Source organism: Trachypithecus francoisi, unplaced genomic scaffold (genome assembly GCF_009764315.1).
Source record: "Trachypithecus francoisi isolate TF-2019V2 unplaced genomic scaffold, Tfra_2.0 Lachesis_group2, whole genome shotgun sequence".
Classification (NCBI taxonomy): domain Eukaryota; kingdom Metazoa; phylum Chordata; class Mammalia; order Primates; family Cercopithecidae; genus Trachypithecus; species Trachypithecus francoisi.
The window spans coordinates 29,409,896-29,481,984 of NW_022681465.1; the positions used below are offsets into that span (position 1 = coordinate 29,409,896).

Here is a 72,089-nt window from a genome sequence, read left to right on the forward strand (position 1 = left end):
TGCCCCTGAAGAAAACCTAGCGCTCCCTGGAGAGCTCCAGTCACCAGAGGACAAAACTTCCCTATTTCGCTTAGCTTTGCTTTCTTTTTATTCACATTTGAATGTGAAGTCATTGAGCACATTTAAAACAAATAGAATCCCTCTACTTTTTAGATAAATAGAGAAACAGGCTTTCTTGGAAGTGTTATTGCCAAGACAGGGGCAACATTTAGCTTCTGGGTGGGGGTGGGATCAGGAATCTATCTTAGCTGTGTCCTGAATACTTGGGGAAATGTCTCAAGAAGACTATCTTGGTCTTCTTGGATAGAAGTCTTCTATATTGGATAGAAGACTACCTTCCATTTTTTGAAAATTGTGCAAAAATAGTGATCTAAGATGGTTAACTTGCAGCTTAGGCTACAAAGATTTGAATTTGATCGAGGCTCATTTCTGTAAAACAAAATTAGAGATACACTGCTTCATTTTAACACACCCTTTGCTACCTTCAGGACAGAGAATAATGATGGAGTTAATAGATTCCTGTTATTTTTTAGTTTGACATTTTTTTTTTTTTTTTTTTTTTTTTTTTTTTTGAGACGGAGTCTTGCTCTGTCGCCCAAGCTGGAGTGCAGTGGCCGGATCTCAGCTCACTGCAAGCTCCGCCTCCCGGGTTTACGCCATTCTCCAGCCTCAGTCTGCGGAGTAGCTGGGACTACAGGCGCCCACCACCTCGCCCGGCTAGTTTTTTGTATTTTTAGTAGAGACGGGGTTTCACCGTGTTAGCCAGCATAGTCTCGATCTCCTGACCTCGTGATCCGCCCGTCTCGGCCTCCCAAAGTGCTAGTTTGACTTTCTTTAAGAGTTCAAGTTATACTCTGATTCACAGAATTTCTGAAATTCCTTGGGGAGTTTGGTGAATGTAAGTTAAATTATTTATTATTTTGTTATTTTACTTCATATTCAATTTCAAAAGTAGGCTTCTACAGCGAAATTACTGGAAATACCATTTGAGTATTAACATCTGCTGGGTTTTAGAAGTTTAGTCGGCCTAATTTACATCCTCTGAGTGTTTAAATACCTGTTTTAACATATCTCACTTTTATGTGTATTATATATTTCCTCAAGTATTAAAGTAATATACAATCACAATCATGGAATAAAATGGAATAAAATTTGAAAAATAGCAAACACTATCAAGCAAAATCAACTGTAGTCCAATGTCAAAATATAATACATATATATGTATATATAATGCCAGGTATAATAAAAAGGTGCATTATAAATAGATAGGACATAAAAGTCAATTAAATTATATCATAGAGAAGTACACTTTGGATCAAGCTTTTAAAAATTGAATCAAATGCTGTGGTTCTCTTTATTTCTTAATAATTAACTAGGCCGGGTGCAGTGGCTCATGCCTGTAATTCCAGCACTTTGGGAGACCCAGGCGGGTGGATGACGAGGTCAGGAGATCGAGACCATCCTGGCTAACACGGTGACACCCCGTCTCTACTAAAAATATAAAAAATTAGCCAGGCCTGGTGGCGGGTTCCTGTAGTCCCAGCTACTCCGGAGGCTGAGGTAGAAGAATGGTGTGAACCCGGCAGGAGGAGCTTGCAGTGAGCTGAGATTGTGCCACTGCACTCCAGCCTGGGTGACAGCGAGACTCTGTTTCAAAATAATAATAATAATAATAATAATAATATTAATAATAACTAGTAGCCTAGATAGTGTGATGAAAACAAGTTTCAGAGCTTCACAAACTTAGATTCAAAAGTTGGAAACGCCAATTTTAAACTTTCTGCTTCCACTAAAAAATAATTTTAAAAATCAAGATGTTGAAATTGTGAATCACAAGAAATCTGTTAATAGGATATAATTAAACAACATATTGAATTTAAATATGTCTACTTTAGACCAGGCACAGTAGCTTGCCCCTGTAATCCCACCACTTTGAGAGCCCAAGGAGGGAGGATTCCTAGAAGACCAGAGTTCAAGGTTACAGTGAGCTGATTGTGACACTGCATTCCAGCCTGGGCAACAGAGGAAGACCCTGTCTCTGGGGCCGGGGCAATAAAGAAAAAAAAAGGTCTATATATCTGTTAATTTCAAACCTACTAAAGTATTTAGTAGAGAACCTGGCACATAGTATATTCCCAAATGATAAATATTTTTTATTTCAAAAGCGTATTTACCTCATAACTGTCATATTTGTTCCAAACATTACTTTATTATTTGCAGTTTATTTTTGTACATTGTAATTTTGACATCAAGATGTTTATAGTATTATGGAATAAAATCTATTTTTCTTTTTGTATTATTCCCATTTTATTTTAATAACTTTCTTTTTAGAAAGTTATTCCCCAAATTGAAGTCAGAAAATAGGTCAGCTATATATTTTTTAAATTGTGTGTCTTAATTTTTTTTTTTACAAGTAAAAGTATTATGAACAAGGTGAAGAGTAGAGAACTGAGTGACTAATTTTCTCAAACGTTACCTAATTGGATAATAACTATAGATTCTATTGCATTCTTTATTTGAATCAAAGAACCCAGATATCTGAGCAAATTCAACCACACAGGAATAGACTAACACTAGATCAATGCTTATTAGGTTTTCCATATTGAATTAGGGCTCCTAATGATAACCTTGACCTTCATACATATCTTAGAAAAGGAGATGTCTATCAGCATAGAAGCAGATATTAAAGAGGGATACCAAAGGCTCTTCTTTTACCATGTATTAAACACTCAGCCTTGGTATATCTCTCCTTGAAATTCAGTGATTGGCAAACAGAATCTAAACAAAATGTGAAACATAATGGGTTTTTAAAAAAGAAAAAAAAATCCTAAGGGAAAGAGGAAAAATAATGTAAAAAGTTAGAAGAAGAGTACTTTTCTAAGATTGACTGTAAGGAAAATAGTTGAAAATGTTAAGAAAAGCAAAGGTAATTATAAAGAGGGCAAATAACCACAAGAAATGAAAGTTTATAATGACTTCAGAGATGTACAATAAGCTGGCTAGAATCAGGAAAATAAAATAAAAATACCACACTATTTGGTTGTGTATAGAAGAAATAATTAAAAAGACAAGAAAAGAACATTTCTGAAGTGAAGAAATATTAAATATAAAACTGATAATGTATGGAGGCAGAAAAATTAATTTACTTAAAAAGTATTAAAAATCAGAGTGGTGTGACATTTCTTTTCTGCAATACAAATCACAGGAACCAATAGAATTTTGAATTAAAAAAAATCTCATTCCAGGATAGTGTGCCCTATAAAGTCACTTTTCACATGCAAATAATACTTATATAATTAAAAGGAAATAGAAATTGTACCACTCCTTATCCTTCCCAATAATATTATGTGAACATTCTTTCTAAGTAAAATACTTCACTGATGTTAACTTGACATTAAATTGACAATCAACTGAAAAGTAAATCAAAATTAAGTATTCAAAAAAGTCATAGCATTAAATGTATGATGGAGAACACTGAAACCAATGAACTCAATTGAGTGACGTATAAATAGTGGTTATAATTATGGCCATAAACTTGAGTGCAAAAACCCAAAACCATCTTAAAAAGTATTTTTATGTGGTAATAATGCATATAAAATAAGCTTGACCTGTAACATATATTTAAAGAAGACATATATGTTGCAGTGTGGAAAATTAGGGGATATAAAAATGTGCTTTATAATTTTTCTCTCTATTTCAAGTTTCTGGCAATGAATATGTTTTTGTAAACATTAAATGGTATGGAAAATGATTTTCAACAAATATTTGTAATTTACCTCTGGAAAATTAACTACTATATTTACTAAACCATAAGATCTAGCTAGATTCTAATTTTATTCCATATCAGAGTAAAATATGTAAGAAAATATAGATAGCTATTTAATAAATCTCTGGAGAAGCAAGTTGAGAAAAAGCAACAGAAACAGAAAATATTTATAGATTTGACCCCATTAAAACTTTTAAAATACATATAAAATAACATGTAAATAATCAAAATGGAAATTGCAAGATGAGTAAAATCTCCAACAAGTAAATATTTTAATAATGTAATCCCATAAAGTATTTGGAAATCAGTAATAGTAATAAAAATTGTAATAGCATAAGTATGTAGTCAAAAATAATACATAACCAATTCCAGAAGAATTATATTTGGAATGTAAACATGAAAAAGTCAACTTTCCTAGTCAACAAAATGCAAATTGGCAATCAAATAATTTTTAAAAACATGAAAATTTGATGAACAACAACACTATATATAATACTTAGTACTGGCCTCACTGTTGTAAGGACTTTTGGGAGAGAATTTGACAATATCTATGACAAGCCACAAAAGTATCTGTATCTTTTGACACAGTTATTTTAGTTTATGAATCTGTTTCACAAAAGGAACTAAAAAAGTGGGGGCTCAGAAGTATATGAGCATAAGTTTAATATTCATTAAAGAAACGTGCTACAAAGAGGAAAAGCATCATTGGGAAATAAATGATGACATTTGAATTTAACAATGCAAGCCACATTTGAGTAGGAAAAATATAACAATGATCAAAGTCATACCATACTTATTGACTTGTGAAAATACAAGACATTAAATAAAAATAAAGAAATAATCTGTTTTATTCAGTATAACTTCAAATAGAGAAATATAAAGCACCATAGAAACTATAGAGCACCAAAGAAACTCTACTGAACTAATATACACCAAAATAGCAATGAAGACTTTTTGCTAAAGGGTGGGATAATAAGTGGTTTTAATTTCTGCATTATATTTTAATGCTTTTAGTGCACTATGTATTTACCATATATATTGTGCATATATATATATATGTTACATACATACATATATGGTACAAATATCATTTCTATAATAAAAAGCTATGAGATACATAGCTGTTTTACCTGCATGATGTATTAGAGATACATGAAATACATAGAATTAGGAGACTTGAGTCCAGTCCTGCTTCTGTCTCTTAATACCTGTTCCATTTTGTAGAAGTTACTAAAATTTTATCTGAATTTTAGTTTCTGCATCTCTAAGCTATATTATAGGGTGGGCATGACAATTAAATAAAACAAATAGTGCCTTGAAGTTACCCCCACTATTCACTAGGCCCTTGATAACAAATGGTGTTTAGACAACATAAAATTTTAGCCCAAAAGTTCGATTTATCACAACCTTAGTTTCAAAATGCTCTTTGGTTGGATTATATACATGTATATCTATTTTGTTGTTGTTTTTTGTGTGTGTTTGTGTGTATACACACAAATATATTAGTGGGGAACAGAATGGTTTGTTTTACATAATTACAAAAAATATATGTTTTCATTGTGGAATATTTTAATAGGTATGCAGCAGTACAATCTGTCAGTACTTATGCAATTTTAATGTGCATGTACCTCATGATATGTGAATCTGTGTGTGTGTGCATGTATATGAGTTTGTGCTCATCTGTGTGTGTGTATTTATATGTGTTTGTGTGTGTATTCCCCAAATTCTCATAGAAGTGGGAGTATTCAAGGACATTCAAGGCAGCATTTTGTGTGGTGGCAAGGAAGGAGTGGGAGGCATTCTGAGTATCCATAACTTGAATCAGTAAATAGGGTACGTACACAATGAAACTTTAAGCAACAAATAAGAACAGTGCTTTTATGTTAGATGAGTCTTGTGTTGCATCTTGGTGTTCTTTATTCTTATCACAAAACTGGCCAGATGTGATTGAATTGTCTAATCCATGACTTTCGCTCATGTGGAGTCACTGTACTCTGAAATCTCATTACTGCAGAGTTTCTCTGCCATTTGATGTTAGGCGTAGCATGGGTGTAATTTGTCTGGAAACTTCAATAACTACTACATTAGGTCCTGGCCTTGCACTCATACCCTTTTTAATAATCCAAACAGTTCACATGCAACAATCTGCCTTTTTTCTGAGGCCCACATCAGATGCCTGGTGTCTGGTTCTCATAAAATTATCCTGACATTCAGAAAGCAAATGTCCTTTGAGCTTTGACTGCAGGGTGAGGTGACCCACCAGATGTGGTATTCTGGTGTGGTTTGAAGGAAGCAGACGATGTTTACATTAACCTTTTCAGGCCCTTTCCCATGTGGGGTTAGCAGCATGGCAGTTAAATAAAGATGCTTAGTCATCCAGAATCCTGTAAGCACTTGACACCATGTCAAGTAATCTACTCTACCCCAAATGATTTGGCAGTCCCGTATATGGTGGAGAAGCAGCCAGTAATAAGAATCCAGTGCTATTTGAGTACCTATCTGCGTGAGGACATTACTTTGACTATTTTCTTTTCCCTTTGGTAATATGCTTTTACCAAATCTCATTATGAGGAGACTGGCCACTAATAGGAGAGGGATGAAAATTTCATCCTGATTTTATGAATTTCTGGACTGGAAATAGATTCCTCAATTATCTGTTTCTTGGATTGTGATCTCATAGATAGAGCATTACAGACAGGGCAGATTAGTAAACAGTGTTCCTTCAAACTGTTAAATAGTTCACTAAAGACATTTTTCACTAACAGGAGAACTCCCTATTGGCCTACTTTATGCTTTACTGTAAGTGATAAACTATTAGAATCTGGCAATACTGGTAGCTTATTCCAAGAAAGGATAAAGATACTTTTGGAAATGACTATATTTAAACCTTATATGCATTTATTTTCCTAAGAAATGAAAACCAAATTTAAACACCTGCCTTTTCTTGGTTAAGCTCCCATCTTAACTGAAAATAGCATGTGGTTTTCTTGAAACTTGTTATTTTTCTCCTTCTTTCCCTTCTAATTTATGAAACAAGAACATAGCAGTAGATTTAAATGTTCCAATAGCTTCAGGACAGCACAAATATCATTTTACAAAGGCGAAATTTGTCATAATGCTCAAGTAATAGAAAAAACATTGTGACAATTTTCCTTTGTAAGCACTTGTGACAGCTAAAAAGTAATAATTCCTATTAATAAGTGATTTAATGTGTCCCAACATGTGTCCAGGCCTACAAATATTATGTCAATAAACAGCTAATCAGTTTAATGTGCTGTAGGCAGGGAATAGTAGTGCATACAAATGTAAAGATAACAAGGAGCAGTCTTTATCTTTTCTACTGTGGGTTTTTACGAGTGGTAACACACTTGGAGACAACCCTATGTGAAATTCTCTTTCATTTGTAACTGTCCAAAATGTCTGTTCTCAAGTTTATTCTTATCAGCAGACTATTCTGAAGCCATTTTTATTCCACTCTAATCTTCCCAGTGTATCTTGCTGCCTCGTCAGTGTCTTACTTTGATTAGGGTGTATACTCCACCACCCTTGACAGGAAGACTGAGGGTGTGGGAAAGAAGGCAGATGGGGTGGAGGAGGAAGAGGGTAGAGAATTGAAAGAGATTTTCTGTGTCTTGTTCTTGGGTTGAAAAAGAAATGCTCACAAGTTACTATAGTTAAAAGAGTTCTGGCCGGGCGCGGTGGCTCAAGCCTGTAATCCCAGCACTTTGGGAGGCCGAGACGGGTGGATCACGAGGTCAGGAGATCGAGACCATCCTGGTCTACACGGTGAAACCCCGTCTCTACTAAAAAATACAAAAAAACTAGCCGGGCGAGGTGGCGGGCGCCTGTAGTCCCAGCTACTCGGGAGGCTGAGGCAGGAGAATGGCGTGAACCCGGGAGGCGGAGCTTGCAGTGAGCCGAGATCGCGCCACTGCACTCCAGCCCGGGCGACAGAGCGAGACTCCGTCTCAAAAAAAAAAAAAAAAAAAAAAAAAAAACAAAAACAAACAAACAAACAAAAAAGAGTTCTTTATGAAGCTAGTATTTAGGAACATAACTATGTTGAATATATATTTGTATGCTTTTGAGTCTGTGTATGTATATACGAGTATCTACCGTCATCAGTATATGTTAATCTGAGCACAGAAAAATTTTCAGAGTATAATATTGGCATTAAACGTGAATGGAAGACTAAAAATAAGCATAAATGCTAGATAACTCCAGAATCTCTAGTGTCTTATTTAGGTACAATGATAATGATTAAAGATAACTATTATTTATCCAATATTTACACTATGCCACCTGCTTTATAGAACCTCTTTAACAGCAGTCTTGATATTCCTCTGAGAAAAGTCTTGCTGTTGCATCTATGTTAGATTATTGAAGTACAGCAATAAAGAATTTTGTTTTCTTGAACCTACTTCCTTTATTTTCTCCTCCAGCATATGCTCCAACCCCTGGAAAAAAATACCTCTTTGTTGATAGAAGCAAGAGACAAAGGCATCAGTAGCAAAATAAGCTTCCTAGTTAGGCTCTGAGATGTGGCCCACAGCAACAACACAATAGTTACCCTTGTAGGCACTCTACACTGAGAAATTTAACATATTTGAAGTATTCTCTGGCAGGGCACTCCAAGGCTGAGCATCCCTGCAGGATAGTGCGTTGATTTGGTTGGGAATGAGTCCTGTGGCAGAACTGGTAGATTGAATAAGGAAGAGACCACACAGCATGAAGGTAAGAACTCTTCATGGCTGAAGTGAGATTGGAGGGGAAAGGTGGAAGCCTCTTTTGCAATGTCCTCTGGTCTTGGGATGATTTTATAATTCTCTAGGAGTAAAGCTATTTTCTTTTAAAACACAGATTGTTTCTGCAAGCCTTTCCAGATGTTGCTAGCAAAAGTTAGGTGTTTGTTATAGAAAGAAATGAAACAGCTTAGTTATTATCCCACTACCATGACCAGTTTCTAATTTGAATTCAGGTCTGTCTGACTCCAAAATCTACACTTTTAAAGCTATGCTACACTGTTTAAAGAGTACATAAGGAACAACTTATGTCTCTATTGATATCTGCTATCATGAGCCTAGATATTGCCTGGCATATAATAGTTAACTAATACTTCTAAAAATAAGGAAGTCTCATGCATACTAGAGAAACACTTTTAATCTTTTTCAATTTCCTAAAATCTATTATGATTTATTCAGCCAGGAAATGCCTAAATGATATCTGTCTATAAAGCCATAACTAAGTAAATGTCATGGCAGAGAAAAAATTGGTTAAATGTGTATTTCTTATAAATAAAAGCATTCTGAATAAATCTCATTATTTTCAATATTAAATGTACATAGATATCTATAATGTAAAGGTAAATTATTAATAAATAAATGTATAGATAGATTGGGGAGGTAATGATAAATGGAATACAATTGCAATCATTAGGAAAGAAGTAGAATCTCAAGGGTCTTCCTACAGAGTAGGTACAGATATTTGTACTGCATCTACCTGGATAAACAGACAACTTTTGTCTGTTTAAAGTGAATACAAAAAATAAATGTACTTATATTTTTCAACCTAGGAATTACATTTGCTTTAGAAGTGATTGTTGGAAGTACCCATCTTTTATAGATTTATCCCGAGAGGGTCTTGAAAGTTTTCCCATTGCTTGCTAGTTTTCACTACATGCTTCCAATCTTTCACAAAAATCAAAACCTTGACTACACTTAAACTTTCATTTCTACCTTTGCTCAAACTGAACAAAAAGTATAGCTATATTATCAAAATTACTCTGGGAAAGTAGACTGAATATTCAGAATTGTTGTTTTGTATAAATGGCAAGTAATCCTTTGTTGTTTGAAATTTAGGTCATCTCAGGCTCTTGCACAATGTCATGGTCAGAATAGGTGCTCCAAAAATATTGCATTGCATTGCATTGAAGGTATGAATGTGTACCCACAAATAAATAATATATGGAAAGAAAATCAGACAGCTCAGATTCCTGTGGTAAATCCAACTAATGAGTCACAACTTAATTTGTGGATGATGGGGTCTGGAATACTTATTAGTACGAATTTCAATACAGTTCTACCTAAGTCATTTGGACAAAAATAAGTCAATCTAATTCAATGAGTGTAGTTGAATGAATATATTTCAACTTTGAGAAAAAATGTTCCTATGTGTAAATGTAAGTATACAAACATATATGAAATGAGAGACACACACTTAGTCATCTAATAGAACATCTGGGAGAGTTGTAGTACCCTCAAAAACGAAGATTGTTTATAAGCTAAACTGAGCAGCAGGAAGAAACATCTTTTTCACTTGCTGAAATATCAATATAAAAAGGTACACTTCTGCTTGTGGAGGTTGGGAGGGGGAGCAATTGTTAATCTGAAGCCAAGTGTGTGGCTTTCAAGAGACCCAGACTACAAATCCCCATTCCTGTAAGGGATGAGAATGAGAGAAACTTAACAAGCCTTTCCTCCCTCTGTGTTCCAGATGAATGCTAGCTATGCATCTCTGCCCTGCGATTTTCTTTTCTTGGTTGTCGTTGTTTTGTTTTGGAATGCAGATGGCCAAAATGAGCTCCATTCAGGGAATAAAGGTATTATAAGACCATGTGAGAGATGATTCCCTTCTGGGGTTGGTTGTGCAGCTCCTGGGGGGGCAAGTGATAAAATTAGAAATTCCTGTACTTGATTTTATTCTGAAGGAGTACTTTGGAAACCGGGCTTGGTAGCTATTTTTTTTTAGCGTATAAATGCTTGCACACACACACCACACACACACACACACACACGTGCATGATGTGTTCTTTTCTCCAATTGTTTCATTATTGACATTTGCAGATATTATTTGTATGACTTTGGTTACAATTCCAGTTAGGTCTCTATTGCTGTGAGTGACCTTGCTTATTGCAATACTTTAGGCACTTAAAGCACACACATATTCTCTAAGTATGCTAAGATCACAATACCCAGGGCACTGACAAATGAGTGTTTAATACCAGCCAAGATGGAAGTAAAATGACTGTTTTCAAATAGGGCTGATTGAATGAAAAGCAAAGATCATTTTAAAGCTAAAGTATGAACCGTCTGACTAGTAACACAATCAATTATCTCTTCAAGAACTCATTATAGCTTTATAATTATTCATAATTCATACAGCTCTCATGTAATAGCACTTTTGGTGCCACATACAGATATTAGCATACTTTATGTGGAATACAAAAATTAGAGATTTGGTGCAATATATTATAATTTGTACATCTTTTGTTTTTTGTGATTCTGTTTAGAAAATGCTAACGTAATTTACTATTGTCTAGTTACTTTAAATGCATTTTCTCATATCATTCTCTAGTCAGTGAAACTGAAGATAAATAATAATTTGTCTTCCAGTCTAGAATGCAAGCCCATTGATGACAGAGACCACACTTAAATCTGCCATAATGCTTTATATAATTTGGTTGTTCAAATGTTTTTATTGAATTGAATATTTGTCTTGTCCAAATCAGAAAAAAAAGGCACTTTTACTTCAAAAGCATAATTATCTGCAAGTTCATTCACAAAACCTATATTGGAATTCATATATAGTAATTGTAATATGTGACTTAGCAATATTTCTATATGTGGAATTCTACTAATTTTGAAACACAGATATTTAAATGATAAATTGATTAACATTTAAATAGAAAAAAGTACCTTGCACTGAAAGCAAAGGGGATCTTTAACAGTGTTCCTCTTGTTTAAGCAACAGTGCTTGATTAACTAGTAAAAATATTATTCATGCTAGATTAACAGAATTGAGGCTGTTTTGCTAATTAAGTGCTTAAACTAGTGAAATTTATTCAGTTATAGTTTACAGATATTTTAGTTACAAGGAGCTACACTGTTGGTTAATACCAAATATTTTAATATTTGTTTTGTACATGCTCAATGTATGCACTTTATATGACCTCAAAGGCTTTAAGTGTCTGTATCAACTTGCAAATAATCATCCAACAATATTGATACTACAGCAAGGAGTGGAAATACTAGTGATAGAGACAGGAGACAGCCAAGAGTCGCCGGCGAAACTCCATCATCGAGCCTAAAACACCCTGAAGGCTGAAAAACCGGACTGCTGGTCTGGATGAAGCCCACGTTTTCCTAATTGATTGTCTCTGAATAATGCCCACCTGTGCACTGGAGGAAGTGGGTGGAGCCAGCGGAAGTTCAGGCTGTTCGCAGTGGGGAGGAGCCTGGCTCTCTTCAGTTCCTGTACGGTGGCCTGGGATTCCATCTGTAAGGTAGGGGTCTGCTGGCAGGATTCTCTCTCACTTTGCTAAGAGTTCCTCTTTCCTTTTTAACTTTCCATACAATTAACCCAGCTCTACTCACCCTACGATGTGTCCGTGTGCCTAAAAACCCGGTCATGTGACGAGAATCCGGTTTTTTTCCGCATCACTAAGGAGAGGGAAAACTAAATTCTCCAGGGCTTTTATTTCCATCTTATTTTTCTCCTTATTAAGAGATTCAAGTGACATTTTTATAGCGCTAAATACGATTTTGTTTGGAACATTCTTTTGAGGAAATATGTTTTCTATTCCTCTGTCTCTCCCAGAGTAACCAGGATGGTGCTCACCCTTCTGAGAGTGTTGGCTACTCTTACTTTCATACCGCATATTGATTTCTATTGAAACATATTCCCTGCTTAGGGAACAGACTCTGATGTCCCATCTCTATACTTTTCTTGATAACAATGTTTGTGCAGCATGTTGGTAATTAGAATTATTTGCCGTCACAGTCATACTATTTATTTCTGTATGAGACATTCATTAGGATATTGGTGTGAAAAAATATGAAACAGACAATACCAACTTTACTTCTGAAGAATTCTAGTTCATCTTATGCCAAGTAACAAAGCTTTGAAAACACATTCAGATAGGCTTTTAAAAAAATCTTATTTTGAAATTTAATTGATAACATTAGGTTTTGATCTACTAAATTTAAATAAAATGGATCTAAAATTTTATGCAAATGTGGAAATGATTTTTCAGGCATGTGATTTCAATTGGTATTAATTTGATAAGTTTTAAGCACATTTAGCATAAAGTAATGCCTTTCCAAAAAGTTCTAGGAACACGTGCCTTGGGCACATGTATAATCAGGAAACAAAGTGATCCTGGAAGATACAGGTAGTGTCCATAACACTAATGTGAAACCGACATGTTCCTCAGATGTGTGACTTTGGTCCTCTCCATCAATCTCTCTGGGACTTCTTTTGTTTCATCTGTGAAATCAAGGGGTTGAATTAGATGATTTTAAAGTCATTTCCAACATTCATAATATGTATTTTCTTTTGTGAATTTTCCACTTACAGAGACTGACTGAGGTCATACTCAGGAGACAGGCACTTCTATATGTAGCAGATCTCAAAATATGCTCTTCCACCTCTACAACATTTCCTGCACAGCCCAAAGGTAAAACTAACTGATGGTTTGTTTGTTTGTTTGTTTGTTTTTCTTTTTTTGATATTTCAAGCCATGCATTTAGTTCTGGCATATTGATAGTTAATTGTAATTTATCAAAGAAAAATTATTTCACTAGTTATAACTGAATCCTGAGTCACACATAAATTGCTCTTGAACATTTGGTTAAAATGTTCTCAGAGAAGCATCATATAAAAGTTATTTAAAGTCAATATTATAATCCAGAAGAGCAAATCAACTTTTTGGAGTATTTTTCTTTAAACCTATATTTACTTTTGGGGAATAAATAAAATTTAATCCACTAGAATTAGGCTAGTTTAGGTTCAATAAGACGAACAAAAAGATTTTCAGAGTAAAAGAGAGGAAAACACACACACACACACACACACAGAGATCTATTATGTCTTCACCATTTAACCTGATATACAATATCAATGCAAGATTTTTTGCTCCTTAGCTCAGTTAAATACAGGTTCTTGTCTCACCACAAGGAAAAATTAGGCATGTGGACACATTGAAGGGTGAGGAGGGTAGAATTTATTAAGTGAAAGGAAAGCTCTGAGCAAAGAGAGGGATTCTCCAAGCAGGTTTCCCCCTCACAATGGAGTACCAGGACTTTCACACATGAGCTGAAGAGGCCCAGCTCCTCGCTTGCATAAGGTGTGAATTCCTAGTGGCTCCACCCTGTCCTTCCAGTGTGCATGTGGGCCCTTAGTCTGAGCCACTCCACGTTGATTTTTTTCCCTTATTGCGCATGTATTAAGAGATGGCAGTTTTCACTGTGGGCATGTTTAGACAAGCCCCCTGTGCACAATGACCTGGGCAGGTTGGAGCTTCTCTGGGGACCCTCCCCTGTTTGCCTAGGAAAGTTCTCTACCTCCTGCCTCTATCAATATAATTCGATGTGCCATATTCCAGTTAGCTTAAATATGGCCTGTTAAATATATTTACGTTGGCTTTATGATCTTCAAACAAATAAAAACAACACATGCAAATATTCGAGTTCTTAGAAACAAATGAGGACATTTCAAAGTTGAAATTTTTAAGTTCATTTATATTCAACATTTTTGTGAATGCTCAGAAAAAGATAATAAGCAACACATTTTTATTTGTGGATGGTACTAACTTGGATGATGTTGCATACACAAGGGAGGACAGGGAAATAATTTTAATAAAGAACCTAGAGGCATTAGAAGTGTGGTAAGGAAATGATAAAACCAAGATTTAAATTGTAAAAATGCAAATCATTACACAAGGGGAGGAAATAACCTAATGCAGCTACTCAGAGGGTGGGACAGACACAAGAAAACAGTTTGAGGCAAAATAAATCTCTGGGTGATAGTGCAGAGCAAATGAGATATGAACCAGCAATGATAATGGGCAGAAAATGTTCCCTTGCACTTTTGAACCACAAAGAGGCATTGTGGCACAGAAAGATGAAGGGCATGACACCTAAACATTGGATTTAGCTTCTGCAACATATGAAAAAAATAAGCATGAATGCACAGTTGGACACACAGCTGTTTGGGATCCCATTGCTAGGAAGCTGCCACAATAGAGTGAATTTCTGTTACATGTCTATTCTGTGGATTCCCTCTAAATTAACATAGTGTAAAGGAATAGAGCAAGAAATGGTGACTGCCCATATGAGAAACATCTAAATCCTAGGAATTAAAGAAAAATGCCACACACATTGCGGTTGAGCCTCATTCTTATTAAACACAACTCATCTTTCAAAAAACTCAGGCAACAGAAACAAGCACTTCCAATACACCAAGAGAATTTTAAAATCTAAGCAAGCAAGTTGCTCTTAGGCTTTTAGTCATATAGCACATGGTAACAACTGAGGTTATTTTTGTAGAATAGATGAATTAATTAGTAAATATGAGGTAGGAATTATTATATCAATTTCACAGGTGAGAAAAATTGAGGAACCACAAAAGTTAATCAACATTCCGAACCATACCCAGACAATAAGTTGTAAAGCCAGAATTTAAACACAGGTATGCCTAGTGCCAAAGTCTATGATTTTCCCATTATTGAACTCGTTCATTGACTCTGTAACTGACCCAGTGGCTATCAAGCCTGTAAAGCAACCTTATGTCTCCTTATCTGCTTGCAGAGACTTTCTTTGGGTTTCTATTTTACAAAACCTTTCACCTGGCTTTTCACTGGCTTTGTTCAGCTACTGTTAAGTATATAATAGAAAGAATATCCAGAATTGTTTCCAAATTCACATACATAATATTTAGAAACCATGGATCCAGTAGATTTCACAAGTGAAAAAGCTCATGTAAACAAATTATGATGGCAAGACATGCGACTATTATACATGCATTACTCATAACTTATTTCTAAATGTGGAGCCCAGTGATCACAGTGCCATGACAAAGAATCACTAGTGAAATACGCTTTGCAAAGATTGCTTACATTTTTCAGGGCCTATAGGACCAAAAAAGACACTGTTGTTTAATAAAATTGATTTTGTTCCATTCCCAATTTTTTTATGCTGACAAATAATTTGGTATTTGAGTGTACTTATTTAGGAGGGCATGATGTGACTGAGATATAAAGGTATGTAGGGAACTGAATGAACTTACCTTGCCAAATAGTACAGCATAGATACTTTCATTAGACAGAATGACTGTTAAATGGACGTGATCCAAAATGAGGAATGTTCTATGAACTTAGGGAAGATAAAAATATAAATATGTCAATATTCCAGAAAGGAACTTGCAAATGATTACACATAGGGCTGATTGGCTTAAGACTTCATTCTTCACCCTTCATAATTTGTTCTATCTGTCAAAAAGTAACATTTTGGATGATTATCAATTATTTATAATCTGATGGGCTCAATCATATGAAGCCACTTTAAAAAACTAGGCCAGGCCGGGCGCGGTGGCTCAAGCCTGTAATCCCAGCACTTTGGGAGGCCGAGACGGGCGGATCACAAGGTCAGGAGATCGAGACCATCCTGGCTAACACGGTGAAACCCCGTCTCTACTAAAAAAAATACAAAAAACTAGCCGGGCAAGGTGGCGGGCGCCTGTAGTCCCAGCTACTCGGGAGGCTGAGGCAGGAGAATGGCGTAAACCCGGGAGGCGGAGCTTGCAGTGAGCTGAGATCCAGCCACTGCACTCCAGCCTGGGCGACAGAGCGAGACTCCGTCTCAAAAAAAAAAAAAAAAAAAAAAAAAACTAGGCCAAAATTTTGCCTAATGCAACAAATATGATTATGATTTAAAAAATTGATACCACAAGCAAGAAATAAAGATTAGCCTGTGCAAAAGTGATTTTCCAAAGTAGTATTTGGTATTACTTTTCCTTCAGAAAAGTGTGAGAGAAAATGTCAAACATATTTATATAATGCAGGTAATTTTAAAGAATTGGTGAGAAAATCTTCACCTTTGATATAGCAACTTTAAAGAAGTCTATGAAAAATAACAATCTTGGGGCTATGGACCAAGGCGATGATGTCTCCACTTTCGATTCCTGATTTTGGTGCAGAGTTATTTGAAATTATTGAGATGTGGTCACAGAGAGGCTCTTGAATGGCTCACCCTGCTTTTACTGATGCTTTTTTTGTGAGAACATATTTAACTCAAGGCAGTTCCTGAACAAGCAGCTGAAGATGGAGGCAAACAGCAGTCAAGCTAAGGTCCCAGAGGTATCCCTACATTACACCCATCACCAGCAAATCCATTGAAAAGGAAGTCACCTGGAAAATCAGAGTATTGTATCTTGTTAACAAGATTGGCAGACAGAGGGGGGCAGGCATTTTTCCTTCTTTGTTCATTGAATTCCAATATTCTGACTTTGCTGCCTGAGCTTGTGATTCCTCAGTCTGCAAGTATAAACTGCATACATATTATAATATGTAATATTATATATATTAACCTATATATAGATGGTAAGAAAATATGTTCATATTATTCTTTAGATTTCAGAGATGTAGAGTATTAAACATATATAGGATGGTCAGAGATGGGGAAAGGGTTATAGGAGAAGTGATAAAAGGTGATTCTAATTGTTTGAAAAAGGCTAAGGCCTGCTCACTGGGACTCAGGCACAGAGTGAAATAAGCTGGGGGTGCATCTTGATTCTGACTGAAGAAGGTGGAGCTTGAAATCTACAAGCCACATAAAAAACTAGGGTTTTGCAATCTAGTGCTGAATATTTTACTAGAGTTATCTAACGTTAAACACTTGCTATCTAATGTTAAGCATTTTACTAGATCCTAAGGGCAAGGCTGTGACCAAACTAAAGAGTGAAGGGCCCTCCAAATTGAAAAGAGATTGAAGGACAGAAGAAAAACCAGGCAGAACTTGGAAATCTGTAAGAAAGTGAAACTTCAGTCCTTAATGTATTAAATACATGCTGAGATCTCTCCTATCCAATTGTATCATAGCAAATTGTACAGGAGTCAATGGGCAGATACATCTAGAAAGGTGCCAAAGTGCTCACATGCTGAAAAAAGTGCAAAAGGAGCACAGGGATTATCTGGGATGTGAACTTTGAAGTGTTAATGCAGTTTGAGGTTGGTGAAAATCTAAACTAAAATGCTGAATCTTTACAAATTGTTAGCTCTATACATAATGCATACAAATGGGCAGGAACAAGGTATTAGACTTCCTAAAGTTCCTGCAATTATCCTGAGTCTTCGCTATTGCAATTTGTAAACTTTTCAGAGTAGCACGACAGTATAAACACGTCAAATATTATTGATATTAATAAGAAACTCACAGTTTCCTGTAATAATGAAATGGTTGCACAGCTTTTAAAACAGAAGTCTTGACATTGGAGGCAGTTCAGCAATACGTGTGTGTGTGAGCACACATGTGTGTTGTTGTTGCTGTTATCATATTTTTAAGGATAGATCCTTTGCCCTACTTCTGGAAACTGATTCCATAGGTATAAAATGTGACTTTGCTATATGAGGTTTTTACAAAAATATCTATAAGTGATATTGATACAGAAGCAGGTTTTATAATTACAGTTTAAAAATAGATCATAAAAGTTAGAAGTATAACTATGACCTTCAGAGAAAAATTGGTCCAAATTATAATTCTACACATGGTAGCCAATTAGTCAAGTTACTCAGTGTTAGATTCCTTTGTATTAAAATTGGGATGGTGATAGAATCTACTTAATAGGGTAATTGTAAGGATAAACAGAGAAAAGATATGCAAAGCACAACCCACTTGCTGGTGTAACAAGTGCATTTAATAAATATTATAATGGACTGCTAAGGTAACTATTCAAAACTATTGGCCAATCTCTGACTATTAAATGAGAACTGATGGAAAATAGACATCATATAGCATCAATCTTCTAAAGCAAGGTATTTTATCATTCATCAATATTTTAGCATTGAAGTAATTTTTTCAAAATAGCATATTTTAAAATAAAAATACAAAAAAATAATAAATGATCCAAGAACTCTTGGAACTGTTATGATGGTTAATCTGTTGAAATTCAAATTGAATACAAAAGTTGAAAATGGTATCTAGGTGGAGTTCTCCTCCGATGAGCTAGTTACCTTTGGGCTAATTTGTCTATCACTTAGGCCCTGTTTTTATAACCCTCCTATTCAACAAGCACCTGCTATAGTAGCAACAACAATAGTAAAACTACTTTAGTTGTTGGCTTTTTATCTCCAAAGTTTGTTCACTTATTTAGGGGGAGGGTGTGATAAGAAATCATGCTATAATTGTTATCAATGTTTCATGCAGTTCCGATAAGGTGTAATTACAGATAATAGTGTGTAAAGTTTGATGTGTATTTATTAACTGCAAAAGTTAGTCCAAATTCTTATTTATGATTACTTTCTTGATCAGTCAGTAATTAAGGATGGTGTGTCAAGATTTCTTATTGCAATGTTTCTGTTAATTTCTTCTATTTTTAGTACTATTAAGTACTTTCAAAGCAAGAAAGATTTATGATTATTCGTATTTACAGTTTAGATTTGCTTCATCATCAATACATTTACTCTTTGTTCCATGTAATGTTATACCATTGACAAAGTTTGGAAAAATTTCAAACTAATACCATATATTTTAAAATGTTGGTCAAATACAATAAAATTGGGGCAAATTTGGAAAAAAGATATTGGAATAAATATTCACAATTGCCTTTTGAGAGAGTATGTTATGTGAGGAAAATATGTAGAAATAATTCTGATAAAGTCACCTTAAAAATTTCTCATCCTCCAATTTAGCAAAAATCAGTGAAACTGGAGATGTGTGTCATGAGAAATGTGGGAAATCCCTACCCAGCTCAGATGGATGGTTTCATGAAGGGCACCCAGAAAACTATCCTAGGGGCCATTGCAGATGAATGGTGACAAATGGCAGCTGTGTGTACACACTAAACACGAAGCCTGAGAATCACAGAATCTCTCACTAACTCATCCTCTCATCAAATTAGCCAAATGACCCTTAAAAAAACTTCATCAACCAATGGGACAGTTTGCACCACCTTTCTACTGACACAACCACAAAAGTGACAATGGAACTTATTCAGAGAGAGAAACCTCACAGGAATGCTATTTCTTGTAAAAGACAGCCCACATTTCTAATTTCCTCCCTAGTACTTCAAAAGGTTAATGACTAACCTAAAAGTCAGTATTTAATATCCAAGCTCATGTTTTAAGCAGAACATTCAGAGAATGTTACGATAAACAGAAAGAGGAGTCAAGGAGAATCTACCATGATGTTTGTAGAGAAAATAGAAGGCTTAGGGAGAATGTATTTAAAAGTAAACAAGCAATAGTAACAACCAAACCAAACATACAAACGAATTAGATTTAAGTAATTTGTATTAGAATAAATGATAAGTTAATTACGGCTTCAGAAGACAGATAACTAGCACACGTTGGAATAAAATCGATTTTAGATACAGTTCACTCTCAAGGTAATTAAACTAAGCAGAATGAGAAAATATTGAGATAATTTACAGATCTATGAAATAAAATTTTGAAAAGATAACTGTGATACTTAGAATAACAGCATAAATAGTCACACAAAGCAATAGAGGAAAGACTTGAGAAAAAATACTATTAACATAGTGGACAATTTATAGGTATAAAAATGACTGTGATTTGGGGCTAAACAATTAAAAGACAACATACAAATCACTGGTATTTATCAAGAAGAGAACATGGAAATAGAAACAAATTAAAAGATGAACTAATATCTCCATCTCTATATCTATCTGTCTGCCTATGTATTTTCAGAAATAAGGTACAAATCTGGGGAGTGGAAGGTGAAACATATAGCAAGAATATAAAATAAAAATTGAAAAACAGATTCTATTTATAATAGTAACAAAAAAGATCACATACTTAAAAGTATATTAAACCTAGAACAAAGTAGGCATATATGTCAGTAAAACCTTAAAATGCTTCTGAGGACACAGAAGGAAATTTAAATATATGAAAAATCATACTTTGTTTGGAAAAGAAGACCAAGCCAGGATAGTTTAAAATTTTCTCTGAGTCAGTCTAGACATTTAATACAATCCCAATAACTTATTGTGAAAGGTAAAAAAATGAAGAAAACTTGGGAAACATTCTTGAAAAAAGATAAATAAGAACTACGAATCAAACTGGTATTAAAACATACCATAAAATTAGTCATTTTAATAGTAAACACTGGTATATGAATATAGAAACAGTTTCCTTGAGGGGATCTTAGGGTCTACATGAATTAAAGTTTGATACATGACAAAAGTGGCAATGTAATCATTGAGGGAAAGAGAAGTTATTCAATAAATGATATTGAGACACCTGAAAAGGCAAAAATTTAAATCCTAGGGAAAGCATTTGGAACTTTTATCATAAAACAGCTTCCTTTTGTTAACATATAAGAAAAATAAGAATAAGGCTGAGAGCGGTGGCTCACACCTATAATCCCAGCACTTTGTGAGGCCGAGGCGGGTAGATCACCTGAAGTCAGGAGTTTGAGCCAGTCTGGCCAACATGGTGAAACTCCATTGAAAGAACAAAAGAAAGAGAGAGGGGGAGAGAGAGAGAGAGAGAGAGAGAGAGAGGAGGGAGGGAGGGAGGGAGGGAGGGAAGGAAGGAAAGAAGGAAGGAAGGAAGGAAGGAAGGAAGGAAGGAAGGAAGGAAGGGAGGAAAAGAATAAACTGATAATCTGTCGGAATATGGGAAAATTACATGGCAAAGATTTCACAGAAAATAGAAGAGAAGTCACTTAAATACACTACAAGATACCCCATGTATAATCAGATAAATAAAATACAAATTAAAACTATAATGAAATTCCATTTTCTAATTGTTAATTGGCAGATATCAAATAGTTTGAAAATAACTGTGTTGGTGAAATTGCAGACAAACAGTAGGTGTCACATTTGCTGACTAGAACTCTTATTTTTTAAATAAAGCAAGTTCAGAAGTATATTTATAGTGTACTACCATTTATATTAATTAAAAATCAGAGTATTAGCACTGTTGTATGTTAACAGAATATCTTTGCAAGGCTACACAGAGTGACTGCTATTGGTAGAACCAAGGAACCTGTAGAAATAAAAAATCAAGTTGTCTTTAGACAGTAAAATTTAAATGACAGAATATAAAATTGTCATGTCAATGGAGTTAAAAAGAGAAGGGTAAAAATTACATACATATTCTAGCAAATGTAATGCATGGGTGAAGGGAAATGCTTGCATCGTGGGGAAAGCAATAAAAAGGGAAATAAACAGTAAATCTTTGGAAATATATTTGAAAATGAAATCCAACCAATCAAAAACAAATCTTAAAATACTCCATTAATTATAAAAAATTAGAATTAAAGGCTTAAAAATGATGAACATTGAATCTATCCATGTAAATATAAAGTTAAATCTAAATATTTAAGGTAAATATAAGTTCCAAAATAGAAAATAGAAGTTATCAGTTGTATAATATAAATAATATTTATTAAATTTTCATAAATGTAGAAATTAGTGGAGTTAAGTTTTTCATTATTTAGATGTCTATCATTTTTGCTAGTATGTTTTAGGGTTCTGACCCAGTCCTTTTTAGTTAAATTATTGTTACCTTCAGTTAATCTTTATTTTGGCAGTTGTAATGCTTACATTTTGCCTTATGATATTATCTGTCGTAGCTATTTAGAATAATTTTTTAAAATAATTTTCTCACAATGACTTCTGTGCGTGCATCAAATGTTTCTCTTACTTTACCATGGCATAAAATCTGGGATTACATTTTTTTCTTTTAGAAATTGACAACTGCTTTGATGAGGGAGATGAATGCTCAGATCACTAGCTAAACTGAAAGTTGGATCTAAAATGATCTAACATTTTAGATCAATGGGATGAGGGAAAAATGAAGTAAATGGTTTCTATTTTTTTTTTTTCTTTCTTTGTTTCTTTCTTTTTTTTTTTTTTTTTTTGAGACAGAGTCTGGCTCTGTCACCCAGGCTGGAGCGCAGTGGTGCAATCCTGGCACACTGCAACCTCTGCCTCCGAGGTTCAAGTGATTTTCTTGCCTCAGCCTCCCAAGTAGCTGAGACTACAAATGTGCCCCAACATGCCCAGCTAATTTATGTATTTTTAGCAGAGATGGGTTTTGCCATTTTGGGCCAGGCTGGTCTTGAACTCCTGACCTCAAGTGATCCACCTGCCTCGGCCTCCTAAGTGCTGGGATTATAGACGTGAGCCACTGTGCCCAGCCAATGATTTCTATTTTCTATGACCCTCTTTTACCCCAGGTTTTCCCATACACAAATAGATCAGTGTTGGTGATATTTCTCTTTTTATTGTTATTTTTTGTAGAGACAGGGTCTTGCTATGTTGCCCAGGCTGCTCACAAACTTCTGGCCTCAAGTGATCCTCCTGGGTCAGCCTCCTAAAGGAGGCCTTAATTAAAGTTTAGAAATCAGATGAGGGGAACCATTTATTGGCCTATTATTCAGTATATGTCACCAGAAGTCAGAACATTCAAATTCATCCAAAATGGGTATTAACCAGGTTTAAATGTCTTGTTAACCATATTTCAACATAATAGTTTACTTATATAGATGGGGGAACTTTAAAAATCTGTATTTATCTGTAGTAGTTTTTAAATGAAATTTTCTTTAATATGTGCACCATCCTTAAATATAGCTATCCTTAGAAATATACATGCTCAAATATAACAACACTCAATAACTTACCATGTATTATAATGTAAACAAAGTAAAATTATTAAGCTGAAGTAGTGAAAATGTACACATGAAGAGCCATTATTCTTATAAAATTCAAAGTATTTAAGGAGGAGACACAGTTTTTCCACAGTTTAAATGTTTAGTATTGCTTGAAAACCAGAAAACATTTTGTTTTATAATAAATTATTCATTAGAAGATTATGTTAGCTTTCCAGGCAAAAATTTGATGCCTCATTTTTAGCCTCAGCATCTTGATTTGGTGAAAATTGAAAATGAAGAGTCAAAACAATATTAGTGGATTGAGGTCATAAAAAATTAGCACAAAGCTTTAATTTGTTGATGGAAAGAAAATAAAACTTGGTTAGTTAACTCATGAATCATGCCATTGTTATCCAAACGTGAAAAGCTCCTAATAGCAAATGTAATATCATTAGTGTTTTTTTTCAGCCTTTTTGTTTGTTTTTCATCTCTTGGATTCTTGCTGTTTATTAAGATCCAGTTTGTATTCATTGTCTGCATTTTGGTTTATAGATACATAATTGTTCAGAAAAGGACATGTTCAAAGTGCCTATAATTCACATCTTTTGCTAGTCAAGAGAAAATCTTTCAATGTTGTTATTTCGTTTTATGCTAAACAACAGAGATATCCCCCTTTTTATAATGATCTTACTGCAGCTTATTTATATTATTTTGCTTTCTTTTGATAGTAAAATGTCAAACTATTATAAAATAAACAGTTTTAATGTTTTTGATCATGCCTATTTGCCAGCAATTTATAATAGCAAATTGAATATACTTAAACGTATACTTACATGTACTACATATGGATAATTGAAACTATTTTCATGGCAATAATATCAATGGTGAATTTATAATTTCCTAAGCTATGTAAATAATATTAGTAAATTAACTGAGATAATTACTTATAAGAGGCTTAAAATATGATTTTTATGTCAGTCTACAAATTAAAAACTATAGATTTATTATATTTCTACTAACCTTCATGAAGATTAATATATGTGACCAGTAGGTTGAATAAACCTGAGTCATGACATGAAATTTTTAATTGGTAGAAAATGTCCCATACCGTTTTATAAAAGCTCGACAGTTTTTCCATGGATTTTCTGCTTATGCTTAGCTAATAGTCTTTGAATTACCTGTGCTGTTTGAACGTACTTACTTAATTCACCAAACAGCATATGTGACCTATAATAACAATGTAAATTTCAATTTGCCCTCTCCCCTATTTCCACCTGGAAGCCTCCAGTAAGATAAAGCAACTACAATTTGACAGTTGTATACTTTTTTTGTAAGCTCACTTCTTCTCCCACTCCGTACTGATGTCATTTCTCCAGGTTTCTGGAGAGAAGAGAGGCTAGAACAACAGGTAATGAAATATAACTACTCTTGCTGAGCTGACCACAGACGTTTTAAGTGTTGCTTTCATTTTTGGTATACCTTCCTTTCACAGACTCTTCAGAGGTTCCTGCTGGGCCTCCCACTGCTCCAGTTGCTTTTGATGCAGCTAGACTATTCCCTGCAGCAGTTCCTTTTCCCATGTTTTGGCCTCTGAGGATCAACAGTACAGCTCTATCTTCTTTTTGATGAGATCTTTAGTGTCTCTTGGCGAGTCAATTTTATAGGACTCGAGATGATCCCTTGCCAGCTCTCTACAGAGTGGTATACATCTGTTCCAAGAGAAACATGCTCTCATTTACTGGCTAAATTTGGAATTTCAGGGAGACCTCACTGCAGCAACACTCTCCAGGTTCTGTCAGCTAACCCACACTTTTTTTTTTTTTTTTTTTTTTGTCACATTATCTTATTGGAATGAGACCACAGGCCACAGTACCCTCTAACTTTTACAGATATGAACCAAATCCAGTGTTTTAGGTCCTTCAGTCACAGGGAACATATTGCCTAGTTTTCCCAGTGGTCCTTTTGAACATCTCACTAGGTCTGTAGTTAGAAGTTGGCCTCCTGTGTTTGTCCAGTTCCTCTGAGATACTCCAAGAATGGTATCTTATTAGGTCAAAACCTGTGTTGAGGAAATGGGGAAGGCCAGGAAGCCTGGGAAAATCTTCAGACATGATGCCAGACTGACCTTGGGAGAAGGAAAGTGGGAGAGAAAATTGGATATAATGGTCATAGACTGCCATGTAGTCAGGTGGAGATTTGGCAAAGCCATGATGGAGTCCTAAAGCCATTGCTATGAGAGAAGTCCTATGTCTCCTAAAAAGACTGGGTTTTAATAACATCCTTGCCTCATTAAGTCACTGACTGGGAGCAGCTCATGAGAATTGCGGCCTTCATATATACAAACACAGCGCAGCTGTTGGGACGCTTGGCCAATTACACTTCCTATGGTTGGAGGAGGTCTGGGAGACATATCCTCATGGCCACCTGCTATACTTCTCCTTCTCTGCAGAGTGTGAAAGTATGGACTTCTAGTGGGGAAAGAGTTCTATCCAAATACATCTCTTTATTCGTATTTCCCACAAAGCCCTATCTCTGTCTCTTACTCCTCCTGTCTCTATCTCTCGCTCTTTATATTCTTAAAGTGCATAAAAAGATTCAAGGGTCATAGAACAGTTTTTCCCATTGCCTTGGAAAGTATCTCTATGGTTATTTGGTCTTGATATATCATATCAATTTTTCTGGAGTTCATCATTTTCTACTTTTGACATTTTGCAACATATCTATTCTTGAATCTAGTAAAAATGATGGAACTAAAGGTTGTTTAATTATTTTCTTTAATATTGAATCTGATAATAAAATAATCACTATTAAGATAATTATTTTCATATGAAAACTCACACAAGGCTTCTCAGAGAAAAATGATGGTTTCTGACATACTTGTTAATTAAACATATTATTGTGACTCATGAGGGTCACACAAAAGCTTCTGTCTGTTTGATAAATATGGTAGAATATGTCAATCTATAAGCTGTACTGGAAAAGTAGGCTTACATATATAAGAAGTCGTTTTTTGGAGAGTTTTTAGCATGAAGGGGTGTTGAATTTTATTGAAGGACTTTTCTGCATCTATTGAGATAATCATGTGGTTTTTGCCATTTGTTATGTTTGTGTGATGGGTTACGTTTATTGATTAGCATATGTTGAACCAGCCGTGAGTCCTGGGGATGAAACCAACCTGATTGTGGTGGATAAGCTTTTTGATGTGCTGCTGGATTCGGTTTTCCAGTATTTTATTGAGGATTTTCTCATCGATGTTCATCAGGGATATTGGCCTGAAATTTTCTTTTACTGTTGGGTCTCTGCCAGATTTTAGTATCAGGATGATGCTGGCCTCATAAAATGGGTTAGGGAGGAGTCCCTCTTTTTCTGTTATTTGGAATATTTTCAGAAGGAATGGTATCAGCTCCTCTTTGTACCTCTGGTGGAATTCAGCTGTGAATCTGTCTGGTCTTGGGCTTTTTTTGGTTAGTAGGCTATTAATTACTGCCTCAATTTCAGAACTTGTTATTGGTCTATTCAGGGATATAACTTCATCCTGGTTTAGTCTTGGGAAGGTGTATGTGTCCAGGAATGTATCAATTTCTTCTAGATTTTCTAGTTTATCTGCATAGAGGTGTTTATAGTATTCTCTATGGTAGTTTGTATTTCTGTGGGATCAGTGGTGATATCCCAATTACTAATTTTTATTTTTATTATTCTTCTCTCTTTTGTCTTTATTAGTCTGGTTAGCGGTCTATCAGTTTTGTTGATTTTCTCAAGAAACCAGCTCCTGGATTCATTGATTTTTTTGAAGGGTTTTTGGTCTCTCTATATCCTTCAATTCTGCTCTCATCTTAGTTATATCTTGTCTTCTACTAGCTTTTGAATTTGTTTGCTCTTGCTTCTTTAGTTCTTTTAATTGTGATGTTAGGGTGTCGATTTTAGATCTTTCCTGCTTTCTCCTGTGGGCATGTTGTGCTGTAAATTTCCCTCTACACACTGCCTTAGCTGTGTCCCAGAGATTCTAGTACATTGTGTCTTTGTTCTCATTAGTTTCAAAGAACTTATTTATTTTTGCCTTAATTTTGTTATTTACCCAGTAGTCATTCAGGAGCAGGTTGTTCAGTTTCCATGTAGTTGTGCGGTTTTGGGTGAGTTTCTTAATCCGGACTTCTAATTTGATTGCCCTGTGGTCTGAGAGACTGTTTGATTTCCATTCTTTTACATTTGCTGAGGAGTATTTGACTTCCAATTATGTGGTCAATTTTAGAATAAGTGCGATGTGGTGCTGAGAAGAATTTATATTCTGTTTATTTGGGGTGGAGAGTTCTGTAGATGTCTATTAGGTCTGCTTGATCCAGAGCTGAGTTCAAGTTCTGGATATCTTGTTAATTTTTTGTCTCGTTGATCTAATATTGACAGTGGGGTGTTAAAGTCTCCCACTATTATTGTGTGGGAGTCTAAGTCTCTTTGTAGGTTTCTAAGAACTTGCTTTATGAATCTGGGTGCTCCTGTATTCTGTGCACATATATTTAGGATAGTTAGCTCTTTGTGTTGCACTGATCCCTTTACCATTATGTAATGCCCTTCTTTGTCTTTTTTGATCTTTGTTGGATTAAAGTGCATTTTATCAGAGACTAGGATTATAACCCCTGCTTTTTTTTGTTTTTGCTTTTTTTATTGTTTTTTTTTCTTTCCATTTTCTTGGTAAATATTCCTCCACCCCTTTATTTTGAGCGTATGTGTGTCTTTGAATGTGAGATGGTTCTCCTGAATAGAGCACACCGATGGGTTTTGACTCTTTACCCAATTTGCCAGTCTGTATCTTTTAATCGGGGCATTGAGCCAGTTTACATTTAAGGTTAATATTGTTATATGTGAATTTGGTCCTGTCATTCTGATGTTAGCTGGTTGTTTCACCTATTATTGATGCAGTTTCTTCGTAGTGTTGATGGTCTTTACAATTTGGTAAGTTTTTGCAGTGGCTGCTACAGGATTTTCCTTCCCATATTTAGTGCTTCCTTCAGGAGCTCTTGTAAGGCAGGCCTAATGGTGACAAAATCTGTCAGCATTTGCTTGTTTGTAAAGGATTTTATTTCTCCTTTGCTTATGAAGCTTAGTTTGGCTGGATATGAAAGTCTGGGTTGAAAACTATTTTCTTTAAGAATGTTGAATATTGGCCCCCACTCACTTCTGGCTTGTAGGGTTTCTGCAGAGAGATTCACTGTTAGTCTGATGGATTTCCCTTTGTGAGTAACCCAACCTTTCTCTCTGGCTGCCCTTAACATTTTTCCTTTATTTCAACCTTGGTGAATCTGATGATTATGTGTCTTGAGGTTTCTCTTCTCGAGGAGTATTTTTGTGGTGTTCTCTGTATTTCCTGGATTTGGATGTTGGCCTGTCTTGCTAGGTTGGGGAAGTTTTCCTGGATAATATCCCGAAGAGTGTTTGTCAACTTGGTTGCATTCTCCCCATCACTTTCAGGTACATCAATGAAACGTAGGTTTGGTCTTTTGACATAGTCCCATATTTTTTGGAGGCTTTGTTTGTTCCTTTTCGTCCTTTTTTTTCCTAATCTTGTCTTCATGCTGTATTTCATTAACTTGATCTTCAATCTCTGACATTCTTTCTTCTGCTTGATCAACTCGTCTATTGATACTTGTGTATGCTTCACGAAGTTCTTGTGCTGTGTTTTACAGCTCCATCGGGTCATATATGTTCTTCTCTAAACTGCTTATTCTAGTTAGAAATTCTCTCTAACCTTTTTTTCAAGGTCCTCAACTTCCTTGCATTGGGGTAGAACAAGCTCCTTTAGCTTGGAGGTGTTTGTTATTACCACCTTCTGAATAAACTAGGTATTGATGGACCATATCTCAAAATAAGAACTATTTGTGACAAACCCACAGCCAATATCATACTGAATGGGCAAAAGCTGGAAGCATTCCCTTTGAAAACTGGCACAAGACAAGGAGGCCCTCTCTCACCACTCCTATTCAAAATGGTATTGGAAGTTCTGTCCAGGGCAATCAGGCAAGAGAAAGAAATAAAGGGTATTCAAATAGGAAGAGAGGAAATCAAATTGTCTCTGTTTGCAGATGACATGATTATATATTTAGAAAACCCCATCATCTCAGCCCAAAATCTCCTTAAGCTGATAAGCAAATTCAGCAAGGTCTCAGGATACAAAATCAATGTGCAAAAATCACAAGCATTCCTATGCACCAATAATAGACAGAGAGCCAAAAAGGAGTGAACTCCCATTCACAATTGCTACAAAGAAAATAAAATACCTAGGAATACAGCTTACAAAGGATGTGAAGGACCTCTTCAAGGAGAGCTACAAACCACTGCTCAAGGAAATAAGAGAGGACAGAAACAAATGGAAAAAACATTCCATGCTTCATGGATAGGAATACTCAATATCGTGAAAATGGTCATACTGTACAAAGTAATTTATAGATTCAATGCTGTACCCATCAAGCTACCATTGACTTTCTTCACAGAACTAGAAAAAGCTACTTTCAATTTCATATGTAACCAAAAAAGAGGCTGTATAGCCTAGACAATCATAAGCAAAAAGAACAAAGCTGAAGGCATTACACTACCTGACTTCAAATTATACTACAAGGTTACAGTAACCAAAACAGCATGGTACTGCTACCTAAACAGATATATAGACCAATGGAACAGAACAGAGGCCTCAGAAATAATTCCACATATCTACAACCATCTGATCTTTGACAACTCTGACAAAAACAAGCAATGGGGAGAGGATTCCTTATTTAATAAATGGTGTTGGGAAAGCTGGTGAACCATAGGCAGAAAACTGAAAATGAACCCCTTCCTTACACCTTATACAAAAATCAAATCAAGATGGATTAAAAAACATAAGACTTAAAACCATAAAAATCCTAGAAGAAAACCTAGGCAATACCATTCAGGACATAGGCATGGACAAAGACTTCATGACTAAAACACCAAAAATAATGGCAACAAAGCCAAAATTGACAAATAGGATCTAATTAAACTAAAGAGGTTTTGCACAGCAAAAGAAACTATCATCAGAGTGAACAGGCAACCTATAGAATGGGAGAAAATGTTTGCAATCTATCCATCTGACAAAGGACTAATATCCAGAATCTACAAAGAACTTAAACAAATTTACAAGAAAAAGATAAACAATCCCATAAAAAAAAATGGGCAAAGGATATGAGCAGACAGTTCTCAAAAGAAGACATTTATGCAGCCAACAAACATGAAAAAAAGCTCATCATCACTGGTCATTAGAGAAATGCAAATCAAAACCACAATGAGATACCATCTCATGCCAGTTAGAATGGTGATAATTAAAATGTCAGGAAAATACAGATGCTGGAGAGGATGTGGAAACATAGGAATGCTTTTACACTGTTGGTGGGAGTGTAAATTAGTTCAACCATTTTGGAAGACAATGTGGTGATCCCTCAAGGATCTAGAACCAGAAATACCATTTAACCCAGCAATCCCTTTACTGGGTATGTACCCAAAGGATTATAAATCATTCTACCATAAAGACACATGCACACGTATGTTTATTGCAGGACTGTTCACAAAAGCAAAGACTTGGAACCAACCCAAATGCCCAACAATGCTAGACTAAATAAAGAAAATGTGGCACATATAAACCATGGAATACTATGCAGCCATAGAAAAGGATGAGCTCATGTTCTTTGCAGGGACATGGATGAAGCTAGAAACCATCATTCTCAGCAAACTAACACAGGAACTCAAAACCAGACACCACATGTTCTCACTCATAAGTGTGAGTTGAACAATAAGAACACATGGACACAGGGAGGGGAACATCACACATAGGGCCTGTCGGGGGCTGGGAGGCTAGGGTAGGGATAGCATTATGAGAAATACCTAACGTAGATGACAGGTTGATAGGTGCAGCAAACCACCATGGCAAGTGTATACCTATGTAACATACTTGCACATTCTGCACATGTATACCAGAACTTAAAGTCTAATAAAAAGAAAAAAGAAGTCATTTGTTTTCATTGTCTTTCCTGCTCCTCTCTGTAAAACATACTGATTTATATGCAGTTTTACAAATGCAAATATATTCCAATCTGAAACTAGTAGATGAGAAAGCAAATGAGAATAACTTATTTTAAATGTTAAGAAGCTAATGTGTAACACATGAGCTCTTTGTAAATCTAAATCTAAAATAAATTATTAGGTGACTGATTATTTTGCAAAAAAGTCCAATTTTGTTAATTTTCAAAAGCCAACCCAGGTTAGAGTAAATTGATAGAAAGAAAATAAAACCAAAGAACATAATATTTAGAATTCTGTCATCTTCATATCTAGGGAGACTTAATACCTCATTACAAAGTTATTGATTTTGTTGCACAGAGTACAGAAGTTTTATATTACTTATCCAAGGTGATGGCATGTTTTGAGCTGAAACTGTACTTAGTCTAAACAGGTTTCTTTGAATGCATAGAATATGAAACAAAGTCCTAAATAGCTAAATGAATTCTAATAATCCCTGATTAGAAAACATGGCACTTTTCAGATAAATGTAAACCTTTATATTTAGGTTGAAGGTAAATTTAACAGAGTGTTGCTGGATCATTTTAAAATTCTCTTCCCAAAATAGTTGATTGTCCAAAAATCAGCATGGCTTAGTACTTCATCAGAATAAATGACGGTTTAGGAACTCATCTAGTTGCTTTTATTTATTGAAAGCATTTCATAAGTATGCTTGTAAAACAGACTTATAAGTCAAATATGTAATATTGATATTCAGTATAGCTCTACTTCTAGTAGTTTCAAATAATTAAATATCTTTATCTTTATGCATTTAAATATTAATAACAGAAAAACCTAGTTGCAGAAACAAGCAGACAGACAACAAGCAAACCTGTGTAAATTTTCCATTTGGCTGGAAAGGTAATTTCAGAAATGGAAAATGAAGACAAAAAAAGTTTTCTTTTTTTGAATAGGATGAAGGAGCTAGTTATAAACAAAACTTATGAAAGCAACTAGAAAATTCAATAAAAAATGTTAAAATCACTTATGTAAAGGCATGAGAAAGCTGCTAAAGTAAGAACTAAAAGGTCAAGATTTTGTAAAGGGGAGAGTGGAGATAAGGTCTGTCGACTTTCTCCATTTGTCTGGAGTTATTTGGTATTCCTAGGTTTAGGATAACAGTTGGAGAATTCAGGCTTTGCCTGGACAGAACGCAACTTCTGGGGAACAGGAATATGAATAGAACTTTTAGTAACCTCTAGCAACGGGGAAGACAAAGTTGATGCTATATAAGGTGCCAAAATTTCAGTGAGAAAAGATGCGTGGAGAACTTAACCTGACACACAGCCAGTTTTCCCTTCAAATTATTTATCCCATTCTGAAGTTGATCAAGGTAAGGAACTGAAAATGTAAGCAGAAACATTTTTAAAAGGAGATCAGAGATTTCTGCTGTCCCATTGTCCTGTCCTTAAAATTAGAGTTTGAAACTTACCAGAAAATCCCCGATGAATATACCAGGTTTTTGATTAAAAGTCTTGGAAGTCTTGGCTGTAGCAGTAAGTGCGAATCAGAAGTACTAGAGTCTTATGCAAATTACTATCTTACCTTAACTCAGCTTGGACCCTGATTGTATTTTAATCATCAGCCACTACTCTGTCTGTCCAGCAAAGTGAGGAGTAAGCCATTCCTAGAGACATATAACACTACAAATTTTAAAATACATAACACGGTGAAACCCCGTCTCTACTAAAAAATACAAAAAACTAGCCGGGCGAGGTGGCGGGCGCCTATAGTCCCAGCTACTCGGGAGGCTGAGGCAGGAGAATGGCGGGAATCCGGGAGGCGGAGCTTGCAGTGAGCTGAGATCCGGCCACTGCACTCCAGCCCGGGCGACAGAGCAAGACTCCGTCTCAAAAAAAAAAAAAAAAAAAAAAAAAACCAGAGACGCCAACATCCAAAAGAAAAACAATTAAAGACACAGTCCAAATGTTGGAGTTAATAAAAATACATTAAAATAACTATAATTAATAGATCAAAGGAAATAAACAAACACATTGAAAAATAGATGACATGATGGAGAATTTAACCCAGAGAAATAGCATCTATAGGTTGGGTGTGGTGGCTCATGCCTATAATCCTAGCACTTTGGGAGGTGAGGCGGGTGGATAACTTGAGGTCAGGAGTTCGAGACCAGCCTGGCCAACATGGTAAAACCCCATCTCTACTAAAAATGAAAAAAAAAAAAAAAAATGAGCAGGGCGTGGAGGCACATGCCTGTAATCCTGGCTACTCTGGAGGCTACGTTATGAGAATTGCTTGAACTCAGGAGGCAGAGGTTGCACTGATCTGATATTGCTCCATTCCACTCCAGCCTGGGTGACAGAGTGAGACCCCGTCTCAAAAAAAAGAAAAGAAAAGAAATGTCACCTATAAAAAGATTTACATAGGAATTCTAGAACCGAAAATTGAAAGATCTAAAATAAAGAGTTTAATAGAGGGTTTAACAGCAGGATGTCTTGAGACCAGGAGGTAGAGGCTGTAGTGAACTGTGTTCCCACCACTGCAATTGAGCTGTGGCAACAGAGTGAGACTCTGTCTCAAAAACAAAACAAAACAAAACAAAACAAAATAAAAGCAAACAAACAAAATACAGCTGAATTAAATAATTTTTAGACAGACAAAAACAGAATATTTTGGCAGCAAAACTTCACAAATTTTTTGCTTCACAAAAAAAGCAAAAATTTCTTTTTCCTTTTTTTTTTTTCATTAAACTTTTTTAATGGGTCTCAAAATTCTGTGACAAATTTTTGGTCAAGTTGTTTCCATTAAAAAGTACTGATTTTAAAAACTAATAACTGGCCGGGCGCGGTGGCTCAAGCCTGGAATCCCAGCACTTTGGGAGGCCGAGACGGGCGGATCACAAGGTCAGGAGATCGAGACCATCCTGGCTAACACGGTGAAACCCCGTCTCTACCAAAAAGTACAAAAAACTAGCCGGGCGAGGTGGCGGGCACCTGTAGTCCCAGCTACTCGGGAGGCTGAGGCAGGAGAATGGCGTGAACCCAGGAGGCGGAGCTTGCAGTGAGCTGAGATCCGGCCACTGCACTCCAGCTTGGGCGACAGAGCGAGACTCCGTCTCAAAAAAAAACAAAAAAAACAAAAAAAAAAACTAATAACTTAAAACTGCCACACGCAAAAAAGAAAACCAAAGTGGTCCACAAAACATTCTCCTTTCCTTCTGAAGGTTTTATGATGCATTGTTATCATTAACCAGTCTTTTATTACTAAACTTAAATGGCCAATAGAAACAAACAGTTCTGAGATCATTCTTCCACCACTGATTAAGAGTGGGGTGGCAGGTATTAGGGATAATATTCATTTAGCCTTCTGAGCTTTCTGGGCAGACTTGGTGACCTTGCCAGCTCCAGCAGCCTTCTTGTCCACTGCTTTGATGACACCCGTCGCAACTGTCTGCCTCATATCACGAACAGCAAAGCGACCCAAAGGTGGATAGTCTGAGAAGCTTGCAACACACATAGGCTTGCCAGGAACCATATCAACAATGGCAGCATCACCAGACTTCAAGAATTTAGGGCCATCTTCCAGTTTTTTACCAGAACGGCGATCAATCTTTTCCTTCAGCTCAGCAAACTTGCATGCAATGTGAATCGTGTGGCAATCCAACACGGGGGCATAGCCAGCACTTATTTGGCCTGGATGGTTCAGGATAATCACCTGAGCAGTGAAGCCAGCTGCTTCCATTGGTGGGTCATTTTTGCTGTCACCAGCAACGTTGCCACGACGAACATCCTTGACAGACACATTCTTGACATTGAAGCCCACATTGTCCCCAGGAAGAGCTTCACTCAAAGCTTCATGGTGCATTTCGACAGATTTTACTTCACTTGTAACGTTGACTGGAGCAAAGGTGACCACCATACCGGGTTTGAGAACACCAGTCTCCACTCGACCAACAGGAACAGTACCAATACCACCAATTTTGTAGACATCCTGGAGAGGCAGGCACAAGGGCTTGTCACTTGGACGAGTTGGTGGTAGGATGCAGTCCAGAGCCTCAAGCAGCGTGGTTCCACTGGCATTGCCATCCTTATGGGTGACCTTCCATCCCTTGAACCAAGGCATGTTAGCATTTGGCTCCAGCATGTTGTCACCATTCCAACCAGAAATTGGCACAAATGCTACTGTGTCGGGGTTGTAGCCAATTTTCTTAATGTAAGTGCTGACTTCCTTAACAATTTCCTCATATCTCTTCTGGCTGTAGGGTGGCTCAGTGGAATCCATTTTGTTAACACCAACAATTAGTTGTTTCACACCCAGTGTGTAAGCCAGAAGAGCATGCTCTCGGGTCTGCCCATTCTTGGAGATACCAGCTCCAAATTCACCAACACCAGCAGCAACAATCAGGACAGCACAGTCAACCTGAGATTTCCCTGTAATCATGTTTTTGATGAAGTCTCTGTGTCCTGGGGCACCAATGATAGTCATATAGTACTTGCTGGTCTCAAATTTCCACAAGGAGATATCAATGGTGATACCACGTTCCCGCTCAGCTTTCAGTTTATTCAAGACCCAGGCATACTTGAAGGAGCCCTTTCCCATCTCAGCAGCCTCCTTCTCAAATTTTTCAATGGTTCTTTTGTCGATGCCACTGCATTTGTAGATCAGATGGCCAGTAGTGGTGGACTTGCCCGAATCTACGTGTCCAATGTTGATATGAGTCTTTTCCTTTCCCATTTTGGCTTTTAGGGGTAGTTTTCAGGACACCTGTGTTCTGGCGGCAAACTTTTATGTAGAAAGAAAATGATCCTAGAATATGTAATTATAGGAAAGACTGACTGGCAAAGGAGAAATTCATATAGATGAATATTGACTGACTTGGATAATAAGAATAATAATTTATGCAGGGGTGTGTGTGTGTGTGTGGTTAAAATGCATGAAAACAATAGTGCAAAAGTGAAGGATATATATGGAAAGAGAGTTTTATTGTAAAGGAAGGACTAAAAGTAATTTATATTAGATTTTATTTATTTAAGAATGAATATTATAATCTATAGTACCCATTAAAGAAAAGGAAAAGAAGCTATAATTAACAAATTATTAGGGGTAAAAATAGAATGGTTAAAACAAACCCAGGTTACTGTAAAAGAAAACAAGAAAGAAGATAATGAGAGCTTAAAGCAGGTTAGTCAAAGAGAAAACAAGTAACTAAATGGCAGATATGACAGTAAATATATACCAAATTTCATTCAATGAAAATGAACAAAATATTTCTAGAAAAGAATAAGATTTGTTAGATTGGGTTAGAAAAAAACCCTCAAGTGTATGTTGCTCTTTTTTTTTTTTTTTTTTTTTTTTGAGACGGAGTCTCGCTCTGTCGCCCAGGCTGGAGTGCAGTGGCCGGATCTCAGCTCACTGCAAGCTCCGCCTCCCGGGTTTACGCCATTCTCCTGCCTCAGCCTCCCGAGTAGCTGGGACTACAGGCGCCCGCCACCTCGCCCGGCTAGTTTTTGTATTTTTCGTAGAGACAGGGTTTCACCGTGTTAGCCAGGATGTTCTCGATCTCCTGACCTCGTGATCTGCCCGTCTCGGCCTCCCAAAGTGCTGGGATTACAGGCTTGAGCCACCGCGCCCGGCCGTATGTTGCTCTTAAGAGGAACACCATAATATAAGAATATAGAGAGATTGAAATTCAAAAGATGGAATAAAAGATATATCATGTGAATATAAAGCAAAAATATATGTTGCTTTATTAATATCAAAGATGATTTTAAGTTAAAAACATTGCTGAAGATGAAGAATGACATTTCATAATGATGAAGTAGTAAATCAATGGGAAAATATGACCTTTCTAAATCTCTGTGTAATCAATACATAGTTTCAAACTACATATAAAGTTACCCTTCACAAAACTTCAAGAATTGATAATACCTGCAGCTTAAACAAATCAGTAAAGATGTAGAAAATATGAACAACACAATTGACAAAGCTGGCCTAATTGACATATTGTATGCACTACATTCAATAATGACAAAATTCAAACTATTTTCAGATGGACTGAGAGCATCTACTGAAATGACAGGAGACAATCTTTATAAAATAACATTTTGTCATCTTACTAAGGAAGTGTTTCATGCTTAATCTGCTAGGTATTCCTCGCAGAATTTCTATAAAGTTAGAAGTACATCTTTTGCAAGGAAAATGAACAAGATTCGATGGCACCTTTCTATCCTATGAGTTAATGTTGTTCATGCAATTAAAGAAGACTGCAACCCTCGAAATGAATGTCTCATGGGCTGCTGTTTCTGCAAGTGCAGACCAATGTCATTACTTTTCTAAAAAAATTTTATTTGCACAGATAGAAAGAAGATGAAAAAGTATATTTTCTTTTTAACTTAAAAAATTTACTTCCAAATATTTATATTGCTGGTCTCTCCTTTTAGTTGTACATATATAATTTATATTACTTCAAACAGAAATTCTCCTTAGTATTGACACCGGAATTAATGTGCCTATCAGGCAGTTAGCTCAACTTACCATTAATAATGCCAAGGTCATGAGGTCCACTGTTCACTGGCCAGTGAGTACTGTATCATGCTATGCCTCTAATAAGCCTCTAAGCTTCGCCGGGCATTTTATAAAATGTGTATTGCTATAATGGGAAGTGAAATGTAAAACATAGATGGATCAGCACAACAATTAGAAAAAAAACTGCTTGAAGAGCATGCCCTTTGAATCAATAACATCATCTTTGTTTAATAAATGCGCCCTTTAATTTATCAGAAAAGACTCACATTCATCCCTTATTAAGGAAAGACTGTGCTGCAGGCTTCGTTTACTTAGAAAACCAAATTGGAGGAAATGTTGCTAGGTTGCACTTGTATGTGGTCTCCATAATTTGCAGTGAGCAAAATACATTTGCAGCCTTGACAAAACTAGGAATTATTTCATATGTAGTAAATTACTTAAAAATGAAACCAGCAAAATTTAAGAAAAAAAAAATCTGTGATTACTTGTTCTTAAAATAATCATTTCCAAAGTATAGTATTAATATATGAATTAGCTAAAATAGAGTTTAAAGTCCCCTGTATCATTGCTCTTTGGTTTTCGAGGGGCAAAGTGTCAACAACGAAGATATGTACAGTACATTGAAATATAAGATTATACAAAGTTTGAATAAACTGATAAAATGGTAAAATAAGACATGTTAGTCTAAATAAAAGTGTATTTGATATACAAGGCTAATAATTAGGCATAATATGTAGGCATAATATGCGTTGCTCAGAGAATTAATTTCACAGATTTGTCTCTGAAAATGCATGGATTTAACTAAGAACCCATTTTGAATTCTCTGGTTTCGAGTCCATATGTGTCTTTGGCTAATGTACAGAGAAATGGGTAAGATTTGACATTTTAGTTTTTAATTAATTATTGCACTAAGTATCTTGCCTGAATGTACTATAGAAAGTGGAAGCAAGTGCTTCTTTGACTAAATGTCATTATTTTTCACGAGTCATTATTTTTCATAAACTACACCAAAGGCCAGCTGAATGGGTTACAGTTTCACAAATAATTAGACTAAATTATAAAATGTCAAAATAAATGAACAGGCATGCCTTTTGATATGTTTTCCTTATATAAAACATTATTAATTTGCATCTGGGCCAATTTACCAAATTGCCAATATTTAACTGTTCTTTTTATCATTTGTGTGATTCACCTTGTTTCCTCTATTTACGTGTTATTTACAGTTTTTTTTTTTTTTTTTTTTGAGACGGAGTCTTGCTCTGCCGCCCAGGCTGGAGTGCAGTGGCCGGCTCTCAGCTTACTGCAAGCTCCGCCTCCCTGGTTCACGCCATTCTCCTGCCTCAGCCTCCCGAGTAGCTGGGACTACAGGCGCCCGCCTCGTCGCCCGGCTAGTTTTTTGTATTTTTTAGTAGAGACGGGGTTTCACCGTATTAGCCAGGATGGTCTCGATCTCCTGACCTCGTGATCCGCCCGTCTCGGCCTCCCAAAGTGCTGGGATTACAGGCTTGAGCCACCGCGCCCGGCCTATTTACAGTTTATATAGTTGCTGTTACTAAGGTGAAATCCTGGCAGTTTTTCTCCTGCAGAAGGGAAGTTTGTATTATGTGATAATTTCTAAGTGCACAATAAAGACTATGTTTTCTATACAACATAATTTAAGCAGACATGTCAAAGATAGATCTTAACCAAAATTAGCTCCCTCTCTGGTCTGAATTTTCTCCATTAATGACTAATAGTTTAAGTTTCAACATGTATTAGTATATGTGAAAGTCCATTCCCTGAGTTATGCATTCAAAATAAGTACATGGAACCATGCACTGTTTTAGGCTTATATTTAGTCTTCATAAAGTTATTATCTCAATTAGTGGGAGCCCTTCAATGACCAGCTTCTCATTGACTCCAGTTTACTCTTTTTAATTTATCCTTCCAGCCACTGATAGCAGATTTTTGGCCCCATTGCCACACAGCCAATGATTTTGCTGAAGTCACCAATGTCCTCTGTCACTAAGCTCCTCCTTCTCAGTGGCATATGACAACATACATTTATTTTATTCACATTTGTGAGTCAGCTGAGGTTTCTCTGCTGCTCCTGGCTGGCCTTGGGGGCAGCTCTATGTGCAGATGAAATCCAAATATGCTTCATGAGTCTGTTATTTTACTTGGCCCAGTAGGCTGTCCAGGGCATGTTCTTCTCATGATAATGGCAAAAAGTCCCAAAGGGCAAGTTGAAATCTGTGAAGCTTCTTAAGGCCTAGCCTTGGAATTGGTCACTCTCACTTCTGTCCATATTTCATCAGCCAAATTAAGTTCCATGGCTGACCCCACATCAAGGAGTTGGAAAACACATTCTGTATTTTGTGTCAGGAACTGTAAAGTTACAAAGCAAAGAACATTAATGCAAGAATGGTTGATGAATTGGGGCCACGCAGATAGCATGAAAGATGATTTCTTCTAGGATGTCATCCTTCTTTGATCTCTGAAATGCATTGGTTTCCCAATCTCAATTCTACTCTGTTTTCCCTCTACTTGCCATCCTTTTGTCTTGCTTCCCAAATGTTGGCATTTTATGAGGCTTCTTATCAAAATACAGTTGACCCTTGAAAAACGTAGGTTTGAATTGTGTGGGTCCACTTTTATGTGGATTTAAACAAATAAATATATTGGAAAAATATGTAGAGATTTATGACAAGTTGAAAAAACTTGCAGATGAACCATGTAACATAGAAATATTGAAAAATCCAAGAAAAAATAGATATTCCCTGGGTGTATAAAATATATGTAGATATTAGTCTATTTGATCACCGACCCTCAAACAACGTGAGTTTGAACTATATTGGTTCAGTTCTATGCGGATTGTTTTTTATGTCTGCTACCCTTGAGATAGCAAGACCAAGTCCTCCTCCTCCTTCTCAGCCTACTCAACAAGAAGATAGGGAATAAGACCTTTACAATGATCCACTTCTACTTAGTGAATAGTAAATATATTTTTTCTTTTTTATAATTTTCTTAATAACATTTTATTTTCTCAGGTTTACTTTGTCATAAGAATATGATATACAATAGATATGACATACAAAATATGTGGTAATTAACTGTCTATGCTATTTGTAAGTCTCCTGATCAATAATATGCCATTAAGAGTTAAATTTAAGGGAGGCCAAAAGTTATATCCAGATTTTTGACTGTATGTGGGGTCCGTGCCCCCTAACCCCCAGGTTTTTCAGGGGTCAACTGTATTTATATTCTTTTCTTGTTCTGCGAATTACCTTTCTGAGTGGTCTCATCTACTTATGGAGCTTTCTATTATCACTTCTATTCTTAAAGCACTTAACTCTTAATTTTAGATGTTTCACTTGAGTTTCAGGCTCAATTTTTTTGAGTCTATATTACATTTGTCAACCTAAAAATACATTAAGAATTTCAAACTCAGTATGCCCCAAACTAAATTGATACGTATTACAATTCCAATTATCAAGACTACTACTTCTATTTTCTTTAAATATCCTAATGGCATCATCTTGTACTTAAACACTGAAGCTTGAATTCTGGAAAACAAATGTAACAACTTTTCCTTCCACCTTCCAGATTTAATCAGCTGCTAAATCCTGTTGAGTCTACCAAATCCCTCTCCTAATATTTCCCCAGCTCTTGCTCTAATTTATTTGACAAATTTTATTATACCAATTGTTGTCAAGATATTCTGCTAAGCCATGTTAAATGCCCAGAAAGAACTTAGTCTCATAGAGGATATAAATATTAACATATTGATAAAGTACTAAATAGTGTCCAAAGTATGGAGGGATAGTTTTTAAAGGGTAAATCAGGGACTATGTGATGTTCTCTAACTAGCCTTTGAGTTATATTATATGAGATGGGTAGGATTTAGATATATAGAGAATGCAAGATAATAGGGAAAAAGAACATTCTACATAAGTGAAATTAATGATTAAAATTACAAAAGAAAATTGGAGTATTTAAAAATTAAACCCTAGGAAGGTTTGAACATAGCAAATACTTGGTTTTCTTCAAATTGTGTGGGTCCAGTTGTTAAAATGGAGCAGGCAGGCATTTCCTAGTCTTTCTGAGAGGGTAGGCACAATTTTATACTAGAAGTGTCAGGGTTAACAGTCTATTGGCAGGGCCAATGACTGGTAGGGGTAGTGATACTAGTGGTGAGAAGTTTTTAGTAGTGGTGATGCTAGTGTGTGTGAACTGTGGAGTTACATATTTTATAGCATGGAATTTCTTATGTTGTTGGATTCCAGACACTTTGCTCCCTATCAGTTTTCTACAGCAGCTTTTAAACTTCCTAGTACTTTCATGAATTGTCCAACGTGCCTCCAATGCATCATTTTTGCACTTAAGCTAATCAGTAACTGTCTCTGTGTTCTCTAGGTCCCTGTCATTGGTCAGGTTCTCCAGAAGGTGAGGGGTTCTGTGGGTGAGATTTGTTAAGGAATAGCTCTCCAGATTTAAAGATGGGTCAAGCAGACCAGGGAAAAGAGAGAGCAAGCATGGACATGATTTCAGGCAAAGTCTTAAGGAGGGTAAGTTTAGCCTGCTCCCTGAGGAGAATGCTGGATTTTAAGTTACACCTTAGAGATTGTCCTCTTCAAGGCAATTGTGCTGGGCTTCCTACTTCTATGTGAATCAGTTATTGAAAAAGGCCCACTTCAGGGGTGTATAAATCTCAAGGACACTTCTGTATGTCTGCTTATTTAAGCAAAACAGTTTCAGCAGTCCAATGGCAATTCTCAGGAAGAAGTGCAGGTGCAGACTGTAGGCAAAAGCACAGAGACTACAGAGGAGAAAAAGAAGGATGCACAGAAATGACTAGAGACGGAGACAGTTTCTAGATGAAGCAGTGATAGTGCTTGCTATAGACTATACCTGATTAAAAAAAAAAATCATTGAGGTTTCAGATAACATGCTTTTATGGAATGATGAATCTTCATTTGGTTATCTGTCCTACTTGGGGATGAAAATAATAAAAATGTTGTTAGTATCAAGGAATTTTCATATGGAAGACCACAGAGAGAGGTGGTGCAGAGAGAGGTGGCATGAAATAATGGTTAAAAGCATAGACTGTGAAACCTAACTACATCAGTCAAATATCACCTCTGTGATTTCTAGAGGGTGATCTTTGTAAATTACATAACAGTATCTCAGTTCCTTCATGAGTGAAATCAGGGTTAATTATTGTACCTACATCAGAGTTTTTGTGAATGTTAAATCAGTATTTTTTTAAGACTCACAACAGTGTCTGGCTCATAGTAAATATTAAAAAGTATTTAATAAATAAATTCAGTGGTGAAATAGCTGATTTAATTATGATCTACAACTTCCTAACAATTTCTCTGCTATAGCATATTACAAATAGCATGATCTAAGACAGATGTACTTGAATACTGGAAAATAAAGATTCTGACCATATAAACATATAATTTTTTGAGTACCTGGCATAATTGTTTTTTTTTTTGCATTGGGGAACGGGGTTCCTATAGTACTAGTCTCGAAGGGAAGAAGAATCTTGCCTTCCATTTTCTTCTGTTTGATGGCTAAGATGCAGATAGATTAGCCAGGTTCACTAATTAGGCACATGACTTTGATTCTGGAGAAAGTGACTAACACTGCTAGGAGAGGGAAGAATGTTCCTGGAAGCAATGGTGGTGTTAAGGTTGGGCATGCACTATAGCAGTGTCTGAAACACACTAATCCTCCAGAATGTATTAGTTATGTTTTTGGCATCCACTTTCCCATGACTCCTGTTCATTTTCTGAGCTTGGTTTTCCAGTCTTCCCAATTGATCTGTGATTTGCCCAAGATTCAGCCAATAAATTCCTTTGATGGTTCAGTTAGCCAGCCTTGATTCTGTTACTGCGACCAAGAACTCATGTTGCTCACAAGCCTTGACTTGGAGAAACATGTGGAGAGGGAAAGAATATTAGATTAAATATAGAGATTCTATTTAACAGAAAGTCTGGTTTTAGGTGGTTGTTTTTTTTTTTTTTTTTTTTTTTTTTTTTTTTTTTTTGCCAGAGGTATGCCTATATGCATTGTTGGAATTAGGTCTTGAAATTTCAGAATTGCTTCTTTGGTCATCAGAGTCATGTTTATAATTTTATTCAATTCTTTTTTTTACAGCTATCAATGACCAATATAACTCTTGCAAATATGTATGTATTAAATTCATTTTTTCTTGTATCATTACAAAAAATAGAATATTAACAAAAAAATTTTTTCTAAAAATCATTTGATTTTATTATTACTGTACTTTGAATCATTGTCATATCAGGTCACAGGTTCTTGGACCAGATTGCCTGGATTTAAAATCTTGGTGTACTATTTACTACTTCACTAATTTCACTAAGCCTCTATTTGCTTAATGAAAAAACTGGAATTCTGTCTGCAAATTCTTCATAGGATTGTTGGAAAGCTTAAGTGAGTTATTATATGAAAAGAGCTTAGAAAGAGGCCTGACTCAGTAAAAATTTTAGAAGAGGCTGTTATTATTATTTGCTAGCCAATTTGTACCACTATATAACATTGTCTTAAGTTCATTTTTATAAGTAATTTCACATACTTAGCTTGTCTTATAATCCACAAACTAGATCTCTGGTTAATTTGCTATCTATTTAACATGATCTTTTTTGACCTTCATACATCTTTTTCAATAAATCTTATGCTGTACCTGCAATAGTTAATATCTAGATAGTATATTCACTTAAGTCAGGGTTAAAATTGGCCACAAATATATTCCTCCCATATTTTTATATACTTAAATCTGAGCCCTTTTCCAGTATGCTTAAAATATTCCTGAAGCAGTTAATGTCTAGGAATTAAGTACAGAAATGATTTATACAATTAAATGGGATAATTCAGTTTTATTTTGGAAGTGCGACACATAGCATTTTAAATTCAATAAAACTTTGAGATTGGCTTTTAAGAAATTTCAGTGTGTTCCATTTTATAATACTGAATGGCAGGTTAATGTTGTAATGTGATATAGTTAATGTACAGACTATTTTGACTGAGGCTCTATTATATGAAACAAGATGGAAAACTCCATATGGAATAAACTAAGTACTTTATCCAGTTGCAAGAAAGTGTATAGAAAAACTTCAAGGTCAGAATTTACACTATTTTTCACTTCTAGCTGTCAAATAGCATTTTAAAAACACACTCAACACATTTTATCCTCCAGGAAACACAAATCCTGAAGAAGAAAATGTATCCAATTCACAATTCTGTCCCAGCTTCAAGGGTAAAGTAATATAGAAGTGTCCTGGAAACCTTAGGAGATGCAACAAAGTGAAACAAGAGTAGGCTGTTCAGAATTAAGAACAAGATATTTTCATAAGTGTATCTTGTAACAAAAAACCCAAAGAGTATAATTCCTCATGTATTGAGTCATTGTCATATGAATATAACTTGTTCCATTTTGTTTCCCTGGTGATACTGAGAGGTTGAACTATATAACACAAACCAAATTAAGTTTAGTTATTTAGTTGCCAATGTGGGCCGAGTGTCAGCAGGGCAAAAAGTTATGAACAACAGTGCAAAGAAACTAAAACACAGTTGCTGTCTCTGACTTATTTTAATATTTTCACATTTAATAAGATAAAATATAAAAAATTAAAATAGACAATATTTTAATATTTTCACATTTTAAAATTGTACAAAGAGACTGAAACATGGTTCCTGTCTCTGAAATATTTTAATGTTTTCACATTTTCTTTCAATGCCTTTTGGAAATTTAAGGTCCAAGAAGCAACTCAAGGACCAGACTGAGTTGATGTAGAAGTGTCCTAAATCATATGGGTGTTGTTAGAAGCATTTTCTAAACAATGGTACTGATATTTAAACATAAATATTACCATGCATATCGTAATTCTGGTGCTTATCATGAAACTAGCTTCTATTCAGATTACAGTGTCAGTGTGGTGGCAGATGTAATCACTCAGATCAGAGTTCAAATCCCAGGTTTATTTTTTAGCTAAGTGAATTTGGTCATAGTATTTACATTTTATAATCTAAGAATGACTACTGAAATATTGTTGTACTGTCATCAAACAAGTGTATAAAAAACATCCATAGTATCATCCATAAATGAGGCACACAGACATTTGTAACTGCTATTACTATCATAATTATTTCTAAAGATTTCTGAAAAACCTACTAGTGTTTTATTAATACATATATCTGATAGTAGTTTGTCCTGTTAAAAATAGATGAAATACATTTTATTATTATAAAACTCTAAATTTTAAAAATTATTTCAAGAAATAAAATTTCCTTAGCCTAGGGAAGGAATTTTCAGTAAAGTTTTATTTAATAGTTAGATAGTAAAAGCATGCCTATTGATACTAGGGAAAAATTAAAATCTCCAATAAAACCCTTAGTATTTAACATTTTCTGAGGCTTCTAGCAAATACATCAAGTCAACAAAGATAGATGAGTTAGAAATATGAGAAAGGAAAAAAGGACAAATAATGTTTTCAGGCAATATTATTTCTGAACATGATATTTGGAAGCCCAAGAGACTTAACTGGTGAGAGTTCCAACTTTAGTACTATCACAGAGCTTGCTGGTTTTAAAGACTGGAATGAAGGACAACTCAATCCATGATCAATTCTGTTTGATACAGGGTAATGAGCAGATGAAACTCACTAGTTCCTCACTGAAGAAATATATTCCCCAAATAATAGGATGAAATAAATATAGCTTCATTATAACACCACAAATTACAGATTTCCTAGGAATAACCGTTTAAAAAGGGATGCAAAATATATTTTAAAAATACAAGTTTATTAATGGGCTAAAAATAATCTGTCTAAATAGGGAAATATACCTTATCCATATAAGGGAGGATACAATATACTCAAGAAGACAATAATTAGTTTGTGAATCAAATTAAGCTCCAATAAAAATTCTAACAAGTTTTTGGTAGAACTTGACCAGATAATCTTAAATCCATATAGAAAAGACTCAATAGCTAAGATCGTCCTAAAAAAGAACCAGGCAGTAGGAATTATGCTGTCATAGGTTAAGATATTATAAAGATATCATTCCTTAAAATCATAGAGTATCAGCACAAGAACAAATACTATATCAATAGAGCAGATACGTATTCATATACAAAATCATGTTATATAAGTTTATAATAAATATATTTTATCAGGTCTGTGGAGAAAGCGATTTATTCAATAGATGCATACTTGCATAATCATACTGCATTTGTACAATTTACTCCACATGATTAAAAGAAACTCCTATTTCACACCATTCATGAAATAATTTTCAAATGAATTATAAACCTAAACATTAAAAAACATAAAGTATTAGAAACTATTATAATTAATATGTTTAGGAATTTGGGAATAAAGGAAGGCTCTGCTTAAACAAGATATAAAATACAAAAACCTGTGTTAACATAAATAATAAAAGACATAATAACAAAAGGAAATAAATGATACATGGGCCGATATAAAATTTTAAAACTTATTTATCAAGAATAGTACGTCAATGATACAAAAATGCAGATGACTCACTGGAAGAAAATATACACAAAAAATAATATCACAATTAAATAAATTAATTACAAAGAAATGATTAGTACTTGAATAGAAAAGTAGTGGATGATATAACTGGGTAACTCATAGAAAAGGAAATGGAAATGGCCAATAAGTATATACAAGGATGTTCAATATCACTAGTAATTAAGAACATACAAACTATAACAAGTGAGATATTAATTTTTTACATATTAGAATAGCAGAAATTGAAGCTTGATGATAGCAAGATCTGGCAAAGAAATGGTAAAAAGAGTATTCATTGATGGTTATCATGTAAAATTCCACAGTCATATGTAAGGCAATTCATCATTATCTCTTCAAATCCAAAAGTACAAACATTCCATGATACAGTAATTTTACTTCTTAGCATCTGTTTTACAGGAATACCCACCAGTTTCCATAAGGATGGTCATTGCAGTATTATTTCCACAAGAATGAGGTTCATAACAAAAAATGAAAACAACTTAAATGTATCAATATGGGTATGGCTAAATAATTATACTTTATCCAGTCTGTGGATTGCAATGCACAAATGAATAAGAATAATGAAAATCCTTGAATGTCAACATCAGCATAATGACTTTCATACAAAACAAGTCAAACAAACAAAAAACACAAAATAATGTTATATATTTCTTGTTGAGAAACTTGTATGTGTGTGTGTGTGTGTGTGTGTGTGTGTGTGTGACTGAATGGAACATAGAGTCACCAGAAATTCTTCATATTATTTCAGTGAAAATAATCATTTATTAATTTTGTCAAAATAAACGTATTTTAAAAATATATTTTAAATTATAAATTCACAGAGAGAAAAAATCATTCAAAAAATTATAAATTTAAATTATAAATGTTAAATTAAAAAATATATTTAATATATTTTAAAATATACTGTCTATATTTTAAAAATATATACAGTAATATATTACCTCAAAGGGGTCATTTAAAAAATTAAACTAGCCACAGTAATTATCATAGTTCTGGGTACGTAATAGTGGTTGTCCATTCAATGGCAACTCCTTTCTCACATGTATAAATAAATACATAAAAGTTCCTAAATATCTATTTTTAGGACATTTACCATTTGATAGAAATTCAGACAATAGTGATTATCATGAAGAACATGAATTTAGGAAATATTTCTTTGTTATTAATTGATTTGGATTTGACTCTGTTCACCTAAGTCTAAAAATGTAATATAATTTGAAGAATTGTGGTAATTTAAAACAATTGGCTAGGAGAAAAAAAGAAAATCGTTTTCAGTATTGGTTATAATTTTACTGTATGTATATATATTTGAATTCACTGTGTGTATATGTAAATTTAAATATATGTAAATTATTTACAGTATATATAAAATTATAGAGAATTGTGTATTATGAATGATCATCAATGAATTGGATGGACACTCAGTTCCTAAGTGTAGGTAACTACAGATGACTAAGCAGTACAGTAGTAGGTTGCCATCTATCATTATTTGCTCATGGCAATCATTCTCAACCTGGATTGCACATAAAATTATTTGGTGAGTTTTTAACAAAACAGTGATGCCAAAGCCTCCCCCTCCACCCAGATAATCTGATTGATGCCCAGGAAATGGTAATTTGAAAAGATACTAGATTTGATTGTATGGCCAGTGTGAAGCATCATGGCTTTGTGGGAAACCTGTGCAGGATTTTAAATAGGGTATAGACTTGTTAATCTATGGTAGTCTTTCCTTAATCAGAGTACTTTCATTATGTGTAGACAAAACCTCCATTTTTTTAGTTGATTATCTCTGAATCACCATTAATAATAATGGCATTTTATTCCAAAATAAATTATAACAGGATTTTTGAATGACAATATATTATATAAGAAATTATTTGAAATGTAAAAAAATCAGATACAGCTCTAAAAGTTATCTGATTACTGAGCACAAACATAATTATAATGCATGCATATCACTAAATATGATGTGATAAATTTCTATCTCCTCACCTAGAAATATTATTATTTCATAATCACAAATTGAAAATTCCATCTTAAGATGCAAATATTTTTTATCAGTTGGCTTATAATTATTTTAATTGAATCAATTAAATGGCATTTGCACAAATGATTATGAGGTATTATGCATGCATTACAGCAAATGAACTTTAAGGTAATGTGTAAAATAACTATGGTAGAAATACTAAGTTGGAATATTTTAATGCCTTTTTAAGTATAGCAATATACTATAAGCACAAAATGTTGAATACCATCACTATTATTCCTGATTAAAATGTAAAGTTAGCTGTAGCCAATAAAATAATACTTAAAGTTTAAAAGGAGATTTGTTCTTATTGTTTTGTTTTTAAAGGGTAGCAGCAATATAGGTGAGATTATAGAAACAAAATGCTGATTTGATTTTAAGAGAGATACTTAGGCTTGCTTTATGATGTTCAAAATAATTACCAGAATGAATATATCCTACATAAATACAATTTGAGTTTCCAATGGCAATATCTTTTAAAATCCCTGTGATTTTAATGATCAAATCATTCTTTTTACCACAGGTAAATCTGATATTTGAAACAACAAAATTGTAAAAATGCTTTTTATCTATGTAGAGGTTTTTATTCCATAACAAAACTCAGTGTGGGTTTTTGGGTAGACAGAATAATGAGCTACAAAGATATCAGCATCTCAATCTCAGAACCTATGGATATGTTATCTTACATGGCCAAAGGGATTTTACTGATGTGATAAAGTAAAAGATCTTTAGATGGGAAGCTTATCCTGAAATTTCCAGGTAGGCCCAATGTAACCACAAGGGTTCTTGAAAGAGGAGCTTCTTTCAAGGGCTCTTGAAAGGTAAAAATCAAAGTTAAAGAAAGGAGATAATGATGGAAGTAAAAGATGGAGTGTTACAGTTGGAAGACAGAGCAAGGGGCCACGATCCATGGAATGCAACTGGCCTCTAAAAGTGGGAATTTTATTTTTTTTTCTGTAGAAACTCCATAAGGAATGTAGGACTCTCCACACTTTGATTTTAGCTCATAACACTTATTTCAGACCTTTAACTTCCAGAACTGTAAGGGAGTTGTTGTTTTAAGCCACCAAGTTTCTGATAATTTGTTACAGCAGCAATAGGAAACTAAAACAGGTTTCAACATGCATTACGTGATTTGTTTCTATTTATTATATTTTTGAGAAATATAATTATTTCTCAAAATAAGAGGTCAGGCAATACCAACCCAATAGCAAAGCCTTAATATTGTCTCCTACATCCCTGTAAACGATACTGATTTTGATCTTTTTGTTCAGGTCAGGAGTTCAGGGCCAGCCTGGCCAACATGGTAAAACCCCGTCACTACAAAAAATACAAAACATAGCTGGGAGTAGTGGCTGGCTCCTGTAATTCCAGCTACTCGGGAAGCTGAAGCAGGAGAATTGCTTGAACATGGGAGGCGGAAGTTGCAGTGAACCGATATTGTACCACTGCACTCCAGCCTGGGTGACAGAGTGAGACTCTGTCTCCAAAAAAATAAAAAAATAAAAAAAAAAACAACAATAACAAACTATTTAGCTCTTTTTTGTGAGTATCTACTATATACTAAAAGCATATGTATCATATACTTTAGTTTTAATATAAATCCTTGAGAGACAATAAAATTATCTAGGGTCCTCAGAAGTCTGCAGACAATGAAGATCATATGCTTTTTTCCTACGGAAGCCAAAACTTTAAAACAACAATTAATATTCTGAATAGCAAGCAACAGAATCACAAGCCTGGAATCTCCATGTGATACATATACTTTGAGTATATAATATTGTACATGTCATTAATGTGTGAACATTATATATTTACATATAATTAACATGCATTTAAACTATTTAAATTCATCGTCTGTTACATAGTTGTTATTCCAATTATGTAGATTATTTAGATCAGGAAGTTTAGGATCAGAGGTGTCAAGTAAATTACTCAAGGTGACATGGTTACTGACATTGCAAGCTTGAATTCAAACCCAAGTGCTCTAAATCCAGGTGGTCTATACCCCGGCACTGCTCTGCTTGGAAGCTCCAAAGTGCTGAAATGGGTCTGTGATAACAACGACTCCCTGGCCAGTTTAGACTCTGGACACTCAGCATGGACACAGAGCTTAATTTGCAGTGATAACCAGCTTCCCAGAAGACCTAAGATGATTTCTGTCTCTTGATATTCACACCCTCGTGTAGTCCGCTCCGTCATCCTATCAGGGTTTGTCTGACTGACCAACAGCCTATGGCTGGAGTGATGGGAAGTAACTTCTTCTTTTTTTTTTTTTTTTTTTGAGATGGAGTCTTACTCTGTCGCCCAGGCTGGAGTGCAATGGCATGATCTTGGCTCACTGCAATCTCCACCTACTGGGTTCAAGCAATTCTCCTGCCTCAGCCTCCCAAGTAGCTGGGATTACAGGTGCCCGCAGCCACACCCAGCTAATTTTCTACTAGTTTTTAGTAGACATGGGGTTTCACCATGTTTGCCAGGCTAGTCTCGAACTCCTGACCTCAAGTGATCTGCCCACCTCGGCATCCCAAAGTGCTGGGATTACAGGCATGAGCCACTGCACCTGGCCAATGGGAGATAACTTCTAAGTTTAGGTTATGAAGACTATGCTTCCATCTTACGTGCTCTCTTTCTCACTTGTGATCACTCTTGGATCATTCACTCTGAGGAGAGCCCGATGTCATGTCACGTGGACACTCAGGCAGAATATGGAGAGTACACATGGTGAAATGGTGGTCTCCAACAATGTCTTGTAAGCAACTGAAACCCGCCAACAACCATAAGAGTAAATAAGGGAATGAATTCTCAGCCCCAATCAAGTCTTGAGGCAACTATAGCCCTGGACAACAGCTCAACTGTAGCCTTATGAGAGAACCCTAGCCAGAACTACCTAGCAATGATGCCCTAAGATTCTTGACCTATAGAAATGATGAGATAAAAAAAAGTATAGTGTTTCAAGCTGCTGTGTTTTGGAGGTAAACTTTTATGCAGTAGTAGATAACTAATAGCTGCTCTTATTGCAGCCTCAGATGCCTGGATGTTGAGGGGCAAATGGGACTCTTCACTGAAGGAGCTGGAGAATGGAAGAGAAGGTGTGTCAGGTAAAGAAGGAGGAGGAAGGATAGGTTTTTCTGCCCATGGTAGTGCTTCCACATGCGTCTCCTATTCTATTTTGATCTACTTTATGTTTAAGCTAATGAGGTAATATAATTTGTTTCCAAATCCACCTGACATGTTTGTGTTCATACTGTGCTTTTCCTCAGGCTTTCCCTTTTCCACATTTATGCGTCATCATTCTTTAGCCTTCCTTCTACTTCCTGCTCAGGGATCCACTTATTCTGCGAATCAATGATTCATGTATAATATTCTCCATTTGAAGTAATGTTCTCATTTGTGCTACCAAAGCTGTCTCTATAAATTTACTCTTCTCATCTTCAGCTTTCTAAAATCACAACTGGGTGCAGGTTTCTCGATTGTATATTAAGTTTTTGAGAGAAACGTCTATGAATGACTCATTTGTTTTCTGATTCCCAAGACTTGTAGGGTTGAGTTCAACTAAAAATAAACTCTGGAAAAACATATGTATATATTTACTCGTGCTAAAATTGAAGTAGTATCATTGTATTTCATTTTGTTCAATTTAATATAAAAAAGAAACCTGAGTCGGGATCAGAAGGAAATAATCTCACTTGGAATGATCAAATGATAATTAGATAGCCTTGGGCTCATTTATCTTTGTCTTTCCTTTTATTTAAAAAAACTGCTGGGCCATACACAAGATAATATACTCTCCTGAGCAGAATTGCAAATCTTAAGTAATATACATATCAAATCATCTTGTTAATTCATACATAATTAAGGGACTCAATGTAAATTATAAAACAAAAGATCCCTGTTGTAGTTTAGTTTCAGGAATGTAGATAACAAGAGGATGAGTTAACTCTTTTGGATTTGTCATGTTAGAATCTTGTCTGGCGTCTGCATCAAGACAGACAGGTTATTAGCATTTAATTCCTAGGCAAAACAAAATTTAGCACTTATTCATTTTCAAGTAGGTATTGCAGGATAAGAAAATGTCACATTTCACGTGGTATTCACATCCTAAATTGCTAGGGTTTGAGGATAATGGAGCTACTTATTCACAAAGTGGATCTTATAGAAAATGAAAGATCGTGCTTAAATTGGCCACTAAGTTCTGGCTTGTGTCAATTAATTCCTGAGAAGACTTTTTTTTTCTTTTCTTTAAACAAAACACCATGAATGCACAGCTGCAGAATAAGTGAAAAACAGTTTTGTAATATACTTTTCAATCAATTAGGCATTTAAAAATGTACATAGCATTATTTCAGCAAATGGCCTGGACATAAACTTTTAGTGTTTGGATTAATTCCAGTAGTCTCAGAAATTGAAAGAAAATTAACCATATTTGTGGGAATTTGTTTATACACCCTCTAGTAATTAAGGGAAATCTACCCTATTCTGAGAGTCTTTGGGCCAGTATGGGAAAAAAAAAGGGCAGTGTTCTCAGTATCTAAGCAAAAGTCCTTTTAGATACATTAAAATTCACATCTGGGGCAAAATAAATAGCAATAAATGATAATACCTTTTTCTATGAAGTGCTCTACAAGGAGATACAGAGCAAGCTAGGCATCCTTAGAAATATTAATTGTTGATGAATATTCATCTCCTAGAGGAGCTTACATTATGTGGAAATTGAATTCAAAACATGCTTTTAAGTATTTAGTCTGCTTAGAAAAAAAAAAGCAAGAAGATGACATAAATTGTTAGATTGGCAGAATTATTATTTTTTGTTTATATTGTGCCTTAAACTACCTCAGCTTTGCCACTTTTGGTCTTTTAAATTAATCTTTTATATTCCTTTCTGAGAATGAAATGCATCTAAAATAAGGAGAACATTCTATGATGTCTGCATCATAGCCAACTGCCAAATGTAATCTTTGTCGCTGTCCACAGCCCAGAGAGGAAGACCATGTTGTGGGGAAAGCAATATACTAGCAGTGACAAACTCTAGTCCCAGCAAGGCTGTTCTAGATTTTGTTCTGCTTCTGGCTCTGGCATTTGGGACTTTCTGAGTCTCTGTGTTGTCTTGATATTCACTTATTCTCTCTGAATCTCTTTCCATTTTGTCAACAACAATATTAGAAATATTTATAATGGGGTACCATGTGCCAGGCACTCCGCTTATTATATCAAAAGATTTTGAATGGCATAGGCATAAAGGTGGCCTAATGGGTAAGTGAGACAGTTCACTAGAATCTAAAATGTAGCTGTAATTGCAATAATATAGCCACAGGAAAATTAAATGCTGCTCTGGGCATACAAAGCTTAACACAGGGGCAGGTGAAAAAGTGGCACGGAGGAATCGCCACTTAAGCTGTGACCTGAGGGTTGAGATAATACGCGTAAAGCAAAGTACAGACATGGACCATTATTATTATTTGGCAAATGGCTCTATTTTAGAAGCCAAAAATGACAATTGAATCCACAAGTCTGCTCTTTGGCCTAAACTATTCGCATCAGCAGTTAGAGGTGGTTAAATCTGTTTGATTTTACAAGAGATAACTTCACTATTGAGTGAAAGAGCATTTTCCCATCTAGCCAGGTGCATAAAGATAGTTTAGAAGCCACTTTTATGTTCTATACAATGGATAAATTTTGTTTAGTTTAATAAGTAAAGTTTATTGAATTCCATGAGATAATTGAAATTATTTCTAACTGGGCAATTCTGGTTTAAAACTTTTTTTACTGGTATTAATACAACTTCTTATTTTTTAAAATATTACTTTTTATTGTATCTTTTAACATAGGAAATCTAGTGTTGTTATTCTGGATTGGGGCAGACAGGCATATGCATATTTTAACTTCAAGTAATGACTGCATTGAAAAGCTAACAACCCTTTCACTATATTTCCCCTCCTCTCCTATACCTTGTCCACAGATAGAAATAACAGAAGCTTTCTGAAATGAAAACAGAAATGTTACAACTTGCACCACAGTAGTAGACTGAAATGAAGATATAACACAGCCATAATAATTTAAAATTATAGCAAATAAATAAAGAAAAAAAGGACTTCATTGTGAGGACCATAGACATGGGATAGCTCTGTCCTTTCAGGGAAAATGGAGTAGAGGGACAGAGTCACCCCAGGAGAAAAAAAATGCTTAAATTAAGACTCCCTGAGAGATTGAATAAGAGTGTGATTAGTTCAGCCTTGCTTTCATTCTCTACTTCCCCCTCCCACTATAGACTTCAGTTTTAATAATGATTAAAGAATAATGCCTGAATCCCATCTGAATGGCTTTTGAGATTTAACTCACTGAATCTATTCATAGCTCTGAGCTTGTAAGGGGGACTGAACAGATCTGCACAACTAATCGTGGAATATTACACTGATACTTCATCTCCCACATCAATACCAATTATGCCTGCACAGAGAGCATCACATATTATTTTAATAGGATAGGAATTTTTAATCCAGTCAGGTAGTTCTGGATGAATGTGTTTGTATGTCTGTCATTAAAATTTGGTGGCTCATGCTGCTCAAGACAGACACATTTTGAATGTTTAAAATTTCCACAGATGTTATTTATCCGTCAGGATGGAAAATTTCCTTCTCTCTACTATATAGATTCTGCCTCATTAACATAAATAAAGAATAAAGCATAACAACAACAATCTTGCTTAATGTGTACACACAGAAATATTGTCATAGGCATCTGGCAATCAGATGGAGACGGTGAAAACTGCTAAATGAACGAAAGTGGCAGAACTACCACAAGTGTGAGATCCCATACTGAAGAAAAAGGCTCACTGCTAAAACAGTTTGTTTGTTTGTTTGTTTTTCAAGGCATTGTATTCAGCTTGGACCTTCAGATAAAAGATATCTTTACCAATTATTTGAGCTGTTAACATTATTTAAAAATTCCTTCCCTTAACTGAGAAGTGAAGATAAATTTCTCTCAAAGCTATTTGGTTAAAAAATCATAAAGAAGAATGCTAATTTTTTACCAGCAGGATCCATATATCACAATATGTCACAGGCATGATTTGAGATCGTGAATGTAAAATAAATACAGCTAATAGCGGTATATCCCTTGTTCCATTCAAGAAAATACCTTTACAGAAGTTTGAATATTACATTTGAAATTCTTTTTACTATTCATTAATATAAACTTTGTAAGTTTCTAAAATGTAGGGAATGATAGTAAGCTTTGGTTTTGACTTCAATAAGAGGTTATAAAAATCCAATGGAATATTTTCATTACCAATACATGCATTTTTCACTATCTTTCTTTAGACAATGTTTACCACTTTGCTGCTTCATGTTGACTCTTTTTATTTCTATAGTCTTAACTAGGCAGAAAGCTTTCTTGAGGGCAAGGACCATGCTTTATTTATCATTCATAATGATGGATGCAGAGGCAACATGTTATGTATTTTCTTTTTCTTCATGAGTAGATTAAAACTCTATGTTCTTTGCCTGAGGTTATAAATAATTAGATATTTGAATTGGCAAGAATTAAAAATTAAGATCAGGATACAAAATCTATTACAAAAATTATGATTCTAAAAACATATGCCACACAGACAGAATATTTTAGCTATCCAAAAAACTAATTGCCCAACATTCCAGCACTGAAAAGTGGAATTTGAAATTAGAAACACATTACAATTCACATTAGCATCTCCCAAAGTAAAATATTTAGGTATAAATCTAACAAAACATGTATAAGGTCTACATAAGGAAAACTATAAAACTCTAATAAAAGATATCAAATAATAAATAAATTGAGAGATAGTTCATGTTCATGGATAGGAAGACCCAATTTTGTCAAGATGTCAATTCTTCCCGACTTGATCTATAGAACCAAGTCAGTCTGAGTCAAAATCTCATCATGTTATTTCATGGATATTGACAAACTGATTCTGTCAAAAGACCTGGAAGAGCCAACTCATTGTTGAAGGAGAAGAATGAAGTGGGAGAACTGACACTACCTGACTAAAAGATTTATTATAAAGCTACAGAAAAAATAATAGTGTGGTATTGGCAAAAAACAGACAAATAGATCAGTGGAACAGAATATGGAAACCCAGAAGTAGACCCATATAAATACAGTAAACTAATCTTTGACATAAAGCAAAGGCAATATAATAAAGCAAAAATAGTTTTTTTTCAGCAATGGCTGCTGGAATAAATGAGCATTTGTACACACACACACACACACACACACACATAAATCTAGGTACAGACCTTACATCTTTCACAAAATTTAACTCAAAATGGATTATAGACTCAAATGTAAAATGCAAAACTATAAAACTCTCGATAATAATCTCTGAGAAAATCTAGGTAACTTTGGATATGATAATGAGTTTTTAGATCCAATTCCACAAGCATGATCATAAAAAAATTGATAAACTGGATTTTATTAAAAATAAAACCTGCTATGTGAAAGACAAACTCATGAGGATGAGAAGAGAAACCACAGATGGGTAAAATATTTGCAAAAGACATATATAGTAAATAACTGGAATAAAAAAAAAAAGATATCTTAAAAGTCAACAATAAAAAAATGAACAGCCAGATTAAAAAATGGGCAAGAGACCTGAACAGACACCTCCCAAAGAAGATATACAGATGACAGGTCAACATATGATAATATGTTCTACGTCATATGTCACTAGGGAATTACAAATTCTGTTTAAACAACAAGGAGATACAACTATACACCTATCAAAATAGCCCAAATCCAAACTGCTAACAACACCAAATGCTAGCTTAGCTATGGAAAAACAGGGACTCTCATTCATTACTGATTAAAATGCAAATGCCACAGCCACTTTAGTAGACAGTCCAGCAAATTTTTAACAAAAGGAACTTACTATACAATCCAGCAATTGCCTTCCTTGATATTTGTCCAAATGACTTGAATACTTATTTCTACACAAACTATAAATGAATGTTTATAATAGCTTTATTCATAATTGCCCAAACTCAGAGGCCACCAAGATATCCTTAAATTGGTGAATGGAGCAATAAATTATGGCACATCTAATGGAGTATTACTAAGTGCTAAAAAGAAAGGAGCTTTCAAACCACGAAAAGACATAGAGAAAATGTACATGCATATTACTATGTGAAGGAAGAGTATCTGAAAAAGTGAATACTGTATGATTCCAACTATATGACATTCTGGAATAGGCAAAGCTATGGATAAAATATTAAGATCATTAATTGCCAGGGGTGATGGGGAGGGAGGGTTGAATAAGCACAGCACAGAGGAATTTTAGGTCAGTGAAAGTATGATAGTATAATAATGAATACATATTATTTAGCATTTGTCAAAACCGTAGAATATACAACACCAAGAGGATACTCTAATGTAATCTATGAACTTTGGGTGATAATGTCATGTTGATATAGGTTCCCAGATTTTAACAAAGGTACTGCTGTGGTGTGAGATGTGGATAGTGGGGAAGTCTGTGCATGTGTGGGACAGGGGCCATATAAAACTCTGTACTTTTTGCTCAGTTTTTCTGTGAACCTAAATCTTCTCTAAATATGAAGTATATTAATTTAAAAATCAAATTTTTAAGTGACAAAAATAAATTTGAATATTATTCATGTCCACTCACCAATTTTTACTTTTTCTGATAGTTAAAACTTAAAGTTCCTGTTGGCAAAGAAAGTGACTTTGGTAAGTATTTCATTTTGTTGTTTATTGCGGAGGGTTAAGTCAGAGCATTTTAAATTCTTTCGTTACTTTTTACAAGATATAAGGCCGACTTCTTTATTTACATGTACTCTTAAACAGCCACTACATCATTCAGGGTACTCTTTGCAAGCAACAGAAACCAGCTTTCAGTAGTGTAAGTAGTAAATGAATTTCTTAAAAGGATATTACAAAGCTTACAGAATTTTTGAGAGTTCAAGAAAATGGGACAAGGAAGCTACTCAGTCAGAAGCAGGGCTTCATATCTCTCTGTGGACCTGATCCTGTGAAAACACCATGGCAGCTGCCTCTGGTCACAGACACTGCAGCTTGTATTTCCAACCTCACCAACTTTGGGCACGCAGTGCCTCTTTTTAAGTCACAACAATTGATGCCTCTGAAAATTGAATGAGCCATAATTATTGTCACTTATACCATTCTTGACAGAATTGATGCTGCTCAGCTTCTGCTTCATCTTTTCATCACTAGTTTTCATTTGAGCTTCTGGAGAATTGAGCCTTCAAGAACTCTGGTTGGTTGAGGCTATGACTTATTTTGTCCCAAATCCAGGAAAGCTCAGGAAAGTGACACTCTCACGTGTTTCATTTCTAGGTGAAAAGGTGTTTATACCATGATCACTCAAAAAGAAAAACACAAATCTCCTACACAATGATATGTGTATACTATGAGCTACATAAATGATAATCACATGCATTTTTAACCAGGAAAATATATTGGTATTTATCTGGTGCCCCATTTGTTGCCATGCTGGAGTGTGGCTTATGATGATATTGATGTTATGGTTTTATCTCGGTTTTGTTTCAATGGGCAAGTGAGTGGTGACAACGAGCTTCTGTGTCAATAGGGTATATTATAAATCGGAGAAGTAAGACTGATGGCTGAAGAACAGAATTAGATAACTAGTAGTGAGAATGTATGCAATGTTCCATAATTTGTTTATTTAGGTAGGTAGTTTGTTCAGAACTCCTGTGAGAATTTGTTGAATCCTTGGTCATTGATGCCAGAGTATGTACATACTTCTGAAATTATGCAAAGCTTGATAGAGAAATAAGCCTGGATCAGAAAAACTTAAATTTGTCAAATAATTAGATGTGGAAATTGAAAAACACAGGAAAAGTCACTAAACCCTCAAATGTTTCAAACCTGAATGATGACAGTAAACAAGAAAGTGATGATGAGGTTTTTATGGTGTGGATAAATATTGACACTTCCGTTTAAATTGAAATCAAAACCAGGCTATTGTAAAAGGCTAAGCATCATGTTTTTCATATTTGTATGCTGAGTAGTTGGAGGATGCAGAATTTTGGGCAGGACTTTCATTATAGCTTTTGGATAGAACATCTTACAGTGCTGACTTTGGAGGGATGTGACGATGTGCTCTTAGACTGAAGAGAATAACAGAAAAAGCATATAGAGAATGCTGAAGACTTTGATCACATCTAGTCTTTATTGTTTTCAGCCCTAAGTTTTAGTAAAGTGATATTTATTTTGCACCTTTGAAGAGTTTCAAAGTTATTTTCTTTTTTATTTTTTATACTTTAAGTTCTAGGGTACATGTGCATAACGTGCAGGTTTGTTACATATGTATACTTGTGCCATGTTGGTGTGCTGCACCCATCAACTCGTCAGCACCCATCAATTCATCATTTATATCAGGTATAACTCCCAATGCAATTCCTCCCCCCTCCCCCCTCCCCATGATAGGCCCCGATGTGTGATGTTCCCCTTCCCGAGTCCAAGTGATCTCATTGTTCAGTTCCCACCTATGAGTGAGAACATGCGGTGTTTGGTTTTCTGTTCTTGTGATAGTTTGCTAAGAATGATGGTTTCCAGCTGCATCCATGTCCCTACAAAGGATGCAAACTCATCCTTTTTTTATGGCTGCATAATATTCCATGGTGTATATGTGCCACATTTTCTTAATCCAGTCTGTCACAGATGGACATTTAGGTTGATTCCAAGTCTTTGCTATTGTGAATAGTGCCGCAGTAAACATACGTGTGCATGTGTCTTTAGAGCAGCATGATTTATAATCCTTTGGGTATATAACCAGTAGTGGGATGGCTGGGTCATATGGTACCTCTAGTTGTAGATCCTTGAGGAATCGCCATACTGTTTTCCATAATGGTTGAACTAGTTTACAATCCCACCAACAGTGTAAAAGTGTTCCTATTTCTCCACATCCTCTCCAGCACCTGTTGTTGCCTGACTTTTTAATGATTGCCATTCTAACTGGTGTGAGATGGTATCTCATTGTGGTTTTGATTTGCATTTCTCTGATGGCAAGTGATGATGAGCATTTTTTCCTGTGTCTGTTGGCTGTATGAATGTCTTCTTTTGAAAAATGTCTGTTCATATCCTTTGCCCACTTTTTGATGGGGTTGTTTGTTTTTTTCTTGTAAATTTGTTTGAGTTCTTTGTAGATTCTGGATATTAGCCCTTTGTCAGATGAGTAAATTGCAAAAATTCAACTAAAACACCAAAAGCAACAGCAGCAAAAGCCAAAATTGACAAATGGGATCTATTTAAACTAAAGAGCTTCTGCACAGCAAAAGAAACTACCATCAGAGTGAACAGGCAACCTACAGAATGGCAAAGTTATTTTCTAATAGTAAATTAAGTACTATTGAAAATTTGCTTCATTTTTTCTTCCATGTAGCAATAACCTCTGTCATTGCTGAAGGAGGGTAAATTTACGTAGCTCCAGCCACCATGACTAGATTTTTATTGTATTGGGTTATCAAGAAAAGAAATGGAATTATCTTGTCCTGAGGTCATTAGCAATAGGATAAGATACCATCAATTTGGATAGTTTAGTTGCCAGTCTCATTATAAGTTGAAAGAGACAAGCTGACCTCTCAAACTACTTCTCAAGATAAATTCATAAGCTTTTATGAGCTATCAATCCCCCAAACTCATTATCCAAGACTGATGTCCTATTCCTTTTGTTACTATTAGAATATGTTGAAAAGCTAGCCACTAAACATTATTTTCTCCCTTCTGCTGGGATTAGAATTGGTGGATGATATAGAGAAATGAAAACTAAATGTCACGGTATGTTCACAAAAAAGATGAGATGGCCATTTGATGGATATTTGCTTGATTCATCTTTAGAGCCAAAGAGATTGAATTAATAATGCAAATTATGCAATTCATATATTGTATTTCTTTCAGACAGATAAAGATAATTATTTATTGTTACTTGAAATTCACTTACAATTTAGTTAGATGTATAATTAATAAGGATAATATTTTAGAACATGTAGTATGAACACTTGCCAGTTTTGTTTAGCATGATTCAGAACCTATTAGTTGATAAAAAAATTAGAATTTTTATTGTAATGTTAATTTATTTGTTAATGAAGAATTGACAGTTAACTTTGAATAAGTAAGTTAAATTGTTTTACAATAATACAATAATATTATTGTATTATACAATACATTACACATGTATATGTTTAATCCAATAATACAATGGATTAAACATATATTTTAATTTTATTTATTATCCAATAATACAATGGATTAAACATATATATGTGCACATAGCATCTCTATTATCCATATATGCATATTCACATTATGTTACACTCTCCTCATGTTTATATTTAGTCCATTTCAAATAATGTATTTTTTTGTTGTTGTTGTAATTAGAGTACATTTTGGTAGTGCACTTTCTTAAAAGAAAAATATCAACCAGTGAGTGCATTGGGTCATTGAATTTTAGAACCAAAAGGGATAATAAGAATTATATAATAAAATCCTCAAACCTGACTTTTTACAGATGAAAATTCAAAAGAAATGAAAAGATTTGTCCACTAGAATCAGTTTGATCAGAAGGGTCTCAAACTGATTTTCCAGTTCATAGTTCAATCTGCTTCCCGCTATATCAATTAAAACTTCCTATTTTTGTCTCTCAAGAAGAGAAGGAAAACCAGCTTTAGTGCACTAAGAAATCTTTTGTGACTTTTCATTTTGGAGTTCTTTAATTGGTAGAGACCATGATGGTAATCTATATTAGCCCAGTTATATTACAGAGTCTTCATACACATGGATATTGGATGCAAACTTCTGTTGTTCTAGACCTTTATTAAATAAATATATTAAAAATTTCAATTTGTTTTTATATTCTTTCCTTGCCTGAGTTCACTTCAATTAGTAAGTGTCTTCTATTGGAGACACTTACTAATATGTCTTCTATTCAAACCAAGAAGTATCAGTCTCTGCAGGTATGAAATTCTTTAGCCATAGCTTTAGCTAGCCAATGCATTCTCTCTAGAGAGGTTCCCTACTGAGATCTGACTCTACAAAGACTGATAATAGAGGTTTTCTAGCTGTCCTTTTACCACATAACTAAATTGCTAAATATCTTACTGCCCTCTTGTTTATATTAAAGTCTTCTTTAATAGTTGATCACATAATAGTGTTTGTGAAATTGCTATAGAATTATTTACTATTAACTATTTAAAGTCTTAAATACACGCTTGTTCAAATAAATATGTTCCTGACATGGTTGTTAAAGCAATTTGCTTTTCATAGCTAGTAACTTTTATAGACTTAGTAAGTCCGGATAGGACTATAAAATGATTAAAAGGTATTCATCACACTGATTTAATTTTATTTAATAGCTGATATTTCTTAAAAATTAAAATGACTATATTTTTAAATAAAAAATGGGAAAAAATGTTTACTCTAAAAAGTCATTTATTTTTGAAAATACCAGTCCATTGGTATAAGTACAGATTCTGAAAGAGCTAATGCTTTATCTGAGTCACAGCTACAATTGAAGAGAAAAAAGAAAACAGGAAAAAATAAATTGCAATGAAGGCAGATTGCTATTTGGAAAAATATAATGATTAATCTAATTTAGCTCATAGTTGACATGTATTAAAACCTGACAGTTATTTTTGAGTTAGTAGAAAGCCAAAGTACAAAAACAAGTGATACAATCCTTCATTACAAAAATGTTTCTTTCAATTCGTGTATTAACTTTATAAAGGAAATTTCAGATTTTTATGTTATCTGACAATAAACTACTTATACAATTTTAAATGTTTATTTATTGCAATGTGAAAATTGCAAAATGTTTATAGAATCAAGACAAAGCCCATGCCATTGCTTTTTTTTGGTCTTTAAATTTTTTTTTTTATATGTTGAGATTTATAATGCACAGTTTTGTTGAGGCGGATAAGAAAGAATCCACTGTTTTTTGTTAACTGGAAAGACTAAACAAAAACAGTTCAAATATTATTTGATTAATTTCCTTATTTATTTATCTTATATTACCTGCTCTCTCCAACATCTTGATTTAAAATTCTCGGATTCTTTGTATTTACATGTTTATGGGGGACAACAAAAATGAAAACAACAATCTATGAAGCTATTGCTCAAATAATGTTTAAATGTGTTGAAAGGTTCTGATGTGAAATATTATTTTTTTGTATCAAGAAGATGACATCATGATTAACATTCCAGTCTCTGTCGCCAGAATGCTGGGGTTCTAAGCCTTGCTCCACCACTTAAAATTTGAGAGGACTTGAACCAGTTACTAGACTATCGATGCCTGTTTCTTCAGTTACTAAATGGGAATAAACATAGATCCTACCTTCTTGGTTTTATGTGCAAGAGTTAAACCTGGTAATACATGTATAGCACGGTGGTCTATACTGACGTATAGGAAGCATTCGATAAATATTTTTTTCTTATACGGTGAGTTTAGTTCTATTTTATGAGAGAAATCCCCCTTGAAAAGGCAAATTTCTTGAGATATATACTTTATTTTACTCATGGGCACTCTAATAATATTGTAATTTCCATATGGAAAGAAATATAAATTTGAATGAAATAATTTATATTCAACCTTCAGTTTATTTCTGAAGAATCCTTGAAGAATCTACAAGGGCCAGAAATTAATTCTAACATGAAACAATTGACACATTTATTAGAGGGTATATCTCTCTTAAGTGGATGGGATCTTTTGATCTCTATGAGAGCTGTATGTAGAATTGAAGACATAAAAATCTATCAAATATTTCATTATTAACCTCAAATTACAAGTCTGAATCCTGGTGAAATTACTCTTTCACTCTAGATTTCCTGAAAACTATGTGTAATGGAATAGAGATGTAATTCTCATTCTTCATTTTGAAAGAAAATTAGACCTGAACTGCAGGCTTTTTGGGGTATATTTGCATGTTCACCATATAACGGCTGCCTGGACAAATAACGCATTCTTTGTTGTATCCAGGACCTATAGCAATATCTATCTTCTTGTTCATCTTTCTCTTTCATGAAAGAAAACAACCACCCTAAGTGGCTAAAAGGCATACAGATCCCAGTTACACACATTAAACATATGTACAGGAACAGTCTACAGCTAATGTTACGGCCTTTCCATGCAAAACTGGTGACGAATATCTCCAGGCATCAAAATCAGGATGGAGACAATGTTTCTTTCTTCAGTGCTTCTTCTTTTGCTTTTTTACATCTTTATATCAATAAAAGAATGTCTTACATTGCTTGAACATAGTAGGTGTCAATGAATCTAGAAGGTGTATTTTTATTCATTAATTTTCCAATCTGGAAAGTGTAGACAGTGAGTGTAACATAAAGCATAAGATAAATGAGACTCTGCTTACTCTCACAATTTAGTGCTAAAGTTAAAATGCTAATTCTTTAAGCCACGCTTTCCTCTCAAACTCTAGCCACTTTGACAGTTGAAACTGTTGACTGTATGCAGCAAAAATGTTTACAATAAAATATTGAAAAAATGCAGCTTCTTGCAATATAATTGCACTGATTATCCATAGCTTTCATGTGATTTTTCACCTTCAGAAAATTCATTAATTCATGATGAGTGTTGATAAATATTCTTTATATGTACTATAAGGATCTAAAATTCAAATTCCTACATAGTAAAAACAAATGACCTATATCAACATGTAGATCAAGATAGACATCTCTATCTAGGTAATATCCCAATTCTTAGGATTTTCTTTAAAAGACAAGCAATGTTCTATGAGAGTTTAACATTTCAACACATTTGCCAGTAAAATAAAAATATCCTGAGATTGATCTCCCATTCCAAATGTAGCAATAAAATGTACAGTTCTGTGATTATGTAAAATTTATCATTAGCCTATTTTTGCATAATCACTTTGAATTAATCAATTTTGACCATGTTTTATATACAATTAAGCATATTAGGATTTGCTTGGAGTTGTTCAGTTACTGCAGCGAAACAAGACAGCACTCTCAGGGATTGAAATGGATATATTTGGTAAAGATTTTGACACAGTTCTCCATATCTAGAAGGGATACCAGATTGCATAGCAATATACTCATTTTATAGATGATGCTTAAAATAAGACCCACTCAATGTCACATGTATAGTTAGTGTCCTAACAAGGATTAAATCCCAAGTCTCTTCTCTGAATTCACTTATCTACTCACCACAAGAAATGCAATGAAAGTTTGTCAATGAGTAGAGGTTCTACATATTTCAGGTGATAATAACTAGGTCTATAACTTCCAAATTAAAAAAAAAATATCTTGGTCTATAACTTCTAATTTTTTAAAAAATTCCATATTAAAATATATATATTTATATATTATAATTGGCAAAAACTACAATTACTTTTGAACAAACCTAAACACACACACACACACACACACGCACACACACATATACAGAGAAATAGAAAAATATCCAAGGTAACAATATCTTCTATAAAATGGATATCAAAGCTCATAGATACTTAATGATTTTTTAAATTATTCTTCAAAGAAAATATTTTGGTTAGCATCTAATCTTTTGACTGAGTGGAAGAAAGTACAACAGTAAGTGACATAGTGTTATTATATGCCATTTAGGATCTGTGATGATACTGAGTGTCAATTTGATTGGATTGAAGGATACAAAATATTGATCTTGGGTGTGTCTGTGAGGGTGTTGCCAAAGGGGATTAACATTTGTGTCAGTGGGCTGGGAAAGGCAGAGCTACCCTTTATCTGGGTGGGCACAATGAAATCAGCTGCCAGTACAGTTAGAATATAAGCAGGTAGAAAAATGTGAAAAGACAGACTGGCCTAGTCTCCTGGCTTACGTATTTCCCCAGTGCTGAATGCTTTCTGCCGTCGAACATCGGACCCCAAATTCTTCAGTTTTGGAACTTGGACTGGCTCTCCTTGCTTCTCAGACTGCAGACGGCCTATTGGGGACCTTGTGATCGTGTGAGTTAATAATTTATAAACACCTACACACACACACACACACACACACACACACACACTCCATTGTTCTGTCCGTCTAGAGAACCCTGACTAATACAGAACCTCATTGTGTGAAGCCTCCATTGACTCAATTTAGGGAATAGTTTAGAAATATGTTCATTGGCTTTAGTTTCTTATGATATACTTTATTATTGTTGATTTTGGCATGCTAATTTGTTCTAATGTCTACTAAGTAAGCACTCTGTCCTTTATTTAATGTGCCTACAATTATTTATAGAAAATTATAATTTCATATGTTTGTGAAAAGTATATCAATTGACCTCATGCAAAGAGTTGGATATGTGCATTTGTAATCATCATACCACAGTTCTTAATTCATCATTTCAGACACCATTGAAGATTATTATAGTATTGAGAGGCATTTTGGCAAATAGCAAATGAGAATAAAAGAACCTAGTTCAGACTGAAAATTAAACTGCATTTCTAAATGCTTTAATATAAGAGAGCAAGTTCATTGCTTTTTAAAGTGTCTGGCCATTTCACTTAGTGAAGCATCTATTTATTGTTTATAATATAGTAGATTTCAAATTTTCTGACTTAATGGGAATGAATACACGATGCCAGCATAATGTCTTGTGTTTTTTTTCTTTACATTTGAAATATCTCCTTCGAAATGATAAGCTACACCAGGATAGATTTCTGCTCTTCTTCTAGTTCTCAGGAAATATATGAGGTTGAATGTAAATTGAACAGGAAATGGTGAACAATGTGGTTTTCAGACTGCACATACTTCCCAAGAATCTAAATTTGGAAGAGAGACATTTAAGTTTATATCTCTTGATTCACATTTTATTGTTTAAATATTAAAATGCAAATGTTAGAGTTTTTTTTATTGGAGCAGTCTGATAACTGGTAGGTTCTGATTCTCCTGAAAATAATTATACTAATTAATCCCACTAGTATGATGTTGAAAGTCTGGTTTATTTCACAATAAATATGTCTGCTCCTCCTTCAAATATATAGGTTCATTAGCTTGTTTGAAAGACTTTATACAAATTTCCTCCTCAGTAAAAATCTGACACAGATTAAACTGTAACATATTGTAGGTAATTCTTCTTATATCTAAAGACAACTGTTTGCCACAAAATTCCTCAAGTTTTGACTATGAGAATGGGATATTTTAAATAATTTAACTGCACATGTTAAGTTGCAAGACATTTTAACACCCTCTCAAGAGTCATGGCTATTGTGACAAATCCATCAAAATACGGAGTAAGCTGTATTTTCACAATCTTTTGTGACTGAATATGGTTCTATGTTTATTAAGGAGATGCCATCATATTAGCAATTATAGTGTTGCCACTAACAAAATCAGAGTAATTCAAGAACCTTCATGAACTGAGGAGATGAGAGCATTATGAAAAGAGTAAGTTTAATCAAACTGAGAGTAATGTTATCTTAGAGGTGAGCAGGAAAAAAGAGGAGCTAAATTATTCCTTTCCTATTCCCTATAAACTGTATTATATTATCTGCTGGTTTTATTTTTAATGGAAAGGGGAGACTGGTTCTTTAAAGGGCTTTGAAACTGTTTCAATAAGAAAAATGTGATAGCTCTCACCTATGTAATATTTTTGTGGATCGGGTACCCCAAATAATCAGAGAGAAGGAGACCTTTAAATCTTTTAAAATTATTGCCATGGAGCATGTGAAGTCTTCTTCCTCACGGCCTACCCAACCCACATTGGCCATGTATTATCATGGCCCTTGCTCATGTATTCTATATCAGTGTAGTGGGTTGAATAGCGGCCTCCAAAACCATATGCCCCAGATCATATCTCTGGAATCTGTAAATGTTGCCTTGTTTGCAAAAATAATCAAAATAAGTGGAATTAAATTAAGGGTCTTGAAGTGAAGATACCATCCAGGATTTTTTGAGTAGGCCCCAAATCCAATGGCAAGTGTCCTTGACAGAGATAAGTGGGAGGGATTTGTGAGGCAGAAGCAGAGTAAGTGATATGAAGACAGAAAAGATTAGAAGAATGTGGCCACAGTCAGGGAAGCCAAGGAAAGACAATGGCTATCAGACTCTGGAGGAGGCAAGGAGAGACTGTACCCTAGAGTCTTCAGATTTAAGACTTCTGGCCTCCAGAACTCTGAAAAAATGTAGGGGAATATGACCCGTGGTGCCAGGTGAACATCTGTGCCTAAATTTTGTTCTTTAGAAAGGAAGTTGGAAAGACTACCTCACAGTTTGTTTAATGGATATTTAATACATTAATGCCAAACAAATACCTAATCCTGGGACTCCTCAGTACCGGCCAACTTCCCTTTGATCATGGAACATTCAGGGTGTTTTGGATTTGTTTCTCAGCTGTTCATCCAAATTTATCAAGGTAGAAAGAGCTAAGAAAGATATTGAGGCAAGCAAGGGCATCTCAGGAAAGCAAGCCCACTCCAGCACTAATATATCACATTTTTTGTTGTTTTAAGCTACCTAGTTTGTGGTGATTTCTTAGGGCAGCCCTAGGAAGCTAGTATAATTAGTAAGTATTGCAGACAAACTGTTTGCACCAGTGTTTTCCCTTTCAAATAAAATGGACAAGGGGTTAATAAATGCTGCAATTACAATACTGATGTTTCTTCTCAGATCTAATGAATTAGCTCCAGCAGAGCTTCCTAATTTTAGTAACTTAATCATTTTAAAATCATGTATTTCATGTTCCTGAAAACATTCTATGATTTTTAAAGTGATCTCTGTCTTATTTAAAAACAATTAAATATTCTCTTCCTGAATGAGACGAGGAAGAGAAGCAAATATGGCATCCCATAAGACACATATTTGGCTTTGAGATTATTTATGGGAATGGCTATTATCAAACAATTTCCTCCAAATCCAAATTTGCACAATCTTTTGAAATTCAGAGGCAAATATAGTAACTGCTAGAAGTTAGAATCATGTCCTCAGTAACCTAGAGGATGAAGTCATTTTGATGTACTCATCATCACATTGATGGTTGCATAGCTAATTCACAAATGTATGTGTGTTTAAGTATATGTGTATACATATATACACATAAATATAATCGATATTACTTAAATCTATCATCTATCTAATCTGTGTATATATTGTAATTTTTATGTTCCAAGGACATATTATGAAGCTGATATGATTTCTATTATATTTAGAAGTTTCTGGAAAGTAATAAAAAATGGGCAACAAATGCAAATTATATACATAAGGCTTTTTCCTCCTAGACATTATCAACCTTCATGCTCCTTTAGCCTTGAGAAAAAAGCACCAATAACACTGGTCATCTAGCCACCTCAGTTACATCCTGTCAATCACTGCATCCAGCTTACTTTCCAGTGGTTGTACACGATTACAAAATACCCATCCTGTTTACTTCCTCCCTGAGCTTGGTACAGCCGTTGCCTTTCTTGTTCGTGTTTAACAGTGTCCTGGTAGTTTATTAGTAACACTGGAATCCTTTACTATTTCTTTGAGAAACAGTTTGATATCTTGTAATTCTTGAAGCATACATAAAACAGACTTCAACAGTGCCTTCTTTATGGGTGTTTATCCCTGCCTCAATGGAACTCCAATGGTATTTTATTAAACTAAGAAGTAAACAGTTTATCAAGGTCATTTGTTACAAGATCCCTGTGGAACCAGATCATTGTGATTACTAACACAGTAACGTTTCAAATAGATTTTTTTTCTATTTTTAAGTAAAATAGTGAAAATACATAGTATATTTTATGATTGTAAGATAATGGGGAAGTCATATAAAATGGTGGTGGTCTGCAGGTAGGCTGAATGGGTTTAAATTCCAGTTGGACTATTTACTAAGAGTGTGGCCATGAAAACATTGCTTAACTTCTATCAGTCATCTACAAAAAGGTGACATTTACTGCATAGGTTTGGTGTGAAGATTACATGAAATAAAGAACATTGGGTACTAAGGATAATATCACCTGTAACAGTTCAATAAACCAATATTATAGTCATAAAAGGGAAAGTATCTTTGAATAAATTAAGTGAGATGCAATAGAATATTATAAATGTAGAATAATGTGTAAGACTGTGACTAAATATATGTATTTCTAAGTTCTACAATGTCTTGCATTTGTAAGTAAGAAACTCAAATTTATCTTTTATTTTTTTCTGGACAATTAATTTTGGGTTTTAAGCCTTTTTACAACATTAAAAGCCTATCTTGAAAGTATCTTGAATTCCAAATGAAAGAGGTCTGAAAAGAAGGATTATTGTATACTTTCCATTATGAAGGTTAACAATGGAGAGTATACTATATGTCAACTTACTGTAATTGTATAAAGAATTTTTTTCAGAAGTATTCTCAGTATCCAGTCTCAAGTCATAGTTAATCTTGTTTTCTTTTCATTATGTTTTTATTGTGTTCTCCAATTTTATTCTTCTGGAAGGTTTATAGTTTTCTCTCAATAAATTAATGCCTTAGTTCTTTATGGCTGCAACAGGAGAATATGCAGTTGTTCATAATGGTTTGCCAGTGGCTAATCTCAAGTTTTTCTTAGTTTGCAACAAGCATTGGATACCTGCAGGGAGGTGCCAGTGG

At 34.7% G+C, this 72,089-nt stretch overlaps 1 protein-coding gene across 1 annotated transcript; it reads right to left on the minus strand.

Annotated features, from left to right (window-relative positions):
* Positions 1-34,550: 34,550 nt before the first annotated feature.
* LOC117064849 (elongation factor 1-alpha 1-like) lies at positions 34,551-36,172 on the minus strand. The gene has a single exon (XM_033178973.1). It carries the CDS (start codon positions 36,127-36,129, stop codon positions 34,750-34,752), a length of 1,380 nt encoding a protein of 459 aa, XP_033034864.1. The 5' UTR covers positions 36,130-36,172; the 3' UTR covers positions 34,551-34,749.
* Between the last annotated feature and the right edge of the window lie 35,917 nt (positions 36,173-72,089).

Bases quoted from the DNA above. Each gene is read 5' to 3' on its own strand.
- LOC117064849 (XM_033178973.1), bottom strand. From the start codon at position 36,129: ATGGGAAAGGAAAAGACTCATATCAACATTGGACACGTAGATTCGGGC.